The sequence below is a fragment of the Leptidea sinapis genome, chromosome 1 (genome assembly GCF_905404315.1).
Source record: "Leptidea sinapis chromosome 1, ilLepSina1.1, whole genome shotgun sequence".
NCBI classification, from domain to species: domain Eukaryota; kingdom Metazoa; phylum Arthropoda; class Insecta; order Lepidoptera; family Pieridae; genus Leptidea; species Leptidea sinapis.
This window is the reverse complement of record NC_066265.1, coordinates 24985580-25057668: the sequence shown is the minus strand read 5'-3', so window position 1 is coordinate 25057668 and position 72089 is coordinate 24985580. Positions and strand designations below refer to the sequence as shown.

Genomic DNA, 72089 nt, shown 5'->3' with positions numbered 1-72089 from the left:
AAACATTGTTGTAGTAAAATTAAAAATAGGAGACGTTGAATCAAAAAGTAAACTCTATAATATTTATTTGAATTTGCAACTTTTTGTACTTTAAGCATAATTTGACTTACACAAAATAAAATTTTAAAACTAAATTTTATGAACGATGCGGGACTCGAACCCACAACCACACACACTACAGGGCACTGGCACGAAACGCCAGAGGTCATGGGTTCGGGTCCCGCATCATTCATAAAATTTTGTCTTCAAATTTTATATGACGTGTATTTATCCTATAAGCGAGGATTATCACTTTAAAAACATAATTATTGTTTAGATTTACAAGAGCAACATCTCAAGTCAATTTCAAATGTAAAGTATATCCTGTAGATGAAGCCAAAACCCGACAGTTGAACAAAACATGCAAGATTTTATGACGATACGTCACTCGAACATTTAGCTCAGTTGGCAGAACACTGGCACAGAACGCCATTGGTCGTGGGTTCAAGTCCCGCATCGTTAAATGTTGGTTTTTTGTTTTCAAATTTTATTTTTGTATTAATCCTAGAAGTGAGAGTTAATTGTTTAATTTGATTTATTAAAGATAATTATCACAATATTATAAACCAATGTCTTAAACTGTAATATTTATATTATGACTGTAAATATATTATATATATTAACCCCAACATAATGCACTGCCATCAAATTTTATGATAAAAAAGCCTTAAAAATCTAATATTAAGGGCCTCAGCTTTAAAAGGATTTATTTTCTCAAAATTGATTTCTTTAGAATTCTTTTTGATGTCACTTCTAATATATTAGATACTACTACCGCATCGGAAACAAATGGCGCTCTGAGAGAGAAGAAGCGGCGCAAGAAACTCTCCCAGCATTCTTTTTAATTAAATATACAATATTGTTATTGTTATTGCTATAAAATAATCAAAATCTAGTCCCAGGCTGTCCAATCACTTAGATACTCAGCTGTGGAGTAGTAGGATTTACAACGGAGCCATTTTTTAATAAAACATTTAAATTTATTTATCGATAATGCCTGAACAGTGATTGAGACTTTTGACGATTTTGTGAACGTATATTAAATTTTCATAAATGTACTGACATTGAACAGTCATAATATTTATTTCTTTATATTTTTCTTTGCGAGACTGTTGAAATCTAATACTTAAAATAATTTGATGAGTAACGCTACCTCCCATTAAAATAAGTCCATGCTCGTTCGCTGACATACATAAAAAAGCGTTTAAAACGATCAACGGGAAACTGACACTTGACATTATTATGTCCTTACAGAAAATAAACAGAAAGGAAAATACTAAAACGTGTGATCACTGCAGTGTAGAGTTTGTGCATCTGCGAATGTTGATTATTGAAAGTAAGCTGCAAATATATTTTTTTTTATAAAAATAAGGGACGCGACGAGCAGGACGTTTAGGTCATGGTTATTGATACGCCTTGCCCATTACAATACAGTGCCGCTCAGAATTCTTGAAAAACCCAAAAAACATACCTTGAGACATAAGATTATTATTGTGTTAAGTCACAGTAACTTCACTAGCTACAGCGTCCTTCAGACCGAAACCCAGGTATGTTTACACAGAAATAGGCGCCGTTGTGGTACCCATAATCTAGCTGGCATCATGTGCAAAGGAGCCTTCCACTGCTATCTGTTACTGGAGTTACACCCTTACTCGTTGCGTTTCGATATAACGAGAACTGATTTGATTTATATTTTTTTTAAAGACTCAGCAGTGTTTTACTGTCAAGCCCTCGTTAATTTGTTTTAAAATCACATAGGATATGGATATTTCTTCACCCATACCAGACATATTGTTAGCTTAAGTGAATAAAATGTATACTACATATGAAGCACATACTTTCATAGACCGACAAACGAAAAGAACATCCAATAAAAGAAATGCCTACATAATTAACTTATATTACGTACAAATAGGTCTGACAGGTACATCTGCAAAGTCTCAAAAGTCGTGAACACTTTTCAGATTTGCTTGCTCTACCACACGATGAACCTGACACCTGCAGTGAATACATAGACTGAAAAGTGATAACTGTATATGGTAACGCATTGTACGGTAGCATTTAAAGATGCAACGCAAAATGGACACACTGCGGGAGAAACACAGCCTGTTTGTTGCAATAAAAGTGAGTGAACAATCGATTTTTGCAGATACGAATGTATACCGAGTAGACAACACCACTTAATTAATTTGTTACACAGTTAAGTTGAATTTAAAGACCAGTGGGAGGCTCCTTTGCACCGAATGCCGACTAGATTATGGGTAACACAACGGCGCCTATTTCTATGTAAACATTACTGTGTTTTGGTCTGAAGGGCGTCGTAGCTAGCGAAATTACTGGGCAAATGAGACTTAACATCTTATATCTCAAGGTGACGAGCGAAATTGTAGTGCCGCTCAGAATTTTTAGGTTGTTCAAGAATCCTGAGCGGCCCTTTACTGTAATGGGCAGTGCGTATCAATTATCATCAGCTGAACGTCCTGCCCGTCTCGTCCCTTATTTTCATTAAAAAAAATAAGTTTCTTGAGAATCGCCCTGTTGGTTTCTTCAGAGCCACACATACAAACGTGAGTATTACATTGAAGATTACGAAACTTGGACTAAAATTTTGCAGATTTTAAAGACCAGAATTATGTAATAGCTTAAACCTTCTCGATTACACCAGCACTCAAATAAAAATCGGCTTTTAAGTTTGGCAGTAACATTCGCCACATACTGACGCAGACAGATGGAAACGTAAACTAACGTAACTCATAATTAAATCCATCTTTCTGCAAAAGCATCATCACTCATATAATATACAAAAAAACAAGTTGCATAAAAACCCGAGGCAAAAGCTAGTCTCAACTAAAAAAATAACATATCCTCTTAACGTTGATTGAAACACCGAACACAATGAAAAAGCTTTATAATACATGCTACATTTCCGTGTTCATATTGCATCACCTCTTTATATTATTAACAAACATATTTTTGTGTAGATCTTACCTTAAAAATTTTGTCATTGTTCAGTTTTAAGATAATTTAAATGTGAGCATAATATATTCGTATAACTATATTCATTTTAAAATATATATTTGCCCGTATAAACATTTAAAGAGATTTCATTATCGTTGCTATATAAGCGTGGTTTGGTATATATTTAAATCACATTTCTTATAAGTGCACACAACATAAGACATTCTGTACGGTACTTGCTGATTTTATTAGGAATCATTAGGGTAGTTGCACGTGCTCTGCTAGTTGTCGACACAAATTCCGCTTGGTTTGACAAGCGGACAGAGGCTTTTGAGCTTTACTCGGGCGTGGTCACTATTTTTTGGCTCGAGTGATAACCCGTGGCCATTAAGTCTACCACAAGTTTCGTGACTCTCCACCAGTGCTGACGTTCAATGCTAGTGTCTACGTTATCATTCGTAACAACATTGCAATCTTGCGATCGCCAGTGTGCGTTCACCTTGAACTACCAGAGTCAAGACCGTTGGTCCTGCTGCGTCACCACCTGAGTGACGTGGGAGTGTTCAAAGGTTAGTGAAGTATTCAAAGTCAAATTCTAATTCAAATATTTTTATTCAAAATAGGATGTGACATCACTCATTGAAAGTCAAAAAACTACCAACCATTGCAAAATGAATGCCTCAGGCCTGAGAAGAATGGGCGCAACAAACTCAGCGGGCTTTATTTTTTTCATCAAAAATATGTTTTACAATTAAAGTAACATTTACTAAGTAACAAAGTAACATTGTACAATTAAACTTATTATTTAATAGCCTGAGGGCGGTCGCTCCATTCCCAATCTGTGGTATCATTAAGAAAGTCATTTATGTTATAGCAGCCCTTACCACTCAAACGTTTTTTAACAATTCTTTTGAATATCGTAATACATTTGTATTGAACATTTTCTGGTATCCTGTTGTAAAATTGCATATACATCGCCTCACAAAAGACTTATTAACTCGACTTAGCCAAGTTGTAGGCATTATAAGCTTATGTCTGTTCCTGCTGTTAACATTATGGTTATGAGAGTTTCTCACAAATTCACTTATGTGCCTATGAATATACATTACATTATCAAGAATATATTGAGAAGCAACAGACAAGATGTTAACTTCTTTGAATTTTGCTCTCAATGATTCCTTAGGCTCCAGGTTATAAATAGCGCGAATAGCTCTCTTCTGCAGCAAAAATATTGTATTAATATCGGCAGCGCTGCCCCACAGCAATATACTATAGGACATAATACTATGGAAGTAACTAAAGTATACAAGTCACGCCGTATCTATGTCAGTTAATTGTCTAATCTTTTTAACTGCGTATACTGCAAAACGGGGTTAAACGGGGAGGAATACTTGCATCAACATTTTTGACATTTGGTACGGTAATTTTTATATATTTCGTTTTCTTGCTATTTAACAATAGGTTATTAGCGCTAAACCAGAACACGATGTCAGATAGAATATCGTTCACTTCGTCATAGATTGTTTGGTTTCTTTTCACTTTGAAAATCATTGAAGTGTCATCCGCAAATAATACTACCTTATGTTTTTTCTCTATAAGATTAGGAAGATCATTTATATATATAAGGAAGAGGAACAGTCCGAGAATAGACCCTTGTGGTACCCCCAGGAGATCTCCTGCCATTCACGTCAACCTTCTGAATTCTATTGCTTAGATATGAAATCAGAAGATCGAGCGCAGTTCCCTTTATGCCATAGTGACAAAGCTTCCTGACCAGCGTTGAATGTTGAACACAATCAAAAGCCTTAGATAAATCACAGAAGATGCCAAGTGCATTCTGCGATTCCTTCCAGACATCAAAAATAGTCTTGATCAGCTCAACACCTGCATCCGTTGTTGAACGTCCCCTAGTAAAGCCAAATTGTTTCAAATGAATGAAATCTTTATCTTAAATCTTTATTATAAATCCTTCATACATTACTTAGTGCACTTAATTCTACTTAATATTATTATACTATAATAACAATACAAGTAATGGAACATACACGACATTTTTCTGGACAAACAACACCAAATACATCAAAATAATTTTCAAATATTCACAATGCTTTTGAAAATAATCGCACCACTTATCCCGTAGGATAAGTAGTGTTTCTAATTAAATATTTTATATTATTTTAGTTGTCACTAGCATTAAACTAGGCCGGGCCTGTATTTTAATACTAGTTACTTCCAGATACGTTGTTTTTTACAGATAACTTCAATACATAAAAGCGTATATAAGAATTTAACTTATGGAAAAAAAAATAACAGTTCTACGAGAAAAGAAATAACATTTGTCTATCATACATATTAGTGGTTAGTACTTGAGCGGTCAGTAATAAAATTGAGGGTATACTTAAAAACATTTGGGTTGACTACAAAGACTGTTGACCTGGGCTATTTTCATATAATAATATAGTAAGGTATTATTGATTGGGTTTATTTTGAACTTTTAAAGTAATAATGTATAATAAAGTATTAAAGATAATAAATTTTAAAGATAAATATATAAGGGTACATGTATACATATAGATAAATAGAAATATTAATTTACTGTAGATGTGAAATATAAGCTATTATTATGCATACTATAATTTTATAAGATAATGGTATAAAATAAACAATGAAATTTAAAGTTTTTTTTTCTGTATGTTGTGCGTGTATCGGTAAGGTAAGTAAGGCTGGATAATATGAAGTAACTATTAAGAGTTAAAGCAAGTAAGCATTTGGATTAAAATTATTTTTTTTTAAATTTTACTAAGGGTTGGAAAAACCGATACAGGATGATAGTTATTCGGCTCAGAAGAGCACCCCAATTTAAATATTGGTGTAATTTTATGTTTCAGAAGGTCAGGAAACACGCCATGATTAATACTATTATTAAAGACTGTTATTGCAAGATATGGTGCTATTACATCAATTCCGTACACGGCGTGAATACATTGACAAATCGAAATTGTATACTTTTCAGGGCAGCCATATTTAAGTTAAAATATTACTGGTAAATAGATGTTTTTGTCTTTTTTATTTATTTTTATATGTATCTAAGTAATTTAATCGGAACTTTCAAATGATGTAGGTATAATAGTAAATTGACTTGAATTGAAAAAAATGACATGTTAGGTTGTTCACCGACGACATGTCAAAGTATTCACCTTAGTAATTAATGAATAATCGATAGAGTAATTAAGATTGACTGCATAAAAAATAAAAGATATAGATTTTTTTACTTTAGTAATAGACAGTTGGTACTCTCTTTAATTATGTTAATTTAAAAATATAAGATAAAACATATTTTTTTTACATCAAAGTATTTTATATTACTACAAACATAAATGATGAAACAATTATGATTGTCGGAATTTTGTTGTGCTTAATCTTCTCCATTTTCCTCTTAGTATGTATCCAAATCAGGATCAATGTTCACTGTGTCATTGTCAGTCTTTACGATTTTAAAAAAATCATAAAATGCAGGATCTATTAATGTTAAGTAAACCATCATATCCTTCTTTTTCTCTGTATTTATAGGCAAAATCTCTTTGGAGATTACTTCTGAGTACAAGATCCGTCTTGAAACGTATTTCTCCAAAGGGCTTTTGATATTGCAGCCATATTACAGGTTGCCATAAAAAAGTTCAGAGCATATTTTTTAAATTGTAAATGGCCCTTTTTTTAAGATAATATTGTTAAGTTTATGACAGCTTCATTGATACAACATCGTATGCATTTTTTATCTTGCAAGATCTTACTAGTTGCAGCCAGTCATTAAAATGGTTAATTTTAAATTGGATCCTTCTTTTGGTTCTCTTTATTAAGGCATGATTCGAGTCATGCCCCATGTATTCTTGGGTCACTAATAAGAAACATGTGATCATCATTATTGCCGTATTACTTTTGTTTTGGCCACGACATGTATCGGAATAAAACGTGACCTGAAGAAAATGAACGAATTTTCTTCAGAATTTCTATGGAGAAACGACGCAATTTGGTTAGTTCCACAAGCACTTATGGTCATATCTCACATGTAACATCAGTTGCTAAATTATTAATTGCGAGATTTTAAGACCGTCTTTTTTCTCCAACTGTCTCTTATAAAAATAAAACAGAAGTTTTCAGATAGGGGGTGGGTAAGCTTTACTGCAGATCAAATGTAAATGATCGAATGGATGGGTTACTCTTTGCTTCCTATCTGTCCTTCCTTTTTTCAGAATATGCTTTTTCAGCTAATGATTGGTGTTCAAGCGCGGCTTTCGTCTCCCTGTGTTAACAAATCTTATAAGGTCACACGTGTGAAATGTAGGTATCTTTAACTGTTTTTTTTAAAGAAGAGTTAAAATCATAGAGGCACTGGCTGTACAATTTCAGAGGCGAAAAAAAGTTTTGCCAAAAATTTCTTTACAAACGATACATGGCCGCTATGGAAATTTGAATGAGTGTTCGTCCAAATCATTTTTTTTGTACTTTGGAAAGGAATTCTTGAAAAATCTACCGCTTTACGAATCGGTATCGTATATAGATATTTGTGTTGTTTAATAACAATTTTTTAAATGAGTTAACAATAATTGCACAATACAAACTTAATTGGTCAAAGACGCGGAAACTTCTAAAACATTATTTGATTGTTTAGAAGAGGACAGTGCCAAAATTAAAGTTATCCTTATCTTATGTATCGCTTTGTTTAATTAGATACAGTGGCAAATTTCGCAAATGATTTATACCTTTTCTTTTCACATATTGCACCGCACTTTTGTGCCGTTAATAACTTGACATCTCAATATGTATATTTGGGAACGCAGTTATGGGTTATCTGAACAACTGACCATCTCAAGCTGTGCTGTTAGTTAATTCGAGTATCTCGCGTAAATAACTTGGCATGTTGAGTTGTATAAATAAATAATATTAGTATATTTAGACATCTCCAGATGTCATATTTATCTCGTAGGCAACAGAGTTGTTTAATTATTAACAAGAGTGATACACCAAAAATGAGTGAGTTTATAGACTTACTCGTTATATTTTACTTCTTTCCTTATGATTCTTGGTTAATTGCAAGTGCCTACATAAATTCAAACATATAATAACATACGAGCCAAAAACCAGCGACCCTATAGGAAATCTTATTACAGTCCCAAACACATTCATTCTTCATCATCAGCAAGAGCGTGTGTGTCGCAGTGTGATTTGATTGGTCGTATCAAGGTACGCTACGTCATAGGTAATCTTGTGATTATTTTAACGAATATCATAATATTCTCATTATTGTGGGTAACTGACACTGTTTTACCTAAGACCAATTGTTGTTTTTATTGCATACTTTTTACCATAAAATCTAATTCATTTCTAAATCCAAGCTTTTGACCTAATTAATCCTAATCAACTATAACAGTATTATATTACTTAACAGTGTATTTTACAAAAGTAGTCAATAAAACTTTATACGATTAAAATTTTTGATTACAAACATTAATATTTATATAAAATAACAATAAAAAGACTGATTTTGCGAAACTATTGTTTGCAAAAATTCCGAGTCATTCCCTAATGTTTATCAATGTATTTATGTACGTTTAAGTATGTATGTATGTGTAAACTAAGCAGGGAAATAAATAGGGAAAAGATAATTTGTATGGAATTGCAAAATAAGATAAAATTAATTCTAGAGTAGATTTCTTTATGATCAGAAAGAAGACGAGACGAGCAAAACGTTTCACCTAATAGTAAGAGATACGGTTTGTCCATTACAATTCAGTGCTGGATTCTAGAAAAACTCAAAGGCTAAGTGGCAATGCTATTCTACTTGTAATTTCAGTCACTAAATACAGCATTCTTCAATCCAAAACACAAAAAATATTCCACACTATTGCTTGAAGAGCACCGGTGTGGTATCTAACAGGCATGCTGAGCAATAAAGCCTGCCACTTGTAAATATGAATTAATGTAAACAAACATTGGAAAGGCCATTAACCTGAATTTGTCGAGCCTGTGCAACTTGACAACATCATATCTATGGCAGAAAAGAGCACTGATGTGGCATCTAGCTGGCATGCTGAGCAATAAAGCCTGCCACTTGTAAATATGAATTAATGTAAGCAAACATTAGAAAGGCCATTAACCTGAATTTGTCTAGCCTGTGCAACTTGACTACATCATATCTATGGCGGAAAAGAGCACTGATGTGGCATCTGGCCGGCATGCTGAGCAATGAAGCCTGCCACTTGTAATGCCAAAATTCTACTAATCTGATTATTTGGTCATATTGTCCTTTTACCTTGTTCACTTAGATACTATGTAGTGTCTTAACCAATTGTGTACATAATATAGCCTTATTGTAGAAAATTATTAAAACTGGGTATACTATGGATCTACTTTTATGTATTAATAATTACTACTGCTACATGTAGTACCCACCATCAGCGTCAGGAAAGAAGCCTGTCACTAGTAAATATGAATTCATGTTAAAATAATAAATATTATAAAAGCCATAAAACAGAAATAGTCTAGCCTGTGCTAACTAGCGTAGATATAATGTAGATAACTGTTTACATTATATCTATGCTATAAATTAGTGACTAGTCATCCGTGTTAAAAATTTGATAGGAATATGAGTCAAATTATATTTTTAAATTATTTCTTTATAAATAAATAATTCTTTGTGAGTGTTCTGTGATTCAGCCGAGGCCACATTGTATTACGAGAATCACGTGCCAAAATGCGACTAATCTGATTATCTGGTCATTTTGTCGTTTTACATTGTTCACTCAGACACTACGTAGTGACCCAAGCAATTGTTTACATTTAGCCTTATTTTAGAGAGTGATTAAAGCTGGGTATACAATGGGAGATACTTTTGTCTTAATTAAAATAATAAAAAAGATTGACCAAATCAGGTGAATTCTTTTACGTAGCATGATTTTAGAGTTTTCGATGCGACACTGATCACAAAACTTACTAGCCATTGAACAACAAACCCCAATATTTTTTAAGTCCAAATAATCATTCGACAGGGTATGATAATATTATGTTCAAAACAATAATATATATTAACATAAACATTTTATTCACGAAAACAATAATTAACTGGCACTTATATTTATCATAAAAAGCACCTATCACAAATTAATTATATTTGCTTAATAAAAACTAGAACAAAATATGGAACAAGAAACATAATGTACGAAAGAGCAGAATTGTATAACAACCTACCCAAAAGATATTAAAGAATTACAATCATTAAATGTTTTTAAAAAAACGTTAAAGCACCACATTTTGAAGGTTTTCTCATAACTTATTTGTTAGACCGCTTCCGGCTATGACTATGAACGAGACCTTAATAAACAAATACCCTCATAGCTGTCATTATAACAAATAATAAAAAAGTGTTGGTATTTAATTAATTACTGTAAACATTTATTTTATACGTTACCCACCTATTTCGTTATTAATGTATCTACCTAATTAGTATTTTTTGTAACTCTGTGTAATTATTATAACTTTAAATATAACGATTTCAATTATGTATAGACACTACGATTTGCCGCTCAATAACTATATGTATCATGTTAGCTCAAGTATCTCAGTAAGTGAAATTTTATTCTTTTTGAGATTATTAATATTCTGAAATCAAAATTATCTATTATAAATCATAGCTTCATAAGATACATAATAGCTTTAAGGGTAAATGTATACACTTCTACAATAAAGTCCCAGCCACTGTTCAGGCATTGTCTATAAATAAATTTAAATGTTTTATAAAAAAATGGCTCTGTCGTAAATCCTATTACTCCACTGCTGAATATCTAAATGATCGGACAGCCTGGGACTAGATTGTGATTATTTTATAGCAACTGTACAATATTGTATATTTTTATTGAAAAGAGCGCAAAAAAAAAGAATGCTGGGAGAGTTTCTTGCGCCGCTTCTTCTCTCTCAGAGCGCCATTTGTTTCCGAAGCGGTAGTAGTATCTAGTAGTATAAGAAATGACATCAAAAAGAATTCTAAAGGAATCAATTTTGAGAAAATAAATGCCTTTTATGCCTTTTATGCCTTTTTATACCTATTAGGTCTCCAATTCATCACAGTATACATTAAAGTACACATTCGGAAGTTGCTGTTTAGTTTGCTTTATGGTATGACCTGAACGCTAAGTCAATTGCTGTGTATTCAGACTCTTACAGTTTCATAAAATATACTGATTTTAATTTGCCCTTTTTAAATATGAAAGATTTTATTCATGACAAGAAGAAATTGAAACAACTTTGTGTCTTTTTTACTACTTTTCTGAAAGACAGGATACTAATACCACTTTTATTACTGTTATTGCTGCTCACTCTAAATTTGTTTGTTTTTATTAAATAACGACATGATATTTTAAATACTAATATTAGTTTGACATTTTGATTATTAATTATTAGGTTTTTTTATGATAATGAACGTTCTGCCCATTACATTGCAGTGCTTTTCAAGATTATTGTAAAACCCAAAAATTCTGAGCGGCACTACAACTGCACTACAACTGCACTCGTCATCTTGAGACATAAGTTGTCAAGTCTCATTTGCCCAGTAATTTCACTAGCTACGGCGCCCTTCAGACCAAAACGCAGTAAGGATTGGTGGAATGGTACCCATAATCTAGCCAGGATCCGGTGCAAAGGAGCCTCCTACTGGTAAATGGTGCATACAGAAAAGGTTAAGGAATCAATGTATAAAGGAATAAAAAACAACTTACACCATACGTATCAGATTTTCTGAACAAACACAATACGAATTAAAATAAAAAATATCGCGGGAATGTCAATTTGATAAAATTATCCTTCATTGAATTATGTCTTTGTAAATGTTTTTTCAAACCACGCTAAATTACGGTGTGTTATTATGTTATTAAGCTACTTCAGAAATAATTACAATAAATGCTCTATTTTTATGTTTTTCATACAATAGGGTACTTGTTTTAAATGTTATATAATTCTGGAGTATTATATCTACAAATACCTACTTCCAAGTACTGTACTTGTGACCCTTCTAAGCCATAATCAAAACCCACACTCAAGTACCGTTTCGGTACTATAATTACTCCTTCGTAAACAATAACCTAGCTATTTGGATAATTTGTTTTCGGGGAATACAATGCGATAAAAATCGTTTTACATTTATTCGAAAGAGATTTCGGCCTATTTCGTTGGGGTTGACAACTGAGTGACAAAGATATAAAATGTTTCTGAATTGTTGAAACAGAAACGTGTTCAATTACATTTCTTTACGAAATTCTACAAGATTTAATTTAAAAAAATGTTTGGACGGAGTGTTAACCTCACCTTTTATCTTTTATGAACATGTAAAATCTCCAGCATTAATAAAATACCATTTTTTTATTCAATTTGTAATTGAAACTGATTTGGTAATATAAAATATTTCGAAACCGCAGTCCATCAGTGAAAATGTTTGATTTGAATGGGTTCACTTCCAGATAAGGTTACTATCTGGGGCGCTTCCTAGTACCAGCTTCTTCCATTTGAACGCATACTACGTAGAGCGGCTCGAATCATCGACGATGAAGTCATCCTCGATCAGCTTGATTCTTTGGCGTTGCGTAGAGATGTGAGTTCTCTCTCTCAAAGGAGCTGTTCGGGTTGATTCCAGCTGCCGAATTCCACCACCGGACATTACGTCTAAATGCAAAATACCATCATCACGCATCACGTTGACGTTTGGTAGTCCACAAGCGCGCGTTTTGCAAGAAATTTATTGCCTCGCACAGCCACCTTGTGGAATCAATTACCGGCTGCTGTTTTCCCGAACCGATACGAGTTAGGGACCTTCACGAAAAGAGCAATAACATGATGATGATAACATCTCCATGGTCGGTTGCCTTACCACTCTACTTCCTGTTTGCCTCTTGCCCGTTTGCCCCCTCTTATAAAAAAAACCTAACCTGGAAGTAAATCCTTTATATGTAATCCTTTATGTCTGCTAATGTTCCCTTCAGATTATGTACATACATTTTTATTTCTGGTCGTAGATTTGATACAAAGAATCCTCAGAATTAAAATTATAATAAATAAAACTTGCAATTTAAACCTTACTTGCTAGTTCTTACAGAGGTAGCAGTGGAGATGTATATATTAAGCGTTAATTGCTAAAACAATTTCAATGTTTAACTTGGCATCAGCTTCAAAACGTAGTCGATTATTTCTAGGTGGCTATAACATAGTTAAATACCTGTAAGTGCTTAAGGGAAGAAATGTAAAGAGTTCAAATAAAATTAATTAATCTCGAGATGAGAGTTAAAGATAAAAATCTTAAATAATATTCTTTAATAAATCTTTGTACTATGTGAGTTAAACACGGCGATGAAATATATTATTATTTTTAACAAACGGTAAGTCAAATGTATTTTTTGTAACATTCTGAAGTCCTTTTTTTACAAAAGGCTACGGCACAACACAACTTCTGTGTATAACTCGATATCCTTATAACGGTTTTTCATATCACAAGATAACCATCTATAACGTGGGGAGTTCCCACAAACGTCATATTTCTGTAGTGTGAAATTCATAATGATTTGTACAATTCATAATTAGCTTCGCGTACATGGGTGTCAATTGTGTATATATATATATAAATATGTATATTATAATACATATAAAAAAAAACAATATTACAATTATAAATATAAAAAATAGAGTCCCGCCGGCGTTGGTTCACGACAATTCCGCCGGTGGTTAGGACGACAGACTGAGGAACTTCCGCAGGATGCGTGCCGTTCCCAAGACTGCTGCTTTCTGTAACTGACCAGTTTTTAAGAGAGAGATGATGGTCGAGGCTCTTTACCATAAGACCGTTTACGGAAACGTTGTGTCGTAACGGTCATTCCCGGTTCAAGGATCTTAAACAGAGAAAGCATTCGGGAACGATACGCAGTGAGGTTTGTTTCCCTTTTTGTCGCCCCATAGTACGCTCGCATGACATTTTCGTTGATAATAATCGTCATTCTCCATAATCCAGTACAGGGCGTCCCACTTACCCCAGGCGCGGCAGCGGTGGCCTCCCTCGGCGCGGCGCAGGTGCTCGGCGTGATGCTGGAGGCAGCAGCTCGTCATCACTAGGCGACGCATCGTTCTCCGGAGGGGTGGCGTACACCTCCTCAGACGACGCGGAGTCATTTGGTGAAACGAGCTGCGGTGGTGGGCGTGCGTGCTTTGTATTTCTCCTTGTTAACATAGTCTATATCACTGGTTCATTGGTCACATATTTTCTTCAATTTTTTTCTATTTTTAAATTTATGCATTTTTAAATTTTGGATTACTTTCATGGGTCATTCATCATACTTTTTGATAAAAATTCCAATAAAAATTATGTCTTCTAATTTTGATGGAAAAAATCGTGAGAGTTCAATAGCCAAGTAGGTTCTTTATTATTATTTTGAATTGCAAGGTCGTAGTAAAATGCGTTATACGGGAATACCCCTATATTTTCCTTTAACACTGTACCGTATTATAGAGGACTACCTGTAAATTATAATTGTGTTTTATTTGATACCGTAGTAAAACTTACATACCATTACGGCTCGCGTACACCTAATTCGTCATCGACCGAATATTCCTCCGGCGACGACGGCCGAACTCGGGCGATCGAATCAAACACATTGATTAGTTTTTAGTGGTTTTGCCAGTGGGGCTCCTTTGCACAGGATGCCAGATAGATTATGGGTACCACAACGGCGCCTATTTTCGCCGTGAAGTATTATTGTGTTTCGGTCTGAACGGCGCCGGAGCTAGTAAAATTACTGGGCAAATGAGACTTAACATCTTGTCTCAAGGCGACGAGCGCAGATATAGTGCCGCTCAAATTTTTTGGGTTTTTCAAGAATCCTGAACGGCACTGCATTGTAATGAGCAGGGCGTATCAATTACCATCAGATCGTCCCTTATTTTCATAAAAAATCTCTTTAGCATAATAATAATACTCCTCACTTATACATTATATATGTCTTTATATAATACTTAATGTGTTACACCCTTTTGCGTGTCACATGTTATTAACTCACAATGCGTGTTAGACGCGACCATTTAATCGCGACCAAAACTTTTTGGCACATTATCCTGATTTTATCGCATTATTTCTTATCAAAGACAGACGTTGGTGGTTTGTTTCAAAGGCGGGCTAATTTTAATGACCCGCCCATCACAAGTTGATTTACGTAAATGATTCTTTGCGTGTTTAATTAGATTAGGTTTGCCGCGAACTCTTTTAGACGTGTTAATTTGTTATGCTGCGATGTTGAATAACTTTCATAATATGACAGCCGCAAGTTAATCAAAATTGGTGCTATAACATAAAAATAATTTTAACACGGCTTAAACACAAATGTTTTGTTAATCAATGACCTAACTGTTGGGAGGAACCAGTGGGAGGCTTCTTTGCACACGATGCCGGCTAGATTATGGGTACCACAACGGCGCCTATTTCTGCCGTGAAGCAGTAATGTGTTTCGATCTGAAGGCCGCCGTTTCGGTACTGTAATTACTCCTTCGTAAACAATAACCTAGCTATTTGGATAATTTGTTTTCGGGGAATACAATGCGATAAAAATCGTTTTACATTTATTCGAAAGAGATTTCGGCCTATTTCGTTGGGGTTGACAACTGAGTGACAAAGATATAAAATGTTTCTGAATTGTTGAAACAGAAACGTGTTCAATTACATTTCTTTACGAAATTCTTCAAGATTTAATTTAAAAAAATGTTTGGACGGAGTGTTAACCTCACCTTTTATCTTTTATGAACATGTAAAATCTCCAGCATTAATAAAATACCATTTTTTTATTCAATTTGTAATTGAAACTGATTTGGTAATATAAAATATTTCGAAACCGCAGTCCATCAGTGAAAATGTTTGATTTGAATGGGTTCACTTCCAGATAAGGTTACTATCTGGGGCGCTTCCTAGTACCAGCTTCTTCCATTTGAACGCATACTACGTAGAGCGGCTCGAATCATCGACGATGAAGTCATCCTCGATCAGCTTGATTCTTTGGCGTTGCGTAGAGATTTGAGTTCTCTCTCTCAAAGGAGCTGTTCGGGTTGATTCCAGCTGCCGAATTCCACCACCGGACATTACGTCTAAATGCAAAATACCATCATCACGCATCACGTTGACGTTTGGTAGTCCACAAGCGCGCGTTTTGCAAGAAATTTATTGCCTCGCACAGCCACTTTGTGGAATCAATTACCGGCTGTTGTTTTCCCGAACCGATACGAGTTAGAGACCTTCACGAAAAGAGCAATAACATGATGATGATAACATCTCCATGGACGGTTGCCTTACCACTCTACTTCCTGTTTGCCTCTTGCCCGTTTGCCCCCTCTTATAAAAAAAACCTAACCTGGAAGTAAATCCTTTATATGTAATCCCTTATGTCTGCTAATGTTCCCTTCAGATTATGTACATACATTTTTATTTCTGGTCGTAGATTTGATACAAAGAATCCTCAGAATAAAAATTATAATAAATAAAACTTGCAATTTAAACCTTACTTGCTAGTTCTTACAGAGGTAGCAGTGGAGATGTATATATTAAGCGTTAATTGCTAAAACAATTTCAATGTTTAACTTGGCATCAGCTTCAAAACGTAGTCGATTATTTCTAGGTGGCTATAACTTAGTTAAATACCTGTAAGTGCTTAAGGGAAGAAATGTAAAGAGTTCAAATAAAATTAATTAATCTCGAGATGAGAGTTAAAGATAAAAATCTTAAATAATATTCTTTAATAAAACTTTGTAGTATGTGAGTTAAACACGGCGATGAAATATATTATTATTTTTAACAAACGGTAAGTTAAAACTAAATCAAATGTATTTTTTGTAACATTCTGAAGTCCTTTTTTTACAAAAGGCTACGGCACAACACAACTTCTGTGTATAACTCGATATCCTTATAACGGTTTTTCATATCACAAGATAACCATCTATAACGTGGGGAGTTCCCACAAACGTCATATTTCTGTAGTGTGAAATTCATAATGATTTGTACAATTCATAATTAGCTTCGCGTACATGGGTGTCAATTGTGTATATATATATATAAATATGTATATTATAATACATATAAAAAAAAAACAATATTACAATTATAAATATAAAAAATTGAGTCCCGCCGGCGTTGGTTCACGACAATTCCGCCGGTGGTTAGGACGACAGACTGAGGAACTTCCGCACGATGCGTGCCGTTCCCAAGACTGCTGCTTTCTGTAACTGACCAGTTAAGATTAAGAGAGAGATGATGGTCGAGGCTCTTTGCCATAAGACCGTTTACGGAAACGTTGTGTCGTACCGGTCATTCCTGGTTCAAGGATCTTAAACAGAGAAAGCATTCGGGAACGATACGCAGTGAGGTTTGTTTCCCTTTTTGTCGCCCCATACTTTCATGGGTGTTCCTTATTAAAATATAGTACTTTTTGATAAAAATTCCAATAAAAATTATGTTTTCTAATTTTGATGGAAAAAATCGTGAGAGTTCAATAGCCAAGTAGGTTCTTTATTATTATTATGAATTGCAAGGTCGTAGTAAAATGCGTTATACGGGAATACCCCTATATTTTCCTTTAACACTGTACCGTATTATAGAGGACTACCTGTAAATTATAATTGTGTTTTATTTGATACCGTAGTAAATCTTACATACCATTACGGCTCGCGTACACCTAATTCGTCATCGACCGAATATTTCTCCGGCGACGACGGCCGAACTCGGGCGATCGAATCAAACACATTGATTATTTTTTAGTGGTTTTGCCAGTGGGGCTCCTTTGCACAGGATGCCAGATAGATTATGGGTACCACAACGGCGCCTATTTTCGCCGTGAAGTATTATTGTGTTTCGGTCTGAACGGCACCGGAGCTAGTAAAATTACTGGGCAAATGAGACTTAACATCTTGTCTCAAGGCGACGAGCGCAGTTATAATGCCGCTCAAATTTTTTGGGTTTTTTCAAGAATCCTGAACGGCACTGCATTGTAATGAGCAGGACGTATCAATTACCATCAGATCGTCCCTTATTTTCATAAAAAATCTCTTTAGCATAATAATAATACTCCTCAACTATACATTATATATGTCTTTATATAATACTTAATGTGTTACACCTTTTTGCGTGTCACATGTTATTAACTCACAATGCGTGTTAGACGCGACCATTTAATCGCGACCAAAACTTTTTGGCACATTATCCTGTTTTAATCGAATTATTTCTTATCAAAGACTGACGTTGGTGGTTTGTTTCAAAGGCGGACTAATTTTAATGACCCGCCCATCACAAGTTGATTTACGTAAATGATTCTTTGCGTGTTTAATTAGATTAGGTTTGCCGCGAACTCTTTTAGACGTGTTAATTTGTTATGCTGCGATGTTGAATAACTTTCATAATATGATAGCCGCAAGTTAATCAAAATTGGTGCTATAACATAAAAATAATTTTAACACGGCTTAGACACAAATGTTTTGTAAATCAATGACCTAACTGTTGGGAGGAACCAGTGGGAGGCTTCTTTGCACAGGATGCCGGATAGATTATGGGTACCACAACGGCGCTTATTTCTGCCGCGAAGCAGTAATGTGTTTCGATCTGAAGGCCGCCGTAGTTAGTGAAATTACTACGCAAATGGGACTTAACATCTTATGTCTCAAGGTGACGAGCGCAGTTGTAGTGCCGTTTAGAATTTTTGGGGTTTTCAAGAATCCTGAGCGGCACTGTATTGCAATGGCCAGGGCGTATCAATTACCATCAGCTGAACGTTCTGCTCGTCACGTCCCTTATTTTCAGAAAAAACTTCAGAGACCTAACAATAACGACATCTAAAATGGAGTTTATCTTTTTCTATTACAAAACAGTCTTTAGCTTGTGTTTAACTAAATCGTGGTTAAGCACAACATAAACTGAAGTGATCAGGTGAAGAAGGAACAGAACGCAATTTTTGTCAGCTGTCTTCTAACGGCCGTTTTCAATAACCTGTCTATCCTTAGTTTTACTTACTAGAGATATACAAATCTATCCTTTTATGCTTACTTACATTTCAATAACCTATCGATATAAAGCATTGGATTATAACTATATTGGACATAACTATGGATAGATAAAATCTTGGCACTAAAGGGTGACAGCAATGTATCCGTAACTAGAGATACGTTATTGAAAAAGGCCGTAAATCTTCCTTAAATATAATCTGTTAGACAAACCTTATACAAGTATCGACTCGTGCTTAAATATAAACAATGTCTAAAGATTAAACAACAGAAAGACACAGAGTTGTAATAGAACTTTTATAAAACAAGTGTTCAACACGTCATGTTTAACTTTCTTGTAATAACAACGAAACTGATTAATTATTGAATAATACAAGTACAGAAGAAACTGTTGATTAGCCAACTCATAATATTATTTTACTATATCAATAAAAAATGTTTTTTATCTCTTGCAAAGAAAGCCGTATTTTTTTAGGATTTTTCATATACGTATATATAAAATTGAACTGTGTCTGTTTGTGTATCAAAATAAAAGCAACTTTCTAATAATGGATATTATTGCTTATACTATACTTATACCATTTTTTTTTGAAAAATATTTTTTCTTGTTTCGGGTAATTTTCAAAACGCTTAATATGTTACTTATATTAAACAATTGTTACCAAAATTAAAGAACGTATCAGGGACTCGAACCTGTGAGCTCTAGGGTTCTGTCTGAGCGCTCTTCCACTGAGCCAACCGTTCGAGTTACTATGGTTCGTAAATCTTGGTATGTCTTGTTCAACTCTCAGGCTATGGCTCCATCTACAGGATCTACTTACAGTTGATAACCTGCTCAACCCCAATAATTGCGTATCAGACAATTTACTTGAGATGTCGCTCTTTCAAATCTAAACAATTTGTTATTTTAAAGTGATAACTCACACTTCTGGGATTAATTGTTAAATTACATTTCATAACTATATTTACAATACTATGATTACATAAAATTAAAACTATCATTACGTACCAAGAATACTGGCAGCATTTCCTTACTTAAATTTGTAACCAAAAAATAGACTTGATGCGTGACCTCTTAGGTTACGACCGAGCGCCGCATTATCCTAGGCTATTTTATATTTTAGAAAATAAAGTTGAGTTTCATTTATTGTAAACGAAATCAGATTCAATTGTAAGATTGCTACGTAAACGAAATCTATAAGAGTCGATGTCGATGTCGCTTCTAATAATAATCTGCACGTCATTGAAATTGTATACTTACCAGTGGGAGTCTCCTTTGCACAGGATGCCGGCTAGATTGTGGGTAGCATAACGGCACCTATTTCTGCCGTGAAGTAGTAATGTGTAAGCATTATTGTGTTTCGGTCTGAAGGGCGCCATAACTAGTGAAATTACTGGGCAAATAAGACTTAACATCTTATTTCTCAAGGTGACGAGCGCAATTGTGATGCCACTCATAATTTTTGGTTTTTTCAAGAATACTGACTTGTAATGGCCAGGGCGTATCCATTACCATCAGCTGAACGTTTTGCTCCTCTCGTCCCTTATTGTCATAACACAAAAAATGCTGTATTACTGTAATGATAACATTGTACGAAGAAGAAATCTATGCTTCAAGACCTGTAGGAAACTAAATAGCAACCTAACTACTAATGTGATTACAGGATACAAACGCTAAGTATATGAAATACGAAAGGTCCAGTATGTTGTTCCGTTGACAAAAGACTTCTACGATGGCCTCACCGATTTGTACGAGATGGTTGAGATAAAATGTTCTTTGTGACAAATCGAATGGGATTTACTCCCAACTCTTCGTATTTTAGAATTAGATCTCTGAGCAAATGTTTTAACTATTGTACATTATTTATATCTAGTGATGACTCGCTCATCGATCGCGAGTATTTTGCTCGTGTATGCATTTCAAAGTAATATTGACTTAAGGGAAAAGTTACAAAAATAAAATTTGCAACAAAAATTTATGAACAAAGCGGTAAAGTTTGGTTACAAATTTTATTTGTATAATTAATCCTAGAAGTGAGATTTAAAATAACAACGAATTGTTTAGATTTGTACGAGCGACATCTCAAATCAATTTCCTGGTATGTAAATATTATGATTGAGCTGGTTATCAATTGTAAAGAAGATCCTGTAGATGGACCCACAATCTGTGAGTTGAAGAAGACATACCAATATTAACGATTTGTGCATAACTCGAACAGTTGGCTCAGTTGGTAAGAGCGCTCGGACGGAACCCGAGAGGGACGTGTCCCGCGATGTTCATAAAATTTGGTTACAAATTTAATCAAAAAGGATGTCCAATGTCACGATTTCACGTTTTGTTTAAAATGCCTAATGTTAGAAATAAGGGACACCCTGCCCATTACAATGCAGTGCTGCTCAGGATTCTTGAAAAACCCAAAAATTCTGAGCAGCACTACAATTATTGCGCTCGTCATCTTGAGACATAAGATGTTAAGTCTCATTTGCCGAGTATTTTCACTGCCTATAGTACACTTCAGACTGAAACACAATAATACTTACACATTACTGGCACTTCACGGCAGAAATAGGCACCGTTGTGGTGCCCTGGTAATCTAGCCGACATCCTGTGCAAAGGAGCCTCCCATTGGTAAAACATTTGTGAACACAGCTCATTTTACACCATACATATTTAATATTATAGAAAATGTTTGAACCTGAATAAATTTTGATCCCAACCACCACAATTTTATTAAATATGTAGACCTATAGGACTAGTCACCGAAGTAAAACCGTCAAAATCTAAAATTGAAGTAGTCTGTGTTTAAGAAAAAGAAAATTTTATATTTATTGCAAACTACTGTAAATGTACAAGATTATTGGAAAATGCACGATAAAAGAGAATTTTACTTTACTGCAATTTTCACGTCGCGGGTTTTTAAGTGCTGGAGAGATTGGGCAATATATAAATCTATTAAATATTGGAAGTAATGATTTATCTATAATGACTTTTTGTTTTTAAATAGTAGAAATTATTATTGCTTAATATGTAGATGAACATTCTTTTATGTTATTTCTTTGCGTTCTCGTGACAGGTTTCATCATGCTCGCTTAAATGTCACTGCTTGTGGCGGCGACGTGGGACGAGTCATTCCCTTTCCTTTCCCTACTTGTGGTGGCAGTATGATCCAGATGTAACCAGATATTTACTTTATGTTTTTAAAATCAAAGTTATTATATTTTGATAATCGCTAGTAAAAGACTCGCAAGATACCTTTATTTATTAATGATGTGTGTGGATTGATGTCTTTAAATTTACTCGTGTAAGGCGTTGAGTATATAATGTTTGTGTACTTTTAACCAACTTCAAAAAGGAGGAGGAGGAGGCTTCTCAATTCAATCGGTTTTTTTTATGTATGTACACCGATTACGCTGAGACTTATGATACGATTTTTGTAATTCTTTAGTTCGATACGAAACAGATGCCATTTGGTCCCATAAAAGTTTTACATAGTTTGACTTAGTAGTTTCATTTTATGAAAATTTTTGTTTACGTGGATGATCTAATTGTTATTTGTGTACTATTTTTTAGGATTTTTAATTCAGATTGATTATATATTATTATTATTAACTGACACTTAAAAGTAAAAAATAAAAAAAACACTTATAAAAACCGACTTCAAAAGCTTAAAAGTATACAATAACTTAGTAAAAATTTCATTTAATACACATCTTATGCAAACCTTCACCTTCAATATTAATAAAATACTATCATTTGTATGTGCTACATATTGGTAGGTTTGAAGGCGGTGCCAAGCCAAATGTAATAGTAGGTACCTACACTCGCCACGCGTGAACGGGTAACTTCGTCTAGCACAAAACAACCCAAGCGGGCAGATATACGCGGCCAGATGTCCTTTTAATAACTACAGTAAGTAGCTGCTTATAATATTTAGTTTTAATTTGTTTAATTGCGAACAGACAAGCAGACAGATGCGACGGAGAACTTTGTTATTTTTATATGTAACTAGTGGACCCAACAGACGTTGTCCTGTACACATGTTTTAAATTTGAAAAATCGGTCCAGCCGTTAGGAGCAGTTCACTAACATACACATGAGCAGGAGAATTATATTATATGGGCGGAATTGAGAATCTAAACCAATCTCAAATTCACTGTAACAAACAAAAAAGTCATCAAAATCAGTCCAGCCATTTAGGAGGTAGTTTAATTGTGAATCTAAACCATTTTCGAATCCACCTGAAGACACACACCAATCTCAAATTCACTGGAACACACAAAAATATCATCAAAATCGGTCCAGCCGTTTAGGAGGTAGTTCAATTGTGAATCTAAACCATTCTCGAATCCACCTGAATACACACAGAAAGTTTCATTAGAATCGGTCCAGCCGTCTAGGAGGAGTTCAGTGACATACACACGCACAAAAGAATTATATATATAAAGATAGTTTATGTTTAGTTACATACACAGTTATTGATATAAATTTCGAAAAAATAGAAATAAGTTTATTGAAAATTCAAATAACGAATTAGTTACGTCATTCATTTGTTCAAAAACATAAAAAAATAAATATAATTTTCTTCATCGAAAATAGATGAGATTTTCGTTTAGATGGATTTAAAAACAAATCAAATAATTATTTTTTATTCAAGTAGGTGGTAATACAATAAATTACACGTATATATTTCAAACTTACATTTCAATATTATATTAAATAAAATCAAATTGATTCAAAATATACTTTAAAGTTTCATTATAGTTAAGTGAAAAATTAAAAAATGTAAGTTAATCATTAGAAAATGATAAGTAATATGATTGTATCAATTGAAACAACCAATTCGAACCCGAAGCCCGTGAATGCTGGAGTGCCCCAAGGCTGTGTGCTATCTCCTACGCTGTTTCTTCTGCATATCAATGATATGTTGGACACCTCCAACATGCATTGCTATGCAGATGACAGCACTGGTGATGCCGTATACACGGGCCATGCAGGTCTCTCTCGGGAAATCGTCGACCAGTGCCGGGAGAAACTTGTGTATTCTATCGAGTCCTCTCTCGAGAAGGTCGCGGAATGGGGTAAATTGAACCTTGTCCAATTTAACCCCCAGAAGACTCAAGTTTGCGCGTTTACCACTAAAAAAACCCCATTTGTCGTATCACCGCTCTTCGAGAACACTTCTCTTAAAGCCGCGCCTAGTATCGGAATACTGGGTCTCGAAATCTCGAGCGATTGCCAATTCCGTGGCCATCTGGAGGGCAAAGCCAAATTGGCTTCGAAGAAGCTGGGCGTCATCAATAGAGCACGGCAATACTTCAAGCCGGCCCACATTCTAGCGCTCTACAAAGCGCAGGTCCGGCCACACATGGAGTATTGCTGTCATCTCTGGTCTGGTGCACCCCAGTATCTGCTCGATCCATTTGACCGCGTGCAACGTAGAGCAGCTCGAATTGTCGGGGACTCAGTGCTCTGTGAACGGCTGGATCACTTGGCGTTGCGTAGAGACGTCGCTTCATTGTGTGTCTTCTACCGCATTTATCACGGGGAGTGTTCCGAAGAGCTGTTTAACCTGATTCCTGCCGCCGAATTTCACCATCGCACGACACGCTACAAGTTATGATATCATCCCCACCATCTGGATGTGTGGCGGTCCTCCACAGTGCGGTTTTCAAGAAGCTTTCTCCCTCGTACTACAAAGCTGTGGAATGAGCTTCCTTGTGCGGTGTTTCGGGGACGATACGACATGGGTACCTTCAAAAAAAGCGCGTACACCTTCCTTAAAGGCCGGCAACGCTCTTGTGATTCCTCTGGTGTTGCAAGAGAATGTGGGCGGCGGTGATCACTTAACACCAGGTGACCCGTACGCTCGTTTGTCCTCCTATTCCATAAAAAAAAAAAAAAAAACATACTGTAAATAAATAAATTTAGTAAGCGAACATTACTACAAGAATTTAAAGTATTTAAAGAAAATAATTTAGCCTTACACTTAACACGGAAAGCACTTTATGAGAGATTCAACCAGCTACCTCAAGTAGCACCCGTTTACGTCCATGACGCATGAACCACCCATCCCTTCTTTCTACCATTATCTTAAGGAAGGACCCACAACACCGCTGCAATCAATGACATTTAAACGAACCACCACGAGAACTAAATAAATATCAATATTTACCCCACGTTATGCTGTGATTAATAAAAATAAAAAAAATCTTCAATACAACCTTATTAACGTTAACTATGTATTTTCCTTATTACATAAAGGCTTATAAATAATATAATATGAAACTATATGGATATACCGCAATTTCTTTTTAAAACACGAGCTTTTGAATTTAATAAAAACGAGAATTGTTGCTAGACAATTTCCATAAAGCAATTCTCTACTCTCGTATTGCGCGGTTCCCGTACTGAATCAAAAATAGCCTTGCTCATAAGCGACATAATCTTTATTGTATGGAAGCACGACTTGTTTGGCTTACTAAAAGGGTAACATTCTAAGGGCGAATATGTATATGAAAGTATCGATCTTCTATTTTCTTCTTCTTCGAGTACTACGGTCACGTAGAGGAAAATTCTTTGGAAATGGAAATTAACTTGTTACGTATTTTTGATAATCTTTATAATTTTGTAGCGAGTAAGCGCAAAAAGTATTCAATAAATAATCATAAAATTGATGGTTGTTAGAAGCTCTTGAAATTTATATGTTTGACTGTTATTAAATCCATTTTTATGCATCTATACCTGTAGGATAAACACAGAGGATCGGATTTCAACGGCTCTACTGTCCGTTCATACAGTAGGAATCTCATAAATTTTTGAAATTTTTAGAGAGTTTTAGAGAGAAAAATTAAAGAGTGTGTATTTGCCATAGTTTCATACATTATAGGTTTGATGTCAAGAGAGTAACGAGATATATCTTCTGATGTACAATTCTTAGAGCGCTTTCGCACTACGTCCGATCCGAATCCGATACGTACCCGTGAAAACACGGTCCAAAGTAGTCGTAGAACTATTTCTATGGTTTTTTTTTATGATAATAAGGGACGAGACGAGCAGGACGTTCAGCTGATGGTAATTGATACGCCCTGCCCATTACAATGCAATGCCGCTCAGGATGCTTGAAAAACTCAAAAATTCTGAGCGGCACTACAATTGCGCTCGTCACATTGACATAAGATGTTAAGTCTTTTGTCATTTGCCCAGTAATTTCACTAGTGGCTATGGTAGTCAACCTTTAGAAATAATAATTGGGTACGGATCGGATTCGGATCGGACGTAGCGCTAAAGCGCTCTTAGATTTAAAAATGACAATGACAATAAAAGCTTGGACAAAGATGTTGGTGTGCAGAAAATAGATTCCTTAAATATATTATGTATTTTATTATAATTTCTGATGCTGCTGAATATTTAGGATGTATGCATCATTTGATGATGGATACCAACTCATCTTAAAAGAAAGCACCAGGCACTTTTCAAATTTTATTGGTAATAAGTTTTATAAGTTTTTTAATTATTTTTATCTTCACCCATGCTTTAAATCCTCTATTAAAGATTCTGAAACAGTTAGCTTATTGCCCACATTAAAACACCCAATGTTCTAATAACCATTACATCATCCAAAAGAGTGTTGTAATGTTGTACTGAATTTCATAACAACACTCTAATTTTTTTTTTCATTCCCTTAATGCTCAAAGAGTTTTAACAGACAGCCACATTCTTATTGCTCGATGCGTGGCATCTTTATGAATTTCAAAAAAAGAACATTTTGGTTTACGCGCGTTCCACACTACCAGCGGCCCGATTCACGTAATTTTACATGAGCGATATCGCAGCGACATCTGTCGTTCACCTACGATTCGTATTCACGTGATTTAACTCGCACGTTCGAGAAACGAAAATCGCTAAAGCGTATTCACGTCAGCTAGACGGACTTCAATCGTTGTGTCAGTGGTATTCTGCTATCTTTTTACAATCGGTTACAAACGATTTACTGTCAAATCGAACGTCTGAGAAGTCGCTGAACTGAAGTTAGTAATTTGCAGTTGTTGGCTGTTGAAAGTTTTTTCATAAACATGAATATCAGCTTGTCTTGGCTACTTTTGGGTCTTTCCGAAAGGGAAGACCGGCGAAGAGAACCTCGACGCCGAAATAATATGAGGATCAACAAATATTTTGCTTTCGAAATGACAGATACGGAGTTCGTGAACACATTTCGCTTTACCAAGGACTTAGTCCTTGGTCTTATTGAAGACCTCGTTCCTCTAATTCTATAAGAGCGTAATACTTTACTTAGTTTCCTATTTAGGTTGGTAGTTACCAAGAAAGATCTTAGTAGGTACCTACCGACTTATCTGACCTAGATATTTACTGTATTTAAGACTTTAATTAAATAAATTATAAAATCATGTGCTTTTTTACATTATAGGTATTAATAGCACTAGCATTTTATGCTACAGGATCTTACCAAACCATTGTTCGTCAGAGTAATTTAAACTCAGTACCTCAACCTACAGTGTCTAGAGCAGTGCGACAGGTGACTAAAGCACTCAATGATGTTGAGTTATTCAAAAAACATATTTATTTTCCTCTTACTCAGGATGGAAGAGAATAGAGATAGAATAAAGAGAAGGTATTTATTTAACATAACCATTTGGACTAATTAAATACCTACTTAATTATTTATTAAATATTGTAGGTACTTATTACAGCTTTTATGGAAAAACTGAAATAGTTCAGTTAGTAATTCAAGCTGACGCACGGTTACAATCTTCTTCGAGCTCATTTTGTTTAATCGAACAAAACGAGACGAGAAAGAGTTACCTATACTTGGGTGAAAATCCAGTTTGACTTTTATGTACGGCGTTTTTTTTTATTACAACCATTTGGGTATGACTTTTCATTTTCAGCCTATTAATTTCTGTATAAAAATAATTATACCTTACCTTTTTACTACTCTACTGCTTCAAATATTGTTAGGTTGAGTACTAGTAACTGAGCAAAAGACTTTGATATCATTATAAACATATTTAAATGAATAAGGTAGAAAATAAAGGAATAGTAGAATTAGACTGGCAATGTCCTATCGCAAGTCGTCGATAAGTCGCTGAGTTTCAGTCCTATTGAGTTGTAGTCCTATCGAATCAGTACGTGAGTATAAATTTTGGACCAAGTTTCAATAGGACGACTTCTGAACTACAACGATTTTTGGATCGTTAGAATATACGTGAATCAGCCTACAGAACGTTGCGCGCGGTAAAAAAAAGTAGGTCATTCGAATCCCCGCCATTTTTCTTCGATATTTTTATTGTTTTGTTTACAAAAAATGAGCGATTAATTTCCAAAAGAACATAATATTTAACTGAATTTTAATTATTGCACTATACAAAATGTAAATTACTACTAAAATAAATAATTCTTTCATTAATACTTAGTTTATTTGTATATAATCTGTAATGTAGTATTAGGTTACTCCTAGGACTGCTTGTTTTAATGTTAGCAGTAAGCTAACTTTTTCAGAATCTTTTAGAGGATTCATATTTTGGGTGTAGATAAAGTCTTGTATGCAACTGTTGATAATTAGGTATTAAAACACTCGTGATACTATTATCACACTCGGCTTCGCCTCGTGAGATAAATCCACATTCGTGTTTTAATACACCTTATTACACAACAGTTGCATAAATAACTAATAATAAATGACTTATTCATTTATTACTTTTTTTTTGCTTTAATTAAATTACAAGTTTTATTTGAAAGCAAAACTCTCATGAAGCCACAACCTGAGACTTGAACAAGACATACAAGATTTCTTAACGATACGTCACTCGAATGGTTGGCTGAGTGGAAAGAGCGCTCGTGCGGAACACGCGAGAGGTCGTGGGCTCGAGTCCCGCATCGTTCATAAATTTTGTTTTCAAATAAAATTTGTCTAATTAATCCCAGAAGTAAGGTTTATCACTTTAAAAAATAACAAATTGTTTAAATTACAAGATTAGTCGAAAGATGCGATCCCAGCACTATTGCCCCAACTCACACGTCGACTCATCAGAACAAATAGACACGATATACGAATCATGACAATCATGATGGGTCAGACACCACTTAAGCACCATTTCTCTATCGATGTAGCGTATAGTCCTAAGTGTAGAGAATATCTGGCTGAGGATGAAAAGGTCACTCATGTAATACCGGAATGTGCAGAAGTGATCAACAGACAAAAACCTTAGTTGGAGAAGCGAAGAAGCACGCATGTCTACGAACAGTCCAGGAATGTTTTGAGCTTCTTGGAAGGAAGTAACTGTCCAAAATTTTCATTTCATTTTTCTTTTTCAGAAGGAAGACGTCCACTGCTGGACAAAGGCCTCCCCAAAGATCGCCATGACGATCGGTCCTGCGCTGCCCTCATCCAATGTGTTCCGGCGATCTCGCCCAGATCGTCAGTCCATCGGTACGTGGTCAAAATTCGAGGACTTTACTGCCCCAACGGCCATCCGTCCGTCAAGCTATGTGCCCCACCCACTGCCACTTCAGTTTCACACTGGGCTATGTCGTTGACTTTGGTTCTCCTACGGAACTCCTCAATTCTGATTCGATCTCGCAATGAAACTCCGAGCATAACCCTCTCCATTGCCCTCTAAGCGAAAATGAGCTTCTGCCACGCTGCGTTCAACTGACCAACACTGGACGCAAAATGGACCCTACAAAGTGGTTTGATTGCGGTAACAGAGCCGAAGAAGAAGTAATGTTAGAGAATTAAGAAATTTGTGTAAGCTATCACCACTCATGCATGAATTATTTATGCTTACACAATGTTTATCATATGTTTTGTAAATATAAAAATACCTTAAATTACTCGCCTTCACCTTTCCATTCCGGGAAACTCAGATCGCGCAGTATGCCTCAGATCGGTGTGATTTTGGCGCTCGTGCAGCGTTCTGTCAAAGTGTATTATTTTAAGTGTATACTAGATTACTTATAATAAGGATGATTTGAATGAATGCATCTAAACACCTATGTAAAATAAACCATCTTATTAACAAAATATGGGTCAGAACTTGGTGAGGGAATAGTGTGCCGTACGGGACTCTCGGTTTTGTTATATCTTAAAAATCTAGTGCCCTGGGGCACCGCCAATTTCAGAAGGTTGAAAATTTATATTTTGATGCAAAGTTTTAAGCACATGTTATATTAAGGCAATTTTGTATTTACTTGCCAAAAATATAATAACTATTCTCAGTTATACCTCTGCGTAATATCTCACAAATATCGTGTTGGTTTCAAGTGCAGTTGGGCACCATTGAATTTCTAGTTTCAAAATGGGTTATGTACATTTTAACATTTTTATGCGTTAATTTAAAAAAAATATCTTTTCAGAAACTTACCATTAGATAAATTGCCTTGCTAAAACGTGTTGTTAGCTTGCGTTTTTCAAGTAAATTCAACTTTAGATTATTTCTCCTAGGAATGGTTTATTTATCGTAGCAATATAGCCTAGTGCAGCATATTACTCAGTATCGACGAGCGTACCGAGTCAGGCATACAAGCCAATATTTGTTTTCTATAGCGTAGCACTTGTTGCTTGGAGGGAATATTTCGCTTGGCAAGCGATCGTATAATACTGAATTTATAGCACTTTCTTTGTTTCCTTCGTAAGTCTAATGTACATACGCTACACATGCCATGTTATATTTACGTAAGCGTATTACGATGTAGGATGTTGTTTTAGTTTGAAACGAGCTCTCTTTTTCTTTCATTTCCTAAATAATACGTCACTAAAACCTTATTCCAGTAACAATAACATATTCGATCTCTATATTTGTTCTAAAATTGCTTTTTAATTACTTCTCCTCATTTGTTTTATGTTTTTATGTTCTGGCCTAGGACTGTGAGAGCTATGAATACGTGCAAGAAATAGCAGTGAACTAGCTTAGGTGAGCTAGCTTCTATTTTCAGCAATATCACGCACACTCAAAAGTGACATATCGCGAGTGTAAGACGTAACTGTCATGCACACCAACGATTACGTTTTGAAACCAGGTCTATTTTCTTGCGTTTCCTAACGATAAGAGGCTCTATATAGACGTATAAATTATCATAAGTCAGGCATATAAGAAGATTTTTAAGATCATTTACAATGACGATCAATGAATCTGTTTTGGATGAGGCAAACATAATTGACAATATATTATTCTGAAATTACTTTATACATAGTGGGCAAATGAGATTTAACTTCTTATCTCTCAAGGTGAAGAGCGTAATTGTAGTGCCGCTCAGAATTTTTGAGTATAAATTACCATAAGCTGAACATACTGCTCGTCTCGTCCCTTATTTCACTAAAAAATTATGAATCATCACCATCATCATCAGCTGGAAAGACGTCCACTGCTGAACAAAGGCCAAATATTTCCACTATATTTCCTGCGCTGCCCTCATTCAACGTATTCAGCGATCTTGACCCGATCGTCGGTCCATCTTGTGAAAGGCCTACCAATACTGCGTCTTCCGGTACGTGGTCGCCATTCGAGTACGTCTCTGCCCCACCGACAATCTGTCCGTCGAACTATATGCCCTTCCCTCCGTCACTTCAGTTTTGCTATCATTTGGGCTATTCGGTGACTTTGGTTCTCCTACGGATCTCCTCATTTCTGATTCGATCTCGCAGGGAAACTTCGATCATAGCCCTCTCCTTTGCCCTCTGAGCGACGATGAGCTTTCTCGCCAGCTAATTAATAATCTTAATTTATGAATACAGTTTTGTATCTTACAATTGAGGGTTGATTTTTTTCATGATTTCGATATAATGTTCACCAGTGGGATACTTCTTTGCTCCAAATGCCGATTAGTTGGGAACCACAGCAGTATTTTTTTCCGTCGTAAAGTAGTAATGTACAAGCATTATTGTGATTCGGTTTGAAGGATGCCTAGTGGGCTCATACTGGGCTTATTACTGGGCTTAAGAAATCTTATATCTCAAAGTAATTGCGATGACGCTCAGAGTTTGGTTGATTTAAAGGGTGCCATAGCTAGTGAAAGTATTGAGCAAATAAAACTTAACATCTTATGTCTCAAAATCACGAGCGCAGTTGAAATACCGGATAGAATTTTGGGATTAAATCAAGAATCCCGAGCAGCACTATATTGTAACGGGCAGGGCGTATCACATCCATAAGGTCTTGTAACTTTATCTTGTAAAAAAATATTAACTTTTTTCTGTTTTTATATGTATTTTATGTGTATTAATTTTTCAGATGAAGTAGGTCCTGTGGGCGGTTAAGGCTTAAGTATCAGAGGGATGGATATATAAGGAATAAAGTATAGCGTGGACATATTATATCTTACAGAATATCAAGTGACCGGACAGTCTCAACCTGTATCATTATAATGATTATTTAAAAGCGAAGACATGATTATTTAAGTCACCTTGAGACATAAGATGTTAAGTCTCATTTGCCCAGCAATGTCATCAGCTACGGCACCCTTCAGGCCGAAACACAATAATCCGTACATTTTACTGCTTCTGCATAATCAAGCTGGCATCATGTGCAAAGGAGCCTCTCACTGGTAAAGTTGACTAACTGTCTTAAGTTTATAAAACTTTAGACAGCAACCACAAATCTTTTTTCACAAAACTTTCACAAAGGCCTGGTATATTCATTAGCTTTTGTACAATGGAGTTGAACTTATATTTGTAATGCTTACAATTCTGAAAACAGAACTATAAATTAAGTATGGCATATTATATGCTATTGAAACAAATACAAATGAATAGCAAACAAATTATATTATCAAATATAAACTCACGACGAATTTGTATGCGGTCAAACGTTTTGTTTTACATATACCCGCATTGTCAATAATGCTGATTATTAGAGCACACCGCAGGAACGCATAGAGGGTGCGATGTTGCAGAAATTATTCACATAGTAATTAAGGCTGCTTCATCACACGTGTATGGTAAAAGGTATTAGCATACCTCGAAATTCAGATAAAGGTTTGATTATAAAACACAGAGGATTAGTAAATTATCTTTATTCTAACCAAATTTTTACAGTTATCGTTATTGACTACAATTTAATTATTAAACAACAAAAGCTTTCAAATAACTCGATAAGAATAACTATTTACACTTGACACAATATGTGTGCTTGATACAGAATTCCTGTTGTGGAAATTTTCATTATATCTAAGTACAGGGTTATTATTTCAAGGAAGGACTGTAAAACCAATTATAAGTAACTTATGAAAATTTATTGAAGTAGGCGTTATTTTGCGGAAATCCACAATTATCCAAATGTTTTGAGTTTTTTGAGTGTTAATATCGCTTATATTATTCGTGTTCCAAAAATTCGACACGTGTTTCGCATGTACATGAGGCATCTTAGGAGATGTTGACTCACCAAACTCTGTTACGAGTGTCTGTCTCTGGTACGAGACTCGAAGTCTCTAACCTCAACTCAAAATATTTGGAAAATTAATTTATATCTATATTTTTTTGATAAAAAGTCATATGATAGTAAATGATAACTATTTCATAAGACTTTACAATAATACCATATTTTAGCAGTTACAATAAAGTATACGATTATTATGCGCTCTTATAGCCCTTAATTTTAGATTAAAGTTTGGTCTCCGCTGTGCTCCAACTAGATACCGCACAACCTAAGAACAATAGCTTTTTTATTACGGCAACTATTAGATGCTCGTGTGCATGGTATCTTGACACTTAATGGCATATTTCAAATTTTGTTACATACGCTTAGTGTTATTTTATTTTGTAGTTAGTAAAAATTATGCGTACAAAATACTTACTGTTGATATGTGATGCCAATGTCTTTCTTATTTCTTGTAGTATTATTTTTTCAAAGTTTTACTATGCAACCCGGCATTTAATTTTAAGTTATTAGTAAAATTAAACAGAACATGTGGCATGTCAACGTCACAGATTGTTCGCGACTGGTTCGAGTAAGTAGTATTAGTTGCCGCATTATGCGACTACGCCTACGGTATCTAGGTGGAGCGCAGCGGATACCAAATCTAAATCTAAGCCGTTAATACAGATGTTATAGTAACTTTCTCCATAAAATCATTTTCTTCCTCGCATCGCAAGATGTTACTGTCAATAAAATCTTCGAGATCTGTCAAAGAGATACTTCTCTATGTTACTTATTAGTCCCTCAGTTAAAAGAACCCTGTACATGAAAATAATATTCCGCTAAGCAAAGTTAAATTATATTTTTCTTAAATATTGATAGGGAGTTGAATAACGCATTTGAGAATAGCTTTTTGTTAAGTTAAAATGGAATTATTAATTGCAATATCTATTCCAGTCATTTTATTCATAATAAAATTTGAGAATGCGTTAAATCGAAAAAATCATGACAAATTTATTGTTTATACTGCAACCGTAAATAAAAATAATAATTTCAAAGAGTTAACTATAATAATCAATTAATTTGTGAAAAACAATATGACATTTTAAATTTTTTATAATCTGAAATTTTGCCTAAATTTCGATAACAGATTTCAATGTTAAATGTTTAGCAGTTAAGCCAAACAGTTTTTATAGCAGTATCTACAATAAATTTACAATTTGAGATAAAAAAACACTTATGGATTTGGGTTATCTTTAGCTAAATTTTTTATTTAATTTAAATAATACATTTACACATTACAATTGTAACAAAAGAATTGTTATATAAATTTCATTTATATATACAATTACGATCTAGGAAGGCAGTTTTAGATCTATATTTACAAATGTGAATCAAAAAAAGCTTAGCATTAACTGAACAGAATAGCTACAAAAATATTTCTAGCATGAAAAATAAATTCATTGACTAAAATACAGATATGTACTCGATGCTTACAAATCTCTAATAACAATGCTATCTAATCAAATTCACAGACAACGTAACTAAAGTTACTTTAATACGGGAATGCCGTTAACGAATTCAGCGTCATGGTCGTGTCTTAGCACGTTTTTGGTAATGAGAGACAAATGATAATTTATCACGTTTCTGATTGTATTAAGGAACTCAGAAGTTGAAGGAAGGAAAGTGTTAACAGCATTATACTTAATGTAGACGCCTCGCCCGAACTTCGCACTGAAACAAACAACCGTCGTTATTATTCATGTTAATGGATGCTTCCTGCTGTAATAACTGTGTTAATATTGCTGAGTATTAAAATAAATAATTAGGGAGGGTCCTGTATTTTAGAATTACTGAAATTTATAATATAACTGGTTGTGTTGTTATTATGATTCATTTTAATCTATTATATTTGTTTTAATTTGCCTTTTCAAAATGTGTTGTAATTAATTTTGAATTTCTTGACTAGCAACAATTTTTAATACTTAGTATTTTTTTTTATGGAATAGGAGGACAAACGAGCAAAATTTAAAACAAAAGAACAAAATTATAAATTTAATAAGTTCAGTTCTTTTATGTAGGCACATTATAAGTTAACAGCTGTTGATACCATTACAGAAATTATTTTCCAGTATCACAAAGTCAGGCATTTTATTAAGCCCCTATATAACCAAATGGGAAACTTTCAGTTATTGATAATATTACAGAAATTATTCTTAAGGAAGTCAGTCATTTCTAACATTTTTCAATTTTCCCCAAAATCGATCAATCCTTTAGGCAGAGAACAATAATAATAAAAAATTTAAAATATTGTATCCAGAAAAATACCACTTAGTAGTGGATGTGACCTATGCGAAACAACTGTGGGAGAAGAGAAGGTTATCCAATGTTTTTCTCATAAAATAAAATTTGAAAGACAGTCAAGACGTTCACTCGATCGTTAGCGATACGCCCTGCTCTGCAGTGCCGTTATGATTCATGATTGACATCAAAAATCTGAGCGTCATCATAATTTTGCGCGTCACTTTGAGACATAAGATGTTAAGTCTCTTTAGCTCTTCAAACAGAAACACAGAAATTCTTGCACATTTCTCCTTCATAGCAGAAAAGGCACTGCTCTGTCAACCAACTAGCTGTGCAAGAAGTCTCCCACTGGTTAACCAACAATGCAAGTATATAATAAAAATAAAGATCTATACGAAGAAATAGAATTGTTGTTCCAAAATTTGTATCGTAGTTTCGAGCGTGCTCAAGTAAAGTTTGCTGTAACGTTTCAGTAAGTTCGGTAACGCATATTAGTTCCGTGCAATCCAAGAACGTATCTGAAACTTATGGCCAAGTGGTATTTAAAGTTAAGACGCTCAGGACTCGGTGAAGCAAAATACGTAGTTCAGATTCCAGAAACATTAAGGGAAATTCGATTCATACTTCGTAATATATATGCGGGTTGAATTCTATGACGTAGAAATTTATTATGTATGATGTACCATATGGAATATGTTTAACCGACTTCAAAAAAGGAGGAGGTTCTAAATTCGTTCGTATGTTTTTTTTATCAATGTTAAGCGGATTTTTGAAAAACAGTAATGATTTTCTTAGGATAAAAGAGGGCGCTTTCTGTGTCCTATGTGTGCGTGCGAGTCACGGATTGTGTTAACCTTAAGTGCAAGTATATGTGAGTGCAGTCTCCTCTTCTCCACAATTACACCCAATTCTGATTGGGCCCGCTCGTAAATATTTAAGCGGAGAAATGATTTTATGGTGATCACTATCCGAGTTTATTTCTACCTGGACGGGGGTTAAATACGCCATTTGCATGTATCTTCGTCATTGGATGGATTGTCACATTCGTTGTACCCTGTCGCCTATGAAAATAGGCATAATTCACGAAAAGTGGCTCATTGGTATACTAAACAAGAAAAGAGTAGATAAGCATAAGGAGTTTGACCTGCTTCCTAAAACGGCTCACCACCGTATTGAAGCCATCTGGGTAGGTTGCGTTGCGATCGGTTTAAGTTTGCTTCGGCAGCCAGCAGCTATATGCATGCTTTATGCCTGACATTGGATCAGTCAGATGTTATCACCCATATGACCGATAAAACATACAGTGCATCTGTGCTAGGGGCTTATAGGGCTATAGGGCTTGATTGTGACAGGTCGACGACAACGACCGGATGTTGTATGGTCAATTCAATAATGTTCCTCTGGTCCGATGTCACACTTGAAAGAGGATATGTAGCAAGTAATAATAGCCGATTTACGTTCCGTATCCACAGATAGATGAAGGCGAATGAGATACTGCAAGTCAAAGCGCACAGGCGAGCCTCACAACAGCACAATAGCAGGTATAGAAGCCGAGAAGTAGGAAAAGTAGCAGTACATCTTGTGTCTCAAGGTGATGAGAGCAATGCTAGTGCCGCTCAGAATTTTTGGGTTTTTCAAGAATCCGAAGCGGCACTGTATTGTAATGGGTAGGGCGTATCAATTACAATCACCTGAACGTCCCGCTCGTCTCGTCCATTGTTTTATAAAAAAAAGTAGGTACTATTATTTGACGTCTCAGGACATCTGTATGGATAGCCGAATTTGATTAAAACGAGCGCAAAATAAGAACGCTGGGAGAGTTTCTTGCGCCACTTCTGCTCTCTCAGAGCGCCATTTGTTTCCGAAGCGGCAGCAGTATCTAGTATATTCGAAATGACATCAAAAATTATTCTAAAGAGATCAATTTTGAGAAATAAATGCCTTTTTATTGAATCTATTTTCTATTGAATCGATGTTCATGCTGTCTGGGCTTGGAGTAGAAAGCAGATACAGACAACAGTACTGTAAATTAAAATCCTCAAAGTAAAGTATACCCTCTCATGTTCTATTATTATTATCATCAGCGGTGATTACTTACAATGGTATAATATCATAGGAAAGAAATGGACATTCGACAGTCTATCACATCCCGAGCAAATAAAAAAAACCTCCTACCTTCATCATTAACTTCACTCGATACTTGTCGTAAAGAAAGAAGATCCAAGCGTTTTAATAAACAAAATATATTTAAATATTTAAGAAAAAGTTTAAACAGTTTTCCAAAAATAGTCAACATATTACATCTGAGCAAAAATACAGGTGAACTATTCTAAACTTCACCCAAACAACAAATGCGAAATTCTATTTTTAAAATTAATTTTTATATTACCTTATTACATCTGAGCAAAAATACAGGTGGACTATTTTTAACTTCACCCAAATAACAAAACATGCCAAATACCATTTCTAAAATTGATTTTAATATTATCATATTATTTTATTATTGAATACCTAATCAAGAGTCAATGTAATCAGCTTCTCTTTATATATTTAATGTTTCATAAGTAAAAGGAAATTGCTCCTGAGGGATGTAATTAGCAAAATTAATAATGAGCTCTATCCGCTGAATTTTTAGAAGGTTTCCGAATTAAAATACAAGAATTTCTCGCTAATTGGTTTTCTCTTATATTTTGTAATTGAATAGGAGGTCAAAAGAAGACAAAGCCTATAGGCAAGTGATTGTTGCTGTCCAGGATAAAAGCAGTTAATTATTTTTTGTGGGTGTTTTTAGGTGTAAACTTTATACCTACATATATTATGCCATTGAAGCCCTATCTAGTTTAGTTATAATTTTTATATGTTTATGTTTAATATTATATAATTATCATCAGCTGAACGCCTTGCTTGTCCTGTGTCTTACTGTCTTAAAGCCATTTTTAATTTTTTTTTATAGATAATGACTGAACATTGGCTGGGACTTTATTATAAAAGTGTATACATTACCCCTAAAGTTATTATGTATCTTATGAATCCTACTAGAACTAGTAACAAGCAATCCCTTGTTATAATGAAAATCACTATTGAGTGCAGGAATTATGTATATTAATTTTTCATATATGTAGTGGCAATGAACAGTCATAATATTTATTTCTTTAAATTTTTCTTTGAGTGACTGTCTATAACCAAGCTATATAGCACGAACAGCTCTCTTTTGCAGAGCAACTATATCAATGTCAGCAGCATGATTCCACAAACCGTACGTCATGATGCTGTGAAATTAAGTGAAGTACACTAATCTAGCGGTAGCAACATTCGTGTACTCTCTTTCTAATTGCGTATGCCACAGAGCTGAGTGTATCTAATAGTTGGGCAATATGTGGACCCACTGAAGTCAGTCATTTGCTGTATGTAATTACCAGTGATAAAACCTGGATGTATTGCTTTGAATCTGAAAAGAAGCCAATCGGTGGAATGAGGCTGTTCGTTTTATTTATGTAGGTATTAACAGTAGCAATAATACACACAGCTATAAGAAAAAGAACTAAGAACTAGGAACAAAATGTAGTAGTTATTTACAAATTAACACACACATTTAAGTATTATAAGGAATAAATAAAGAAGTGAACATTTTTATAACAAAAAATCATTACGTACACAGTTACGTCCATTTACGAATTATAACATTATTAAAGATTATCTTGAAAGTGGTCTTTCGTAATTTGGCTAAGGAATCAGCTACGCTTTTTAAAATTTTACATAACCGTGGGACTGGGGAATCGAGACCTAGAATCGTTCGACGAAGTGGAGGACAAGTTGAGTAATAGGCTTACCAGGAATTCTTAGGATATCTTTATTTATTTTATCTACACCCCTAATATGAATCCTCTATAAAAGATTCCGAAACAGTAAGCTTACTGCTATCATTAAAGAGCCAGTCCTAGTAACCATTCCATCACCCAAAGTTGGTTGTAATGAAATTCAGTACAACATTAGTTACTAGGACTGGTTTCTTTAATGTTAGCAGTAAGCTAACTGTTTCAGAATCTTTTATACAGGATTCTTTGAATTGGTTGATTCTTGATTATGGGTGTAGATAAAGTCCTGTATGCAACTGTGATAATTAGGTATTAAAACACTCATGTGATACTATTATCCATATATATATTACCCACATTCGTGTTTTAATACCCCTTATTACACAACAGTTGCATAAATAACTATAAATAGATAAGAGAAGTCCAAGTAAATTATTTAATTAAATTTAATGTTAATTTACCTAATAACATAGCTTCTTTACTATCAGCTAGTTGACTGTTTCCAACTACAGCTTCACTCCCCTCTCGCCAAGCTGGTGCTACTCTTGCTGTACACCGCACCTGCATCGTCCTTCCCGTGGGGACGCGAAGCCCTAGAGCTGCTGATAGCAGGCCATGTGAGTGCTGTATTAGAGGGTACTCTACCAGCAGGTTTTTGTCAGTTACCTATTTAACAAAATTATTGTTTGTTTAAGATATTTTATTTTTACAGTTTTCGCATTTGTTCAATATACTATATTTTATTACTGCAATGTGCTGCACTTATGCTGATATATCATTACTTAAGGGTATTAGTGCTTGTTAAACTATAGTCACATGGTAATATATTGAATATTCAAAAATCAATCGCAAGAGTTGACTTCAACAAACATATCGACATAGTGTAAGATAGAGTTTTAACAGTTTTAACTATAAAGTCAAAGTCAAACTTTATTGAATTAGGCTTGAATAAGCTACTTATGAATTGTCACTATAAATATTTCTTTTAAATTACTGAATATACCATATGTTCGGAAAAAGTAGAGCTCGTGAGAAGATCATACAAGAAACTCAAAGGCCACTCACTCTTTTCAATCAAATATATAATACACAAAACAAATTAAGTTGTAAGTTGTTTCATCCAATATATGAATCATGTTCAAAGTTGAAAGTGTTTTAAATAATATAAAATTTATCATAAAAAGTTTTTTTTTATTTATGTATATATATTAGATTATCACACAGATTATCAGTATCCGCCTTTAACCGTCCCAAATTAACTTCAATATTGGTTCGCAAAGTTTATAACAAAGTTATTTTGAACAGTCCACGTTCTGATCAGCATATTTCAGATAGCGAATACTGCTACTATCAGGTAAATATTATTTTTGGTTGACATTTTTGAGGACAATCATTATTTTTGTTGATTAGTAAAGTTGTTAGTTAGGAATGTTTAGTTTTTTTTATATATTTTTTTTTATATGAGAGGGGGCAAACGGGCAAGAGGCTCACGGGATGGGGAGAGGTGAGGCAACCGCCCATGGACATCCGCAACAACAGGTGTGTCAAGAAATGCGTTGCCGGCCTTTAAGGTGGGAGTATGCTTTTTTCTTGAAGGTCCTTTAGTCGTATCTGTTCGGGAAGACCGTTGCCGGTAGTTGATTCCACAAGGTGGATGTGCGAGGCAAGAAATTTCGAAGAAAACGCTCGGTTGTGGAATGCCAGACGTCTACGTGATGCGGATGGTACTTTGCACGTAATGTCCGATGGTGGAATTCGGCCGCTGGAATCAACCCGAACAGCTCCTCTGAGCACTCCCCGTGATAAATGCGGTAGAAGATGCAGAGAGAACCCACATCTCTACGCAATGCTAGAGAATCAAGCCGATCGGAGATGACTTGATCGTCGATGATTCGAGCCGCTCTTCGTTGTATGCGGTCAAATGGAAGAAGCTGGTACTGGGGAGCACCCGCCCAGAGGTGAGAACAGTACTCCATGTGAGGCCGAATTTGCGCCTTATAAAGTTGCAGGCAGTGGCTTTTAGTGAAGTACTGTCTCGCCTTACTGAGTACACCAAGCTTTTTAGAGGCCAGTTTGGCCTTCTCCTCCAAGTGACCACGGAACTGAACGTCGCTCGATATATCGAGGCCAAGTATGCCAATACAGGCTGTGGCAGTTAGAGGAGTGATCTCGAATCGAGGGGATACGACAAAGGGAGACTTTTTAGTGATGAACGCACAAACTTATGTCTTCTTGGGGTTGAATTGGACTAAATTATGTCGGCCCCATTCCGAGACTTTGCAAAGCATAGTCTCGATTTCAGACACAAGTTTGTTCCGGTTCTCGTCGACGCTAACCCGGGACACAGTTGGCACGGCTGGTTTAGGAAGCATACCCTGTGCTGTCGTCTGCATAGCAACGAATATTGCTGATTTGCAGCATATCATTGATATGCAGAAGAAACAGCGTAGGGGATAGCACGCAGCCTTGCGGGACACCAGCGTTTATGGGTTTTAAGTCGGAGCATGCACCGTTGATAACAACCTTGATGCTCCGATCAGCCAAAAAGCTAGTGACCCATTTGCACAACTTCTCGGGAAGCCCATAGGATGGCAGTTTCGCTATAAGCGCTTTATGCCACACTCGATTGAAGGCCTTCGCTATGTCCAAACTCACCGCCAACGCCTCTCCCTTCGACTCAACCGCTTGCGCCCATTTATGGGTGAGGTATGCAAGAAGATCACCAGCTGAGCGACCCTGACGCAAACCGTACTGGCAGTCGCTGATCAGCTGGTGCCCATCTATGTATCCCAAGAGCTGGCGGTTGATGATCTACTCCATTACTTTGGAGAAAATGAAGGTAATGGCAATAGGGCGGTAGTTTGACGGATCTGAGCGTACACCTTTCTTCGGGATCGGGTGCACTAAAGCTGCCTTCCATAATTTCGGACTACGCCTGATGAGTAGGAGAGCCGGAAAAGACGGGTAAGGACCGGCGCCAGTTCCGGAGCACATGTCCGCAGCACTATCGGGGGAATGCCATCGGGCCCGCTCGATTTGTGAATGTCCAAGGTGAGAAGCGCCTTAAGCACGGCACTATGCCGGATTTTTACCTCCGGCATATATGAATCGCACCGCGGAATATGCGGTGGTGGTGCACCTTGGTCATCCAGAGTCGAGTTGGACGCGAAGAGGGAGCCCAGGAGATCAGCTTTCTGTTTCGCGTCATGGCGCTGGCCCATGTGCAGTGGCGGAATGGCTGGCTGGCAGAAGTTTCCTTGGACAGCCTTGGCGAGCGACCAGAACGCACGAGTTCCCGAGGGAAGGCGTGCAAGTCTCTCGCCAATTCTGCCAATGTGCTTTGACTTCGCGTCAGCAATAACTCTTTTGAAGGACCTGGAGGCATGATTGAAGTGTTTTTTAAGTTCGCTGGAATTCACATCCTTAGATACCACCGCATTGACCCAAGCCTGATAGCACTCCTGCTTTCGGCGAGAGGCCATTTTGCAGGAGCGGTCAAACCATGGTTGGGACCTACCACCGATAGGCACAGAGGAGGATGGAATGAAGAGTTCCATACCTTGCAGTACCACATCAGCAACAGCGTCAGCATCGGCATCTGGATCTCCCAGCGAAAAACAGATATACCTCCACGGGTAGGATGCAAAAAAGCACCGCATCTCGTCCCACTCTGCTGACCTATAGTGCCACACGCGGCGACAACCTAAGAAGCGGGGCTGTGTTAGGCGCGTGATCGGCACGGTGCTCCGGATCAGGCAGTGGTCCGACGATCCCAGAGGAGGGTCAACGGAAACTAGGTGGCCGTCCGCATGTGAGATCAATAGAAGGTCCAACAGTGAAGGTGTATGATCTTGCACATCTGGGATTCGCGTTGGCGCAATAACCAGTTGCGTCAGACCATATGCTAAGGCTAAGTCGTGAACAGATCTCCCTGCATGATCGGTGAGCCTAGCCATTCGGCGTGGTGGGCGTTAAAATCGCCAAGAAACACGATCTCTGCAGTGGGGATCTGCTCCAACACGGAATCTGTAGCCATTTGGATGTGTTCGAGGAGCCGGTCAGTCTCTGCGTTACCGCTATGGGACCTATACAGGCATGCGTAGATTCGCGGATGGTCATCGCAGTCTACACGCAGCCAGATGATGGATAGGTCCTGTCCTTCAAGAAAACTCAGGCGTCGAGAACAGACATCCTCCCTGACGTAAACGCAAACACCAGCCCGTGGTATAAAGGGGTAGGCCTCCGGATACCCCACTCACCGGACGAAACACAGCGGCATAGCCGCTATTTCACGCCGGTTTCGAGTGGGGGAGTGGTATTTCTCCGGGCGTGCCGGCCCAATTCGGTTGTGTCCGTGAGGACCCAACATGGCACTACCACTCCTAAGAAATTAATTATTAAAGGCTAAACTGTTTAAATATAAATTATCCTATATTGTATGTATGATTCTCTCATGTCAATATCGAGTATATTAATATCATATTACATCGTAATCCTTACTACAAAGGGTGCAGATGAACTCAAGCATCATATTCGTGCTGTAAATGATTTAAGAGTTCCTATCATCAAGTATCTCACCTTCTCTCCGTCGATATCCCAACTGAGAACAGCAGCCGGGTATGATCGACCAGACGTACAATTCAGAAACAAGAAGTCTTCTTTCTTGTTTTCTTGCTCATTTCCTGTTATTCTTGGGCCCTCTCGTGGGAGATCTGTGCAAACATATTAAATAGTACCACATAGTGTAGGGATTTAAGCAATTTGTTATTTTAAAGTGAAAACCGTCACTTCTGAGATTTATTATACAAATTAAATTTTTAACTAAAATTTATGACTCGAAGCCGGCACCCTTGGGTTCCGTCCAAGTGCTCTTACCAACCAAGCCAATCGTTGAAGTAACGTTAGAATATAAAATTGTTTAAATTTGAAAGAGCGACATCTCAAGTCAATTTTCTAATATTAGGGTTGAGCAGGTTATCAACTGTAAAGTAGATCCTGTAGATGGAGCCACGGTCTGTGAGTTGAACAAGACATATCAATATTTACGATCCATTTGGTAGGTATCCATTTGGTACGGAGGTTGGCTCATTTGGTAAGACCGCTCGGAAGGAACTCGAGAGGCGTGGATTCGTCGTATTTATATAGTGTAGGGATTAGCAGTAAAATGTAAGAAACGTACGGTATCGATTATGATATGTCGCGATTGACAGTTGAATCCAGCCTAGCGAAACTCTATAAGAAAAAAGTGATTCACTCGATAGTATAAAACGTGAAATTGACAGTTGACGGCTATATTATTGTAAGAAACGGAGATAGCCGAGATAAACTACGTTTTAAGACACTGTTCGCTTTCAAACTTAGCCGGATTATACTTCGTCGCCAATCGCCATACTGTAATTACTACTATTTCAAACTTAAATCACTGCACGTTTCATACAAAACTAAATTTCAATTTTTACTTAGACAGTCCCGCCTCTTATTACGTAGTATTTACGTCTTCTTTGGTTGACACTACGAGATATGTTAACAAGTAATATTTGATTATGATTCCGTTATTGTTAGATATTCGTCTTATTTTAAAGCTATGTTTTGATGGGAATTTAGTCTTTCTCTGCTCAAGCTAAAACCTAGACGGTGGCATTTCAAAATGATATATTTCTTTTCTCTCAGAAGTCATTTCATTTTTCTTTAACAAAGTTTAAACTAGCAAAGTATTTTCTGCAGTTCATGTTTAATCAAAATTTATTTCTTTCAACTACATCCAACAGAATTAATAAAATTTAATTAATTACAAATCATATCTAATTATAACGGTTATAATTTTATAAAATGAATAGTGTATCAAATTACAATATGCAAACACAAATAATTGGTTTTCACCGTTATTAGCACATTTCAAATTATGTTATCCTAGTATTCAGTAGCTGAAATTAAAATATAGATTTAGGCAAAGTACTAAATTTAAAGAACAAATGAATTTTATATACATTTATATGTAATGTAATAAACTTTTTTCGAATGCTAGTACGTACAAATCTTGCAAATTATATCGATAAGAAATTGATTATTAATATGAATGTCACTTTTAATAAAGTTAGGATATCATCCCCACCATCTGGATGTTTGGCGGTCCTCCACAGTGCGCTTTTCAAGGAGCTTTCTTCCACGTACCTACTACAAAGTTGCGGAATGAGCTTCCTTGTGCGGTGTTTCCGGGACGATATGACATGGCTACCTTCAAGAAAAGCACGTACACCTTCCTTAAAGGCCGGCAACGCTCTTGTGATTCCTCTGGTGTTGCAAGAGAATATGGGCGGCGGTGATCACTTAACACCAGGTGACCCGTACGCTCGTTTGTCCTCCTATTCCATAAAAAAAATCAAAATAACGTAAGTACGAGTATATCGACAAAAACACTATTTATAACGATTGAAACATTAAAAAAATATATGCATTTAGTCCTACTCGATAATGTCAGTAAAGTATATAGTTAGCAAAACAAATTTTTATCTAAGTCAGGAATCAACTTCAACGTTTTTAATCGAGTCGACAGTTGTAGATTTAAGTAAATTGAAAACTTTTTGTAGAATTGGAAGGACTTACAAATAACCTCCATTCTTCCTTCGCCGGCGGCAGACTCGAAACTCGGCGCTTCGGCCGAAACCTCACATCGATACAACCCCGACGATTTCAGTGTCACCTGATGCAAAACGACTCTTCTGTCGTTCGATTTTGACAACTAAAATTGTTTTAACAACTATAGTTTTTATTTTTTTAATTATTCTACATATAGGTAGTAAATACACATGTACCTAATTTCAATATGTACCCAGCACTGCTTAGAGTATCGTATAGCAGTTGGTATTAGTACTGGTTTTAAGTACGTTATTGTGTTATACGGTATAATTAAAAGAATAAAAAAAATATTACTTAGCTTAGAATATTGCTTAAATTAGAATAATGCTTAGATTATATATATTGTACTAATCTTTACATTGTTTGCAATAAAGGCTTATTCATTCATTCATTGTGTTATACACTCATAAATCAACCGAATGAAACTATTCCCAACAACACACTGAGTAATTGCAAGAATATCAAAAGAACGACGTAATTAAAACAAAAAAAAATATTTTGCAATGTAATGCTTTCTTTCCTCTCATTAGAACCATTTCGAGTGTGATAGTGGGTACGCAGTTTCATTTCTACACATTTACACATATACATGAAATATCATTGATTACATAATATCTGTTAATAATCTTACAGGGTATGAATTGTTATACGTCTGTATAAACTTCAATTCATACCCTGACATGCTCCATACACTCACACTTACACAAATTTACAAAGTTTAAAATTAAACCGACTCCTTCTAAAATATAAAAGATTATTTCCATTTAATCCTCAATATCACAATTTGCTCGGAATAGCGTGAAGGAATCTAATTGATTTTTTTTATAACAATAAGAGACGAGACAAGTAGGACGTTCAGCTGGCGGCAATTAATACGCCCTGCCCCTTAAAATACAGTGCCGCTGAGGCTTCTTGAAAAACCTAAAAATTCTGAGCGGCACCACAATTGTGTTCGTCTCGTTGAGACAAGATGTTTAGTCATGAAGAAAAATAAATATTTATAAGAGTAAAACGTTTATGATAATCATTAATCGTTTATATTATAAAAAATGTTAACATGGTTCATACAAGCTTGAACTATTAAAAATCCAAAATTTCATTTATAATAAAAAACGGCTGCAAATAACTATGTAAGGCTTTCATCCCCAGCGGATCAACGGACTGTATTTTCTTTATATCTATAATGTAATAGTAAAATAATATTGATATAATAACATACCCCTGGCCTTTTCGCAAAGTAACAAGGGTGAGGACAAATATTTTCAGTTCTCAGAGTAAAAAAATATAAAACATTTTCCAACTATCATTAATTGCATAATTATATTCCTTTGCTCTTTATAATTGATAAATCTAGTGTTATATATTATTATAATATTTACATAAGTAACGCTATTAACAATATCGGTTTTACTTTTATTTGTTTTTTTTTATATGCTGTTATACCGTTATATAACAAGCGTAACCGTTTTCGCTGCAAAGCTGATTATTATTTATGATGATTAATGGTAACCTCTTGTGGTGGTTTGCGGCCTATCTGCGGGATTGTCGTAATTGTCAATGGATATCGTTCCTCTCAAGTTCGCGTGACATCCGGTGTACCGCAGGGCTCTATTCTTGGACCCTTGCTCTTCACTATTTTTATCAATGATCAATGATCTCAGTGCTTTACACGTTGTCATTATTTACTTTATGCTGACGATTTAAAGCTGTACTTTTGTACAGCTTTAAATCGTCAGCATCAGTTACTTGTCCATCTGACGCCGTCCGTATTCAGGAGGATCTTAACAGACTTGATGCATACTGCACACGTAATAAATTATATTTGGCGTACAGAAAGTGTAAACATATAGTGTTCACCAGAAACAAAATATTATCACGACTCATTTTAAGCTCGGCAATCAACAGCTGACGTCAGTTTCTACCATCAAAGATCTGGGTATTCATTTAGACCGTACACTAACCCTCGGCACCCATATAGACCATATTCTAAATAGCTCTCTTCGCATGCTAGGCCATAACACGTGTATCCAAGCAATTTAAGGACAAGTGTACTTACACATATCTTTATAAGTCCCTCGTGCGACCCCAACTAGAATATGCAAGCCCAATATGGAATCCTTTTTACTCGATCCACGAAAAAAGAGTCGAGACTGTTCAAAAAGAGTTCTTACGCACATTAAATTATCGTGTAAAAGGAAACCGAGCCCACTATAATGATTTGTTGCTTGAATATAACTTTCTTCAGCTATGTCAGCGCCGCATTATAACAGATTGTGTAACTTTAAAGAAAATATGTACTGGTGAGCTGACATCTTCTCCTCTCCTCCTCAGTCTCGTAGGCTTTCACGTCCCAGCCAGGTCTCTCCGCTCATGCATTACTTTTGAGATATCGTCACCAAGAACAAACATTGGGTTTCGCGCGCCATTACACAGAATGTGTAAATCTTACAACAATAGTTTTTTTGACATCGACATATTTTCGTGCTGTGTTCAGACACAGTTTAGAATTAAAATCGTTGTCATCGTTGCCCCGAGTTTAAATAATTTCATTTGTCTACATCTTTTGTATCAGTGCGTATAATCAAATTAGTTACTTCTGTGAATGTTTGCGTTTGTGTCTTTTTGTTATTATTGTATTTGTGAAACATGTGTTAGGACTCATCTATATTTATATTTTGTATCTCTTTCCTATATTGTTCAGTTCTTGTGATGTGTTTGTTATGTTTCCTTGTAATAATAAATAATTTAAAAAACATGCACGTTTGTTGAAAAACGTCGTATTTAACGAAAATACATTGATCATCACACTTTCGGTTCCCTAATCGGACTCGCCCATGTATCGCGTGAATATCGCCACCTTGAGCAAATGACAAGTTTACCTACCATAGGTACTCGTTAAATAATTAATACATTTACCTTAATACAAAACCAGTTAAATTTATTACAAATATTAATACTATTACAAAATTGACTAATAAAAAAAAACTATACTTTTTGTTTTTTTTTTAATTTATGAATGTTCCGGTAGGTACCCTATAACTTTAGCACAAATTAAATCTACGCCCTATGTGATGACAGAAATCTGCAAAATGTAGATTAGCACTTATATTACATATCATCATCATCAGCCGGAACACATCCACAGCTAGACAAACGCCTCTACCAAAGATTTCGGTCGGACGATCGGTCCTGCGCTACCCTCATTTCGGCAATCTTGACCAGATCGTCGGTCCATCTTGTGGGGGGCCTACCAACACTGCGTCTTCCGATACGTGGTCGCCATTTGAGGACTTTACTGCCCCACTTTACTGTCCGTCGAACTATGTGCCCTGCCCACTCCCACTTCAGTTTCGCAATCATATGGGCTGTGTCGTTATTACATATAAATAATATAATATATATTATTTTCAGCCTATATGATTACTAAATATAATAGTAAGTGAATTGTAATAATTCTTTATGAGAATAAATATTTTAACATAAACTATGACTAGATACTTACATCAACTTTGACTCCGTCGATTTTATACGCATGCTGCGGAGGATCATATTTCGGCATATATCTGTAAAACTCTTCGTTGTCTCTATACCATTTGACAGAATATAATCTGTCACCTCCAAGTTCATAATCACAATCAAACTGAGCCTGCTGTCCTCGAACCCGGTATGAAGGGACCGAAACCCGAACTATTCGAAGTAGAAGAGATTCTGTAACAATTAAAGGGTATTAATGGATTGAACCTTTTATATGGCAAAGGTTTCCATTACGGTAACAATGATGGTATAGATACCAAACAATAGGTTCCCTTCAATAAGATACCTTAACAATTCCATTCAATGGACCATTGCTTTTATAGTAATCGCATTACCGTTATCAATTTTATTAAAGATATTTCGTTTTATTATAGAAATGAATTTACATTATTCCGTTTATGGGTTATCCAAAAGAAAACTCTATAACTATAAGTAAGCATTTATCGCTACTATTAGCAAATTTGTTATGCTTAAAAGTGATAACTTTCACTTCTGGGATTGATTACATAAATAAAATTTATAAACAAAATTTATGAACGATGCGAGAAGTCGCAGAAGATTTGCAAGAGCGACGTCTTATGTCAATTTCCTAATATGCAAATATTGGAGTTGAGCAGGTTATCAACTGTAAAGTAGATCCTGTAGATGAAGCCACAACCTGAGTGTTAATCGATGAACAAGATTTTTTTAACAATATGCACCCGCGACTTCTCGCGTTCTGTGCGAGCGCTGTTCCAAATGAGCCAACCGTTCGAGAGACGTATAGTTGATAAATCTTGTATGTCATATTAGGAAATTGACTTGATATGTCGCACTTTCAAACTTTAACATTTTGTTATTTTTTAAAGTGACAACCCTCATTTCTAGGATTGATTACACAAATTAAATTTGAAAACAAAATTTGTGAATGATACGGGACTCGAACCCGCGACCTTTCGCGTTCTGTGCGAGCACTCTCCCAACTGAGTCAATCGTTCGAGTGACGTATCATTGATAAATCTTGTATTTCTTGCTTAACTCTTTTATTATTTAAATTCTTATTGCGTGACATATAAGTAGGTAAAATAATCCAAAATGATCTAAGAGTTCAAATTAATATTCAATTTGTATAATTTGTGGTGCCTTAAATCTGTACAAACGCAATCTTCTTAGTCATCCCAATCAAAAGATATTACGTTGAATTTAAATTTTTATTCAGTTTAGTCATTATTGGCAAAGTATACATTATATTTTTTCATAGAAGTTACCACGGAAGCCTCGATGCTTGAGTCAGAGTGATGCTTATCCCATTCTTATATTTTCCGATGCTATTTCATTTGCGTAACTGTATTTATTAAAAAGGTAACTTATTTAGATGCACTGAGTCGGCATCGTGTGCCAGGTCGTCTCCTTCCCTCTAATATGTGCGAAGAGAACGATGGCTGGTCCATGCGTCAACTCGTGAAAGTGTGCTATTTGGGGTGCTCGGTCAACTGTTATAGTTAATAAATCGTTGTATTTACGCTATATGTTCACGAAGCATACTTACACAAACAATGAGTTCAAGCTCTAAAGGTTGATGCATCCAATGTACGAAAATTTATATTAATATGGTAAAATCTTTATTACATTTCATGAATAATTTATATTATTTAACAGGATTCATATATAGAATGCAGAACCTTACAGACTTATTTGTTTTGTTTATTACAGCCATTGTAAAATACTGTTTGATTAAATATAGTGGCGGTTGACACGTTACATATCTATAGCAACAATCCAACTGATGAAACATTTCACAGGTAAATACTGTGATTCGTCAACACTAGTTTCGTCATGTTTATTATCGTGGAACATATGAACTAAAATCTATGCATTTATAAGAGATTTACACGTATATAGTCACTCATCACGATATCTCTGGAACCATTAGAGCTAAAGACTTGAAATTTGGTAGGAATTATCTTTTCACCGAGTAGAGGTCAGCTAAGAACGGATTTTTACGAAATTCCACCCGCAAGAGTTTTTTTTATTATGAACAGAACAACGTCTGTCGGGTCAAGTAGTACTAAATATTAAATATTATATATACGCAATAAACACTCTTTTTTCTTCAGATTATAATAATTTAAGAAAATATATGTTAGATAGTAAAATATTGTATACGGGAATATGACGCCGTTTATCAATATTTTTCATAGGGATTGAATGAAAGGAAAATACTACACACTTCACTAACTCCCTTACTTACCAGTGGGAGGCTCCTTTGCACAGGATGCCGACTAGATTATGGGTACCACAACGGCGCCTATTTCTGCCGTGAAGCAGTAATGTGTAAGCATTTCTATGTTTCGGTCTGAAGTGCCAAAGCTAGTAAAATTACTGGGCAAATTAGACTTAACATCTTATGTCTCTAGTTGACAAGCGCAGTTGTAGTGCCATTCAGATTTTTGGGGTTTTTCATTAATCCTGAGCGACACTGCATTGGAATGGGCAGGGCGTATCGATAACCATCAGCTAAACGTCTTGTCCCTTATTTTCATAAAAAAAACTCACTAACACCTCTGTAAAACTAGCACACATGAACATTTTAAATTGAGTCTCGCCGTAATGAGGAGAGTGTTTGTCTGTTGCGCTAGTTTACTAAGTTTATGACTACTACTCGTACAATCAAAAAGACACAGTGTACGCTAACCGCTCCAATGAAGATTTACAAGTGGTCGAAATAGTGCAACGTGTATACCATCTTATGTTATTCATTGTTTGATGAGAGATGTCTAATAAAAGTGACACAAAGCTGTATTTTTGCGAAAAGGTGACGAAAGTGTCTCAGACTGACTTTGCGCATTTTGAAAATGTAACCTTCACTTTTCAGCAAGACTCTGTACCTGGTCATAAACCTTTATTCATGACAATAAGAGACGAGACGAGCAGGACGTTTAGGTAATTGATACGCCCTGCTCATTACTGAATATTCATGAATACAAGCGACCTAGGCGACAGGTAGCCATCAAACCTTGGATTACACCGGGACTTTGTAGATGTATGAAGAATTGAGATGAACTACACAAAAAACTCCGAAAGGATCCCGAAAACTTATCTCTTAATATAACATACAAACGTTATCGCAATACATGTAATAATTTAATAAAAAATATTAAAAAACATTATTTTGAATCAGAATTAGCAAAAGCCAAATATAATGTGAAAAATCAGTAGGGATTAGTTAAGCAAATGTGTAATTTAAATATCCAAACTAAAGTTCCATCGGAGTTATTATGCTCTAATTCATACTCCCAAGCTGCACTGGATAACATTAATAAGTATTTTGTTAATGTTGGTAGTAATTTGGCTAACTCTATCCTGCTTAGGAAACACACAAATGAGTTGGAATTATTTAAGAAAAGTAGACAAATCACAACTAGTGGACCATTAAATTCCTTTATGCTTTTGCCAACAGATGAGATGGAAGTAAAAAAAATTATCGGTGCATTAAAATCAAAGAACTGTTCGGGTTGAGATGGGATCTCTACATCTTCTATCAAAAAAGCTGCTGATGCCATTGTGAGCCCCTTGACACGTATATTTAATGCTTGTTTACCTAAAGGTATATTTCCAGATGCATTTAAAAAGGCAATTACTGTCCCTATATATGAATCAGGAGATAGAAATAAAGTATCAAATTATAGACCTATATCTCTTTTGCCAATTTTCTCAAAATTACTGGAAAAGTTAATAAACACACGCTTACAACAATATCTAGAGGTAAATGAATTTCTCTCAGGCAACCAATATGGGTTTCGACAAATGACCTCTGTAACTTGCAAATGACAAAAGGCCAAATAATAACATTCGCTGATGATACCGTTTTACTGTTCAGCTCAAATACCTGGAAAGAAGTTAGTGATGCAGCGAATGAAGGTTTTGCTGCAGTAACTTCATGGCTAGATAATCACTTACTGACACTTAATATCGAAAAAACAAAGTTTCTCACATTTTCCATAAACGCCAATAGTAAACCCTCTTCGAATTCCGTAATTATTAAAGCACACACATGTAGTAACTTCAGTACTTGTCATTGCGAACCAATCACTAGAAGTAATTCTACAAAGTGTCTCGGTGTAATAGTAGATCAAAACCTTAACTAGAAAGAACATATCTCCAACCTAACTAATCGCGTAAGAAAATTGATTTACATATTTAAGACACTTAGAAACGCATTTGATGTAAAATGTATACTAAATGTTTACTTCGCCAGTCTATATTACAATACGATCTTAATGCCTGGGGAGGTACCTCAAAGGGCACCATGTTAATAGTTGAAAGAGCTCAACGTATGATTCTAAAAGTTATGACACGTAAAAAATACACATATCCAACAAGTTTGCTATACTCGGAATTGGGAGTGCTTACGGTACGTAAATTATTTATTAAATGGGAGATCCTGGCACAACACAGAGTTAAACCTTACTTCACTACGAGACGTAGAACAGATGCAGTCTATAAAATACTTAAATTTAGGACATCCTTTGCTCAAAGATATCATGGTTATCTTTATACCTTTACAACAAACTAAATAAAATTTTGAACAAAAATATCAAAACCACAATTGATAAATATCTGTAGTCATTGGACTACAATGAGACCGAAAATTTACTAAAAAATCTTATTTGACCAGTAGGCACAAAGGCATTTCTTCCCCTCGGGTACATAAATACAGTAGACACATCCCTACTCATTCACCATACACACATAACAGTCATAACGTAGATATAATATAACACTTGATCGATTTTGAACACAATCAAATACCTAGTTTGTATAAGTTTGCTAATTTCAAGTACACGCACCTAAGTATCGCTGATCTAAGGACGATGAATACTATCCTTTCGTGATACAGTTTTTACTAGTACGAAACGATAGGGTTAATCAGTTTAATGACAGCCACTAAGTTACTATACTAATGAAAGTTAACTTTGAATAATAATTAGTTATATTGTATTTAGTTAATTGCATAGATTAAGAAGATGTATAATGGTTGTTTTCATATTTTAATAAAGATTATTATTACAATTCTGTGCCGCTCAGGATCCTTGCAAAACCCAAAAGTTCTGAGCGGCACTAGAATTGCGCTCGTCACCTTGAGACATAATTTGTTAAGTCTCACTTGCCCAGTAATTTCACTAGCTATGGCACCCTTCAGACCGAAACACAATAATGCTTACACATTACTGCTTCACGGCAGAATTAGGCGCCGTTGTGGTACTCATAATCTAGCCGGCATGCAATGCAAAAGAGCCTCCCACTGGTGATTTCAATATCATTTACCAAAATATAAGCATTTATTCTATAAATATCATTTTATTTATTGACAATAAACTGAATTTCCTAGTCTTGCCATAAGTACTGAAACAAAAACAACAATTTTTTCTATTGCAAATAACATTTATAACTTCTACAGTGTGTTAGCTTAATACATAAATATAAAACAATTCAAAATATAAAAAGTGGTCTCCATTGGTTTGAAAATGACAGATTCCAAATTCAAATGTTATATTTTGTTTACTTTTAATTAAAACAGTAGTTATGGCCAGATTAAGTATTATTCCTGATTTCCGAAATATGATTGAAAGTTTTGTTGTTGCCTCATTTAAAATGCCAAAGGAATAACAAAAGTATTGATTACCTTTGAAGCCTTTGAAGGATACATTGATGTCAACGTAATTAAGGTAACTATTTATACTATGTAATTTCTTTTATCCTATCTATAGTGATTACAGATCATCAACATTGTATCGCGGACTTATAATGAATTGTTAACAAATAAGGTAAGACTATTTTATGAATACATAAGTAGCCGGACTAACGCTTATTAAATTCAAATAAGAAAATGGTAATTTCATATTCTAAATGATATTTTTTGATACAAAATCATTAACTTTTAATGTGAAATTGTTAATATAAAATTAGGTATATATTATATACAAAATCCAAGCAACACCACTTACACTATTAAAATATGTACATTGAAGATTAAAGATACGGCGTGACTAGTTTTTTTTTTATGGAATAGGACGACAGACGAGCGTACGGGTCACCTGGTGTTAAGTGATCACCGCCGCCTACATTCTCTTGCAACACCAGAGGAATCACAAGAGCGTTGCCGGCCTTTATGGAAGGTGTACGCGCTTTTTTTGAAGGTACCCATGTCGTATCGTCCCGGAAACACCGCACAAGGAAGATCATTCCACAGCTTTTTAGTACGTGGAAGCTCCTTGAAAACCGCACTGTGGAGGACCGCCACACATCCAGTTGGTGGGGATGATATCCTAACTTGTGGCGTGTCGTGCGAAGGTGGAATTCGGCGGCAGGAATCAGGTTAAACAGCTCTTCGGAACGCTCCCCGTGATAAATGCGGTAGAAGACACACAATCAAGCGACGTCTCTACGCAACGCCAAGTGAACCAGCCGTTTACTTTACTTTAGTTATTTTCATAGTATTATGGTAGTTAGTAGTTGGTAGTTATCAGTCCTATAGTATATTTCTATGGGGTAGTGCAGCCGATATTAATACCATCTTTGTGCTGCAGAAGAGATTAACAGAAAAATTTAGAGAAGTAACATTTTGACTGTTGCCTCCCAATATATTCCTGATAATATTCTTTCTCTATGTTCATAAGCACATTAAAAATTTGAAAGAAACTGTGACAATCATAATGTTAAAACAAGGAACAAACAATATAAACTTGTTATGCCTACTACTCGTTTAAGTCAAGTTAGTAAGTCCTTTTTGTAGTGGGTGATGTATATATATGCTTTAACGATTTCAGAAAATGTACAAAACAAATGCGCTACGAAATTTAAAATAATTGTTAAAAAACTTTTGTGTTGGAAAGGTTATCGTAACATAAATGATTTTCGTAATGATACGACGGACTGGAAATGAAGCGGACACCCTCAGGCTCTTAAATTATAAATGTTTATTGTACGATATTACATTGTAATATTTTATAAAAAAAAGCCCGCTGATTTTCTTGCGCCCGTTCTTCTCAGATCTCAGGCAGTCTATTTTGAATGGGTGGTAGTTTTTGACGTTCAATAAGTCATTTTGAATAGGTACTATTAAATATTTTGGAGTTCATTAAGAAAACTGCATTTACAAATCAAAATGGTGCAGAAAGTGTCCGCCAGTTAGAATGAAATCAACAGAAAAAGTTTGGTTTTACTTCATTGCATTTCTAAACAAAAAATTCTATCATAAAATGATAGAGGTTTTTATTTGCGCACATCACGGCTAAACTACAGGATAGATTTCAATTAATTCTTCTAGGAATTAAAAAAATATATATATTGCGATTTTATCCCTATTTAATATCAAGTAACTTAATTTTTAAGAAACAACCATAGATCATTTATAGACAGCTGTGACATAATAAAAATGAGTTTAGAACTAACCTCTATTTTGAGCAATTCACGCACACTAACACAAAGTGTCATCAAATCGCGAGTATAAGACGAGCTTTTAACGCACACTGACAACTAATGTTCCTGGCCTGTTTTTATCGGTTGTCTAACAGCAAGAGACACTATCTAGACGCATAAATTATCTAAGGAAACAACGATTTTCATAATAACTACGTGCTGAGTCATGTGTGTATCTGGACGAAGTCTTTGGTCCTTGTTTTTTAGTAATCTTAACTATTTAACAGCGACACGTCTATTCCATGAGTCGGAGCGTTGTAGCATTTTGATAGTAGTACAGTAGCTTATTTTGATTATAATATCATAATTAAAATAGTAAGCCCCGAATTAGTTATTTGAAATAGTTACTGACTTTAAGCATTACTTGGGCATTGCCCATCTGTCAGTCATACGAGTATGTCTATTAAGGATAAAACACCTGATGATGACGATGAATATGCTCTTGCATATTTCTCATTGAAAAGAAAAGCTCAACATAAACAACTAGTTTCGCTTATTTTGCATACATGGGTATTCACGACAAGAGCTTTACTTCTGTTTACAGAAGAGCAAGACAACACAAAGAGCCATGGAGCGTAGCGTATAAAAATAAGGAAAATACACAAAGTCAGAAATGAACAAATTAGACAAAAAACTAAGGTAACCGATGCCCTCATGCAAGCCCTTAAATTGAAATGGCAATGGGCTGGTCACATAACTCGCTATAAAGACAGCAGGTGGACACTCAGAATCACGCAGTGGAAGGGACCTAAAGGAAAACGACGAGTAGGCAGACCGAAAAGAAGGTGGGCTGATGAAATAATGGAAAAAGCCGGGATGGATAGCAAATAACGGGTAAAGACAGAGACGCGTGGAAAAAGTTGGAGGAGGCCTTCACCCGAGGAGGGTTCATATCCAAATAAATAAATAACCCATACAAATAAGTAACACGTACTAACATATAGATATTAAGAAAAATATAAACTAACACTAAATAACAACATCTGAAATGTACATATATTAAGGATATGAGATAAAAAAGGTTTTATTATTATTATTACTATTATTTTGCATACAAGCAGATCAAAATTAATAAGAAATTAACAATTTAACAACCTTAATTCATGAATATGCTGTGTAGAAATAAAGTTACAAAGCATGTTAAAATATTGGAAAAATAAATATCTTTTGTTAATACGTCACCGAAATGTGCAGCAACATTTTAAATATTTCATTTATATTATATTATTATTCAAAAATTATATTTTTTTTTATAATCAAATTATTTAAATAGATATAGGCTTCATTTTAGCAAATCTATTTAATAAATTAAGTAATATTGAAATATTTGTTATTATACGTTATCATTAAATTCCATAACTTTATCGAAAGTTCGCAGTATTACATTACAAAGAAATTATGTTTCTTCAGCCTCTTTAATATAATTTTGTGAATGTTTCATGCTCGTATACTGGATTGTCACATATCAAAAGCCAAATAACTGTTAGAATGTTTTTCCCATGAGTGATCCGGCTTCGTCTATTTGTATGCCTGCTTATATTTGAAGAAAGGACAAGGAAAAAAATAAAAAAAAAATACAAAGACTTGGTTTATTGAATTTTTTACATAATTTTTCTTTTTATTACCTATTTATTATTACGACTTTGCTATTTGACTTTTGTCCATAGGACTTGCAATTTTGGCAAAAATCGACATAAACCGTTTTTTACCTTAAAACACCCAACTTTTCCACTTCCCGACCTCAGACCGCCCGTAATTTATTTTTCCTTTCATTTGTGTTATATTATATCCTCTTCCGTTTCCAATGGGTTTCGTCATAATATTATTACTTTTTCACTTTTTATCATTTTCAAAGGCTTCAGCACTGGTCTACTATGTCAATGTCAAGGAAGTTTTGGTTACAAGATGAGACCATCCTATGAATTGGAGAGCGGATGCCAGCATTTGTACGACACTTTTTTAAGGCAAAACCTTGATTAGCGCGTGTAGACCTAGAGATTTGACGCACAAGAACTCGGTAACACAGCTTGCGTGTTAGGTCAATGCAATCATATTAATTATGATTGCATATGTCATATAGAAGCATTACTTCAAGTTGTGCACGTTTGGCTTTTAAATCTAGAATACTGTATTTTTCAAGCAATTGATCAAACAAAATATTGGTTTTTGTACATCTGTAATGCATAGTGGGTTCTAAATAGAAACAGCATATTCAACTTGTGATTTGTATGAAATTAACAACGTTGAGGGTTTCTTAAAGTTACGCATAGTCCGCATAATAAAACCATACGTTTGGTTCGCTTTATTTCCTATCTACCAATTATATGTGTATCAAGAATTAGATATATGTATAATATTAAGTAATAAATATATACTTTTTTAACATTGAAATGAATAATTGTGATCCTCTTTTATTTTTGAATCGTAAATGATTCTTTCTTTTTCATTTAATCAATTTGAGACTGCTATGGAATAATATGTAAGAATGTACCTTTGCATGCATTTGCATAAAATCGATTGTCTATGAGTCGGCATGTCGGCCGTCATTATTATTCGTCAGGTACAGTTCTTTTTAAATACACGTTTGGATTCATCAGTGTCCGTTTGATACAAAGTTTTGCTACTAAATGAATAAAATATTTAAATTTGTTGACCCATACAGCCGAATGGTTAGTGACCCTGACTAAGCTAGAGGTCCCTGGTTCGAATCCCGGTAGGTGCAATCATTTATATGATGAATATGAATGTTTGCTTCCAAGTCATGGATGTTTATATGTATTTATGTATGATTAAGTAAGTATATTGTATTAAATATATTGTTGTCTTGCACCCATACTACGCCTAGTTTGGGGCAAGATAATTTGTGTAAAAGTGTGTCAATATTATATTATAAAATAATTAAATGATTATATGTGTAAGTTCCATGTTCATAAGTAATGGCGCGGATTTCGACAATATTCTTGAAGTTTTAAAATTCGTCTTTTTACTTACGACAATACTTCAACGTTAAAATTAAAAATCAAAATTTTACCTTTATCTCAAGTCATATAGAGTTTATCTTTATTTAGTTTTAATTCAAGTTTATATAATCAAAAGTTCTGCGATGCAGCTTTGCGCAGCTTAAGAGTGATGACAGACATCGTCTGAAAAATATCTATCTTATGTTATTTCCCCCGAGTATCGAGCGGTCTCGAGAACAGTAACTCAAAGCGAGTTACATAGCATGAAAGCTTGTTAACCCATCACAAACTTGTAAACTTTAATCCTTGGCAAGCTGAAAACCGTCAAGACATCTCAGAGTTGCAAGTAACTGCGTCAATTTAGATGGCTTATATTATTATATTATTTTAACTTATGTATCAAAAGCTTAGTTTCCTTACATTTTTTTATAAGGTTTCGACATAATTTTATACAAATCATCTTATCACTAGTCATAGCCTGTATTATGGGAACAAGACGATACTTAGTTAGTTAGTTAGATATAATACCCCTGATTCGGACACAAACATTCACATGTAATGAATATACATAATTGTTTGCAGCTACCGGGATTCGAACCCGTGACCTCTAGGTCAGTAGGTACCGTGCGTAGTTTTAAATTTAATTTAATGAAAACATTACAGATATAAGTTAAAATCTGAGAATAATAAATTTTATCTAAGCTTTTATTCCTTCCTTTAAGGCAAGCAAGAGAATGTGGGCTGCGGTGATCACTTAACACCAGGTAACCTGTACGCTTGTTTGCCCTCTAATCAATAATTTGTTAAAGGACCTTTTTTATTTGTATTTTAATAAAGAATATAAAAGAAATTGTCCGGATGAAAAGTAACTATTCCTTGCAATTGTTTAAACAATATGGCACAGGGTTGCCCCATAGCAATATGCATATTTATCAAGCATTTATTTTCTCAAAATTGATTCCTTTAGAATTATTTTTGATGTCATTTCTATTATACTAGATACTACTACCGCTTCTACCCTTGGGCACACACAGCTCCATCTTCCAATGTGAGTGCGTAGCCATCAAGGAAGCCGCCAGCGCTATATTAAGAAGAAAGGTACATGGCCACAACATCAGATTTCTTTCTGACAGTATGGCGGTACTAACAGCGCTGAAGGGTACCACACACAACTCAGCACTAATACACGAATGTCACCAAACCCTGGAGCAAGTTGCCTCTTATAACCAGGTAACTCTGCAATGGATCAAGGGACATAGTGGTTCGTTGGGTAATGATGCAGCGGATGAGCTTGCAAGGCGGGTATCGGTAAATACAGTGTCTGGTGCATTGCCACTTCTGCCACTGCCCTTCAGCCAAATGCGCTCATGGATACGCTCTCTCACCAACGACCTACACAACACCCGATGGATGAATGTCTCAAGCTGTAGACAGTCGAAGGTGGCGATACCTGCACTATCGCCCAAACTGACACGTAGACTTATGAGCCTCAACAGACATGACATCCGTATAATGGTGGGCACCCTAACGGGTCACACATCACTAAACAAACACCTTTTCACAATCGGCGTAACGGACAGCCCTAAGTGCAGAGGTTGTCTGACCGAAGACGGAACGGTCGCTCACGTAATCCTGGAATGTGCGGGGGTGGCCAACCAACGGACAAAAACCATAACCAATACAAGGTCGCTCCAAGAAGTCTGTGAACACCCCAGGAATGTTCTGAACTTCTGGAAGGAGCTGGGCTGGTTGGAGTAACCGGCCATTACTGCACGCAAAATGGACCCATGCTAGTGGTTTAATTGCGGAAACAGGAGCCCTATACCATACCATACCATACCATACTACCGCTTCGGAAACAAATGGCGCTATGGGGGAGAAGAAATCACGCAAGAATTTCTCATTTTAATAAAAAAAATATACAATATTGTACTGTCATTGCTATTGCTATAAAATAATGATAATCAAGTCCCAGGCTGTCCGATCACTTAGATATTCAGCTGTGGAGTAGTAGGATTTACGACATAGCCATTTTTTAATAAAAAATTTAAATTTATTCATAGATAATGCCTTTACGAATAATTATTAAGAAGCCTACTAGAATTAGTTTGAAGCAATCCCTTATTTCTAGTTTTATAATAATGAAAATCACTATTAAGAGCAAAAAGGTGACGATTTTTGTGAATTTATATTAAATTTTCATAAATGTACTGACAATGAACAGTCATAATATTAATTTCATTAAATTTTTCATTGAGAGAATGTCTATAACCAAGCTTATATATAGCTCTCTTTTGCAGAGCAAACACTATATCAATGTCAGCAGCAATGACCCCACAGTAAAATACCGTACGTCATGATGCTGTGAAAATAACTGAAGTACACAAATCTAGCGGTTACAACATTCGTGTACATTCTAATCTCTCTAACTGCATATGCCGCAGAGCTGAGTCTATCTGCTAGTTGGGAAATTTTACTACAATACTCAAGGTATCGTCTTCATTATTCAACGCCATCATAAAAACAACAACTGAATATTCTTTTCTATTTGAAAATTTATTCGTCTGCAATATAATACTCCTTGCGATTTAATGAAAGAGTCGGGCTCGCTCTCTAACCGGATCATTATTTCACAACTAGAGCTGTTACGGTAATCTTTAGACTCTTAAGGTTGGAACAATATCAATTTACTACGCCTAGGATTACAAATACAAAAAGGCGAGAAAGAATTTGGCATCGTACCATGACTATACGAGTTAAATCGATTTTATTAATGAATAGCTCTAACTACCCAGTGTTATCCGCAGAGCTTAGTGTAGAAGACTTAAAATATTATCTATTTATTTATTTAAGTACACCATATCATATACAATACAATTTTTATGGTCTTATTTGTCTTATCTTATTTCAATTTGTTGTTTTAAAGTATAGGAAAATTATGGTGAATATAAAAATTACAAAAAATACTCACTAATTACTTTTGTAAAATAAAACTAATATTATGGCTACTATAAAAAAACATAATAAGAAATAAAAGTAAAAATCATAAACTTAACCTATTAATTGAAATAAAAGAGAGAAAAAAGAAGAAACTACTTGAATATGCAGATTGAGTACCAGCTAAGTGGAGACTTTATTCTTTTTGCTACTAAGCAATGCGATATTCGATTGAAATTTAATTTTGGTATATAAAATAGTTTCAACTTTATATTTAAGTATGATGTCGACCTCCAAACACAGATTTAAATAAAGATGAGACCTACATAACCAACGCTGCTATTACGACACCTAGCAAATAACACTTTTTAAATTAGCACTTGGCGCCTATTTCTGCCGTGTAAGCATGAATGTGTAAGCTTACTGTGTTTCGGTATGAAGGGCGCCGTAGCTAGTGAAATTACTGGGTAAATGAGACTTAACATCTTATGTCTCAATGTGTCGAGCACAATTGTAGTGCCGCTCAGAATTAATGCGTTTTTCTAGAATCCTGAGCGGCACTGCATTGTAATGGGCAATACGTATCAATTAACATCAGCTGAACATCCTGCTCGTCTTGTCCCTTATTTTCATAAAAAAAGTTTAACATAATTAACTAAGGTTATAAGATACCGAACACTGCATACATCATTTAAAACTACGTTTTAAAACAGAATTATTTTATAAGTGATAAAATAAAATCTGTAATTATTGATATCATTTGTTACAGGATAGAAAAAAATGTGAATATGAAACAAATTACTTGTGTAAATTTTTGATTTTTTATACCTTTTGAACATGGGACAGTTTTAAATCAATATCCTGTGATTTTGTCAATGAGTAATATGATCTATAGAACCTGGAAATACGTAGTTATTGTTAGTTATAGTTTTGGCCTAGGTGATTTCTGAATTACTATCCGTTTATCCAGATTTACAAACATAGAAGAGGCATTTTTCTTATGACCGCTGCAGTTGAAAAAAGTTGTGTAAAAGCAGAATATTTACATTTAGTCTAAAAGTATCTGAATGATTTGTTTAAAATTCCAAATTTAAAGTTTTGCTTTTTTTGTTGTTGTTAGATTGGTAGACGACTCTCAAATAGCAAAATTGCTATTTTTTGTGAAACCACATCTATTGACCTATTTCATATGGGAGAAAACACCAATCAAAGAGTTAGTGTTAAATTTTGCATTGTCAATGGAATATGGTGATCGTAGACATGAAAAAAAAATGTTAAAGAAAGCTAACGGTTAATCGAGCCTGTAAAAATACGTGCTTATGAGTGGTACAAAGTATTCAAAAGCGGTCGAGATATGCTGGAAGATTTGCCTCGCCCTGTTAACATTAACGTCTTGAAGGAAACATCACAAAAGTGAAGTAAATTACAACTGAAAATCCTCATTCAAGTTGCAGAGGGATAGCCGCTGATCTTTCTGTGTCTCACAAGTCGATTCATATTATTTTAAATTATCATTTCGGTAAGAAACATACTGTCGATCGGCTAGTGCCAAAAGTGTCCCGCATCAATCACATATTTTGGTACAAATTAAATTTGTATATTTAATTCCAGAAGGAAGGGATGTCACAAAAGGAAAGTTTTTAGAAAGAGCGACATCCCAAGTCAATATCCTAATATGTAATTATTGGGTTTGAACAAGTCAATATCCTAATATGTAATTATTGGGTTTGAACAGGTCAACAACCGTAAAGTAGATCCTGTAGATGGAGCCACAACCTGAGAGTTGAACAAGATTTACCAAGATTTACGGCTTTGTACTCGGTTACTCGGACGATTGGTTCAGTTGGTAAGTGCGCCAGAACGAAACCCGAGAGGCGCGGATACAAGTCCCGCATTGTCTATGAATTTTTGTACATACAACTTTGTATATTTAATCTGAGAATTGAGGGGCATCACTTAAAAATAATAAACTGTTTAGTCCCAATAGACCTGAATTTTCTCCGAACACTCAATCACATAAGAGTTGCTATGGACATGTTAGAACGAGTCAATTCTGACCCAACATTTTTAAAATGCTTTGTTACTAGTTACGAAGCTTGGGCTTATGAGTTTCATATGCAAACTGGTCTACAAGCTTTTGGAGTGGCGCCTTCGAATTGAACCGAAACAGAAAAAAGCACGCCAAAATCGATCAAAAGTTTTTTCACTTTTGTAATGTGGTCTAAAAGCAACACTGTTTTTATTTAAATTCATAGTTGTAGTTACAATAACAGAACATATTGCAACAACAATTGATTAACGTCATGAAGCTAAATCAGTTTGTAAAGGGGCATTGACATGGAGAGAAAAACTGATAAGAAACTCCCAGCATCATCATGTTATTGCATCATCACTGGTTGAGAAACTCTCAATATTTTTTTTCCTGGCAGACGAGAACAAAATCGCGCTATCAGACTTTTATAAAGGTGAAAAGGACTCTAACTCGTTGTTTGTACATTGAAGTTTTTTGATATCCGTACTGGATTTTGATGGTGATATCTAAGCTTATGGCGTATCCTGCGAAGGTGGAACTCGAGGTTGGGTAACGTTGCTCATAAGTCGTTGGAAAAGAATGGAATGAAACTGATCGTGATTGAAACGAAAGTAATGATATTTGAAAGACATGAATATATAACAGTATGTTATATTTATATTGATGGTGAGACAATGGAATAAATGTAATAGTATATTTTGGAAGTTTGCTTACTACAGATGGAAACTATTAAGGAGAAATTTTAAGGATAGTAGAATTAGGGCTCATTACACAGGGTCTTGCACGCGCTTATATGCAGCAATTCCGAAGAAATCACGTGCTTTTGAAAAATAAAAATACTTTGCAGAGAATGCGGGCTGTTGCAAAAGAAGAATGAACATTGAATAAATTCGGTAGAAATGATAGATTTGCATAGTGTATGCAGAGTTAATTTGAAGGACAGATTAAGGAACAATGATAACATAGCAGTGTGCATTAAAAAAAGAGGTAGGTAGTTACAGTTATTGGCAAGAAAATGAAGAGGGGTTTGGTCACGTAGAGACAATGAATGAAAGTAGATTGACTGCTAGAGCAGTTAATTAGAATAAACATACTATATAAATGGAAATATTGGGAAAGGTCCACCTAGGCATACCATTCCAAATCAGTACGAGGATGTGTAAAGAAAGGGCTAGGTGAGGAGTCAACTAAAAATAAGAGAGTATGTGAGGTTTACTAAGAAGCCAGGCAAAAATGTCAGGAAAGTGGTAAATGGAGGGATGTTATCTCTGCCTAACCCACCGGTAGAATGGTGTTTCTGTCTCTTTGTATTCTATTCTAGCCGGCAACGTGTGTACTCGATTGAAGAAAGATAAGTAAATTGGAGTGATTATTTCAATATTCCAAAAGCAGTAATCTTTTTTAATGATTGGTCCTCTTTCTCTGACACTTAATAATATATTAGATATTACATTTATTTGGAACTACGCTAAATTTCTATCTAATTAGATCTAAGAGAAATAAGAATAAATAATATATTTTGAAACTTTTCATAATTAGTTTTGTTTGACAAATATTATCATGTTTAAATGACATAAGAGACTCGTAGGATGGATTTTCAGTAAATAAATCCTTTAGTATTCATTAAATATAGGAACAAATAATTATTGCTAAAATTATTAACAATAACATTTATATGATAAATATGGATGTTTGTTTCGGAGTCATGGATATTAATATGTGTTTATGTATGTTTGAGTAAGTATAGTGTATTAAATATATCGTTCTATCGCAACCCATAGCACAGGCTTTGCCTAATTCGGGGCAAGATAATTTGTGTATAAATGTGTCAATATTATATTACCTATATTATTATTATTATATTGAGTTGAACATAACAATAATCAAGCTACCTTGAAATGAACTGTCATTTTAAACACTTTTTACAAAAAACCGTATTAAATCATATACTTACTTCATAAAAACATGCTAAAAAAAGTTAAATTACTTAACACATTCTTGGCAGATATTTTAAAGAATCCCTAGTGATTTAAATATTACCCAGGTATAATAAGTATACAATATTTCATACATTGCCTAGGTATTTTCCGGAATACCTGAATTATACAGATAGCCGGTAGAATAAATCATTAAAAGTTGAGTTTAATTACACTTTATAATAAAATCTAACCCTGAAATGGTTTTCTTAAATAATAAAGGGTAAAAAAAGTTCAATTTCAACGAAACGTAGTTTTAATATTGGCAATCGAAACATGCTTAATACGGCTTTTTAGTAAAATAAAGTAATCTATGAAATTACCAAAAAGTGTCTTACAAAATGAAGTCCCTTCAATTTGCTTAAAATATTCAGTTATTACCGCGACGCTTTTTGTATTCATTATAAACGCATTAGGATAAAATTATTATTATTGTAAGTATAGAATCTATCTAAGTAAATAATATCATTCATTATTTATGAAAGTTAATATAATATAATATGCCAATTCAGTGTTGGTTTGCAAATAATGATTATTACAAAAAAACCTTATATTTTTGTAAATTAAAAATGAAAATTTGAAAAAAAAATGCGAACTTATAATATTACTAATAGGTTTAAATTGACACTGTGAGTTTTTCTTTTGATAATTATTAGAGAAAAATAGTTATTGTAAAATTAATAAATAAAGGTATCACTTTGCATTATTAGATATGTAATTATAATTATTTTAATAGCAAACAAGAGAATTACCTCTAACAAGTAAGCTTAGAACAGCAAAAAAGAAATACATCCTTTTAAAATATTGTATCCAAAAACTCGGTAATCACATCACAAAACTTTTCCCTTTCAAGCATAAGTCACTCGCGTGTGTACTGGTACGTGAACACGTTATTGTCTAAGAGATATTTATAAACACGTCCTTCGCCATCGAGTGCGAGAGTTCGACTAACGAACGAGTAACGACTTTGCGTTTGTTTCGATAGCCGCTCTTGCCCCGCACCCACGCGGGGTCACAAAGGCCCCTTTACATTTTCATGATCTTACAAGTAAAGTCATTGAAGTAGGCGGCGTAATTTGATAGAGAAGCTAAAATTAAGTTCTTCGAGGTTATTTTTATGGATACAAAGAGAACGTTGTCAAATATTACGATCAATTAGACATAATTATTTAATATTGATTTTGAAAAAAATCTGTTTGTTTGGTAATATAAAGATAATGTCCTATTTTTTATTAAAATTATGTCACATGTAAAATGCTTCACTTTGGTTTGTGCGTGTTGATATATCTACTCTACTCGTAAATTACGAGTTACGTAACCCTTTTGAAGGTTATAATTATTATACAACACTAGTCGAGAGCCGTCTGATTCCTCATCATTTGTATATTCCTGTCAACTACGCGCGTAGGAGAAATCACCGTCTTCTGGTGGAACCGGCTTGTCACACAGTAGCGCATCGCGGCCCCCGTACTACGAGTATTAATACTGTTTATTCGCCTCGTAGTAACCTTCCCGGATACTAATTATCTATTTACGTACAGATTTGAAGTGTCGATGCAGCTTTTGCTACAATTTTGTGAGTCCGCGCACAATTGGAGTGGTAACTAGCAATAGCAATTAATTAATGTAATTGGTTTTGTAAATAGCGTTTCAAACAAATCAATAAATATTTTTTCTTTTATATAAACGATATAATGTATTTTTTTGCCCAAATGAAATTATTGTTTCATATTGATTTTCCTTGAATTTTCTATAATTATATTAAATATCATAAAAATTATTAGTAATTTAAAAATCCTCAAATCCTGCTGAATATACCGTGAGTGCTGCAGAAGCCGTGGCAAACCTTGAGTACATTTTAACGCAAAACCTTACGAAAATTATGTTTATATATAAATGTAAAATTTGCTAATAGGAAATTAGCCAGTGAGATTCTTGTACATGTTCTTCTCACAGCCTTTACTTTTCTTAACAGACGATACTTAAATATGGCCTGACGTTGCACATTCATTCTTCTTTTCATTTAAATTAACAATTTTATAATCTTCTTATTAATTGATACACTAGTTTCAATACTTTAATAGGCAATGAATAAAATTTGTTAAGAAATTCAGATGGTGGTTAAGCTAATCAAGTATATATGCTGGAATTGAGCGACAGGTAATAATAATAATATATGTTCTCAAATGTAGGGTTATAAAAATTTATATTTCTATAAAATTATTACAAACAGGTCAAATGGAAGTTGGACGCAAACAAAGGGTTCAGTAGCATCTTAATACGTTATACTATTTAAATTATTTTTAACCGACTTCAAAGAAGAAGGAGGTTCTCAATTCATCGGAATGTTTTTTTTATGTTTGTTTGTTTTACCTCAAAACTTTCTACTGGGTGAACTGATTTTGTTTAATTTGAAAGCTGGTGCTTCCCGTGTCTGGTCAGATCTGACAATGGCGTCCATGAAAACTATAAAAGTCGTAAATTTGCTATACGTATGTAAATGAGAAATTTACGAATAACTCAATATCTCGCCAACCGATTTAGATGATTCTTTTTTTATTGGAAAGGATATAATTCAAAGATAATTTGGTGAGAGTTTTGTTAGATTCTGATTACGGAATCCATGATAAAGTAACGAAACTCTTCAATTCCTAGAAGCAAAATAACGATATTAAGCCGAATGTTTTTATGCTATTAAGATATTTAAGTCATCTACCAAAACATAGTTATGATCAAGTAATTGTCGTAGTCGAATATGATGATCAATGGGACTCCTTAACGACTTACAGTAAGGGCGATCTGTGGCAGAATCTCTGTCTGTAATCAAATTGCAAAGCGCTTACGTTCATTGCTGCATTGAAAAATTTAGTATATCTACACAAATTTAGATAAATTGTAAGTTAGTGTACTTCAAATTCACTAAAATAAAAAATAAAAAAAATTAAGTTTATAATTTTTTGTAAAAAAAAAAAACATCGTGACAGCTGCAACATTATATACTTTGTCAACATTTCGGATACCTAACTGTTGCGATATACATATATCTTTGAGATACATCCCGTTGATAGATGACAGACGGACATACAAGGCTCCCGGTCCATTCGCGCATGAAACCTATAAAGTTTTATAGACTAGTTAGTCTGTATGAAGCTCTCGATATCACCTAAGATGCAATTCTATGGCTCACAGGTTTTTTTGAGTTTAGATAGTTTAGTTATATTTTCGACATTTCATGAGCCTGTTGATTGAACGCTCGTGTCTGTTGGCTTAAAAAATCAACAGATGGTGCATTATAAATCATAAGCAGAAGTGGTGATCATTTTATACCATTAAGTAAATGTTTCATGTTCCTTCATGAACCAGGTGGAGGGCTTTTTCCACAGGATGCCGGCTAGTTTATGCCACCACAATGACGCCTATTTCTGTCGTGAAGCAGTAATGTGTAAACATTACTGTGATTTGATCTGAATGGCGCCGTAGATAGTGAAATTACTGGGCAAATGAGACTTAATATCTTATGTCTCATGGTGACGAGCGCAATTGTAATATCGCTCAGAATTTTGGGGATTTTCAAGAATCCTGAGCGGCACTACATTTTAATGGGCAGGGCGTATCAATTACCATAAGCTGAATGTCCTGCTCGTCTCGTCCCTAATTTTCATAAAAAGCAAAAAAAACTGGCTGCTTCACGGCAGAAATAGGCGCCGTTGTGGTTCCCATAATCGAGTCGACATCCTGTGCAAAGGAGCCTACCACGGGTGAAGTTTATCTTCTATTTAATTACATATTTTATACAAAGTTTCACAACAATTGATATTTTTAATTGCTTTTAAATAGCTCCCTAATACATTAATTATTGTAGTATTATATTATCGTTTTACAACAATATGAACTGTTTCTCGATAATCAAGTAAAAGAGACAATCAACTCCAGCAGTATTCTAAGCACGAGAACAGACTTCATTGCTTGTATATGGGTCACGGCGGTACCATCATAATAATGTATAGATATACTTGCTGACCCGAGAAACCCGTTGTTCTATCGATAATAAAAAACGTGCTGTTTTTATGTGTGCGTTAATACATCGTTAATATATAAATGATGAGTTTCTACAATATGTGCATCTATTATAAGATGAATTTTGATTAAAACATTTTAATCAAATTGAAGGCGCTTAGTATAAAAATTGCGATCACGAATCGAAATCATGATTTCAATTCGTGATTGTATGGTCTAACTAGATATGTCTAGTTAGATCAAAATGCACAAACTGCACAAATTTCATTGAGATCAGTTCAGTAAATTAACAGTGTGGACAAAAACCTAACAGGATATTTTTTATTAAATAATAAGGGGTTAACGTAATTTCAGTGTTAGGGGCATTGGCTAGTTTGTTTTACAATAGAACCTCCTTAGCTTAAATATTCTATATTCCTAATAAATTACATTCACTGCTGTTCTCATTTTTATTGTTTTTTCATTCGAATTAAAAAGGAAAAATGGAATGCTTAGCATTAAATAATCTCACTATATCATTGCTCTGCTATTTTATGGTTCACTTCCGTAGTGAATGTTTGGACTTGAAGAATAAACCCCATGGAAGACCAGACATTAAATTAATAATAAGGATTTGATTGGGATAATGCAAGCTGATTTTCATGAAACTACTAATGATTTCTATGGATTCCGGTATTATCTGGCGCTTTGATGTTAGCATATTATCTACAATTGACTCATTTGCATTAAATCGGTACGATGAAGGAATTTTGGGGCAAAAATTGACGTGTGATGAAAAGTGTATTCCATACGACAATAGCAAGCATGGTAATGGATGACTCAATGGCGCAACAGTTCCCTTAAGCTAATCTTATCTATAGGAATAGTAACTATTCGGTGGATTAGAAATAGCAATAAAAATGTATAAATTTACCATAGAGAGTGATAATGACATAAAATATTGCAACAACACTTGGTAAACGTCATGGCGGCTACATCATTTCGTAAAAAG

General features: G+C 35.0%; 1 protein-coding gene across 1 annotated transcript; it reads right to left on the bottom strand.

Annotated features, from left to right (window-relative positions):
- Positions 1-34673: 34673 nt before the first annotated feature.
- On the bottom strand, positions 34674-68012 carry LOC126969774 (uncharacterized). The gene is made up of 6 exons (XM_050815340.1): positions 67834-68012; positions 49684-49889; positions 46149-46284; positions 44124-44257; positions 40007-40211; positions 34674-35160 (listed from the first exon to the last, which is right to left on the bottom strand). Exons 1-6 carry the CDS (start codon positions 67871-67873, stop codon positions 35066-35068), a joined length of 816 nt encoding a protein of 271 aa, XP_050671297.1. The 5' UTR covers positions 67874-68012; the 3' UTR covers positions 34674-35065.
- Positions 68013-72089: the final 4077 nt, after the last annotated feature.

Excerpts from the sequence above, each read along its gene's own strand:
- LOC126969774 (XM_050815340.1), bottom strand. The coding sequence starts at position 67,873 with ATGTATTTCTTTTTTGCTGTTCTAAGCTTACTTGTTAGAG. Across the intron at positions 49,890-67,833 it reads TCTAAGCTTACTTGTTAGAG|AATCTCTTCTACTTCGAATA; the intron begins GTAATTCTCTTG and ends TAATTGTTACAG. Across the intron at positions 44,258-46,148 it reads AGGAAGAATGGAGGTTATTT|ATCTCCCACGAGAGGGCCCA; the intron begins GTAAGTCCTTCC and ends ATGTTTGCACAG.